We start from the raw sequence: 72,089 nt of genomic DNA on the forward strand, positions 1-72,089 counted from the left end.
CAATGTCTCAACAGTTATGGTAGTCTGCAGTGTTATTGTCTGTGACGTATTGACATGATGACGTATTGACATGATGACGTATTGACATGATGACGTATTGACATGATGACGTATTGACATGATGGAATACCTGTTTGGGATGTAAAGGAAACAAAAGAAACGCGACTCATCATCAACACGAGGAGATTGTTTAATATAGGGCATTAGTAAACAGGACATAGGGAGCTCTCCTACTGTGGCGTGTGGTTGCTGTGTTAGTCTACTGTGTTAGTCTCTCAATATATCAGAGTACAGTCCTTATATCTGAGGGTTGGCGACCACAGTCCTCCATTCTAAACGCTGTCGGGCTGTTTTGACGCGCCATAGCCCGATTTAAGTTACCTAACCTAATTTAATATAATCTAACCTAACCTAACCAAACCTAATCTAACCTAACCCAACCTAACCACAATATGAAGAATCCTTAGTTGATTATCCTTATTCAAATTGCTTTACTGGGGTAGGGTGAGGGGGGTGTGTGAGTGGGAGGGGGGTGTGGGTGAGGAGGGTGTGGGGGTGTGTAGGGTGTGGGAGTGAAGGGTGAGGGTGTAGCACATATACTTCAAGTGTGAGTGCGTGTGGTCTTTGTACATGTAATTAAAACTACAGTACGTCACGGGGGAGCAGGAGGAGGAGGAGGAGGAGGAGAGGGCAGGAAGTCTGGCTGCCTCTACTATTTTTTTTTTTTATATCACTGAGAGTCTGGCTCAGCTGTACTCCTTGATGCTGCCCCCCTCTAGCCCCCTCCCAATCTCCTCAGCCTCTCCCAGCCCTCTCCCCAGCCCCTCCATACTTCCTACCACCCCCACCCTGTCACACACACACACACACACACACACCAGTGCCCCCCAAACGACCCACACACACACATATCTGTACACCAGACTGCCATAAGCACCTCAAACTTCATCACCCCGCGAGTTAATAGCTGGGTGGGTGAGAAACATGTTTAATACAAGTCACTCGTTCGTTTATCACGCTATCTAGTATCATTCGCCAGATCTACAACACCTCGCTGAGCCAACCATCGTGCACCACATCCCCCAGCCATAACTCTATCTCTATCTGTCTGTGTTTATCTGGTTATTATTTCTCCTCTGATCACGACTGTACTCAGGGGTTTTAGCTTCATCGTAAATATTCAGTTAACATTCTGCTGTGAGCCGCGTGCTTTGTCCAGGATAGGCTTTGGCGTCACACAACAAGGGATACAGTTTCCTCACGATTAACTAACTAAAATAACTAACTTGACCTAACCTAACCTAACCTAACTCAATTAACCAAATCGTCTCTCCAGCCAACAGTTCTGTAATATTTGAGGAATGATAATGTGTGTGTGTGTGTGTGTGTGTGTGTGTGTGTGTGTTGCTTCAGGGATGCGTCTTCCATGCGTAGCTAGCTAGACTTGATGGGCGGGACCACAGAGAATTAGGAGTGGCACTAGTGGGGTGCCTCCTTACTGTGGCACTTCCTGTCCTGTGTGGCATCTGTCTTAACATTCATAGGAGTTTCAGCGTTAAGAAATGTCAGTTTGTCGTAGAAAATTGCTCATTAATGCTTTATAAAGTGTGTGTAATAATAATAATAATAATAATAATAATAATTAATTAACGGTTTAGTGAAAGAACATGGCAGCCAAAAGGCTGAAAATATACAGTTGCATAAGTGGGGAATGGGTCACTAGATTGACAAATAATATACAATTAACATAAGTGATTCAAATATGATATATGATAACTAGGTGGGCAGAAGATCATACTACAAGGCATTTCAACATAGTGACAGTGCAGAAAGGTAAGATTGACTGGGAGTGAACACACTGGTTGATTACGAGTTTTTGATGATTTTTACAATGGTTGGGGCTGGGCTGTTCTTATAGCGATCAGTTCGTGCTCGTATGGGCTGGATGCGGTTGTGGTGTCGAACAGCAATTCTCCGACGAGGAATCTCGGGTGGTAATAGGAGCCGGTGTCGAGGATGGTGCAGAAGTTTCTCACCAAATTTGCAGACGAAGTCGTGGTGATGATCAGTGAGAGCCGAGAGGGTCAGTGTGTTGAGAGCTTCTTGATATGTGGAGTAGGACGGGGAGAGAATAATCTTGCATGCCCTCTTTTACACTTTTTCTAGGTGTTTACGTTGTGTGGCATTTAGGGAGGAAGACCAGGTAGGGGAGGCATAGGTGAGCTTAGGAAGTATGAATGTAGAGTAAACACTGAGGAGCCCGGGCTTAGAAACTCCGAGGGACTTGAGTCGGCGGAGGAGGTGGAGACGGAAACTGGAGGATTTGACAACTTCACTGACGTGTGGTTTTCAATTTAGTTTGTTGTCTATGGTGACGCCGAGGAGCTTAGTGGAGTCTACAACCTGGAGTGTGTTGGGGCCTAAAGTAATAGAAGGAGGTGGGACAACGTCGGGGAAGAGGTTGATGTACATAACCATGGTCTTGGTATGGTTGATGGTGGTGTGGTTGTTGGTGGTCCAAATTTGGAGATTGTTTAATAATTCTTGGAGGGCGGTGTAATCGGTAGACGAGTTGTTGACACTGATCCCAGTGGTGGAGTCGTCGACATATTTCCAGCGAGCAGAGGTTTCTCTTGGGGCATCATTGATAAGCATGAGGAAGCAGAGCGGTCCCATCTTGGTGCCTTGGGGGACGCCACAGGTGAGTGACTGAAAAGTGGAGACAGCCCCTCGGAAGCGTACGGCTTGGCGTCGGTCACTAAAGAAGTCTGTAAGCCATGGTATAAGACTTCTTCGAAACCCGAGGTCGATGATTAAATTGTGGTCGACTAGGTCAAATGCTTTGGTGAAGTCAATGAAGGCGACAGCCACAGACGTTTTTCGTTTTTCCAGATGGCGGTATATGTAGTCGAGAAAGCTGACAAGACAGTGAGTGGTGGAGAAAGTTTTCATGTTGCCAAACTGCTGAGGATCTATGGCGCCTGCAATATCAGCATAAGCCCAGTCAAACACGAAACTTTCACAGATTAAGCTGTGTATTGGGGTGATTGCAATGGGTCGAAGCTCATTTAAGGATTATGGGCTGGTTGACTTGGGCACTGGTGACACATATGAGGTCTTCCAGTCAGCTGAGCATCTTGCTTGGCTGAGGGAAGCATTGTTGATGGAGCAGAGGGGTTCAGCTAGTTCCTGGGAGAACTCCTTGTAAAGTTTCATTGGTAAGTCAATGGGGGTGGTGGAGCGCTGAACTTCAGTTTGTCCAGACGTTTTGCTACTTCAAATTCTTCTACTAAGTCAGTGGGAAAGGGAGCTGGTATGTAAGCAAGGAGACTGGTTGTGTCAAGCCGGGGGAGCGTCTGGCATAGAGTTGCGAAATGGTTGTTTGATTACTCAGCTGCGTCACCATTAATGAAATGGCTAAGGAAGGGGAGGGGGGTGTATCTTATTGTTTAGTCCACAGAGTTCTTTAAGCTTACCATACTACTGACTGATGTTGGTCTGCTTCAAGTGTTGCAACTTGGTTGGGTAGTGGGACTTCTTTGCAGTGCAAATTTCACGGATGACTTGGTGGTACCTAACTCTGAGGTGGTCTGAGGTGGTAATGAGATGATTGATAAGAGAGTGTGTGTGTGTGTGTGTGTGTGTGTGTGTGTGTGTGTGTGTAATAATAATAATAATAATAATTAACGGTTTATTGAAAGAGCTTGGCAGCCAGAAGGCTGAAAATATACAGTTACATATTTGGGGAATGGGTTACGAATTACAAATAATATACAGGTAACATAAGTGACACAAATAAGACATATAATAACTAGATGGGGAAAAGCTCAAACTACAGTTCATTTCAACATAGTGACAGTGTAAGGAGCAGTGTTTACCGGGAGTGAATACACTGATTTATTACAAGTTATTGATAATTTTTACAATGGTTGGGACTGGGCTGTTCTTATAGCGATCAGTTCGTGCACGTATGGGCTGGATGCGGTTGTGGTGTCGAACAGCAATTCTCGGACAAGGGATCTCAGGTGGTAGTAGGAGCCGGTGTCGGGGATGGTGTAGAAGCTTCTTACCAAATTTGCAAATGAGGTCGTGGTGATGGTCAGTGTGTGTGTGTGTGTGTGTGTGTGTGTGTGTGTGTGTGTGTGTGTGTGTGTGTGTGTGTGTGTGTGTGTGTGTGTGTGTGTGTGACAACCTGTCTAAATATATCGACCCTGGAATTCCTAAAAGAGGTGTGAATGGCAGACGTAATTGAGACACTTTGGCGGATACGACTCAAGGGGCAGGTGAGGCAGGGTGAGGTAAGACTGACTCACTTTGTGTTTGTTTAGGATAAAGAGAGCTGAAGTGACCTTACCGATCCATCACGTGTTCAGCCCGCGGCCCTTTCTTCACCACTGAGAACAGCAGCTTCATGGCGCCTCTGTCTCCCTAATAACTGCACTAAACTGTTCCTGTTGCTGTTTGTCTGTAGTTGGGATCTACCGTCGGTTGTTATTTGTCCCTGTTCCTAATAGCTGTTAATGAGGACGATTAACGGTAACTTAATTATCAGAACGAAGGATTTTCACCTCTTGTGTACTGGGTGTCTGGGGCGAATAAAATCATCTGTCATTAGCCAAACAAAATAATAAAAGTGGCGTCCTCATAGTGAAGGAGTTAATGACAGGAAGTAAATACAAGTGCAAAACAAATATCATAAACAAATGAACAGACAATAAAACAAATGACGTTATGATTTTGTTTATTGCACCTTTGACACACTCATTAGATAAATTATAAATCTGTGATAAAATATTAAACATCCATTATTATTTCACTAAGATGTTTATAATAAAATCAATAATAATAAACCGTGGATAGAAAACAATAGTTAAAAATGATATGGAAATACCGAGATCACTATATAACACGTCACGACAAGACAAACAGAGAGGGAAGCAGGAGGTGACCTTGGGAAACCCGCGTGTCGAGGAGGTTTTTTGGGGGAGTAAGTTGATCCACCTGGTCTGCTTATGGCCCAATCTTGATGGCCACACACACACACACACACACACACACACACACACACACACACACACACACACACACACACACACACACACACACACACACCCCCTCTTCTTTCCTCTCTCCTCTACATCCTGTTCATTCTGGAGTTCCACACTCCTCTCACCTTCCTCTTATGGGCACAGGGAAACACACACCGCACTCGTGGCTCCTGAGAGAGAGAGAGAGAGAGTTCAGAGAACTAGGTCTAATTTTAATCAAACTTGTAAAAATAAATAGTGGGAGTACTGAAAGTGAGAGGTCAGTGGAGGTAGATGAGAGGTCAGTGGAGGTAGATGAGAGGTCAGTGGAGGTAGATGAGAGGTCAGTGGGTAGATGAGAGGTCAGTGAGAGGTTAGATGAGAGGTTAGTGGAGGTTAGATGAGAGGTCAGTGGAATGAGAGGTCATGGAGGTTAGATGAGAGGTCAGTGGAGGTAGATGAGAGGTGTGGAGGTTAGATGAGAGGTCAGTGGAGGTAGATGAGAGGTCAGATGAGAGGTGGAGGAGATGAGAGGTCAGTGGAGGTAGATGAGAGGTCAGATGGAGGTAGATGAGAGGTCAGTGGAGATAGATGAGAGGTCAGTGGAGGTAGATGAGAGGTCAGTGGAGGTAGATGAGAGGTCAGTGGAGGTAGATGAGAGGTCAGTGGAGGTTAGATGAGAGGTTAGTGGAGGTAGATGAGAGGTCAGTGGAGGTTAGATGAGAGGTCAGTGGAGATAGATGAGAGGTCAGTGGAGATAGATGAGAGGTCAGTGGAGGTAGATGAGAGGTCAGTGGAGGTAGATGAGAGGTCAGTGGAGGTAGATGAGAGGTCAGTGGAGGTAAATGAGAGGTCAGTGGAGATAGATGAGAGGTCAGTGGAGGTAGATGAGAGGTCAGTGGAGATAGATGAGAGGTCAGTGGAGGTAGATGAGAGGTCAGTGGAGATAGATGAGAGGTCAGTGGAGGTAAATGAGAGGTCAGTGGAGGTAAATGGAGTTAGACGTGTTGAACTAGCAGGTAGATTTTCGATTCAAAATAATATAAGAAATATAATTAATTATTTTAAATTAAATATCACCAACTAATTACTTAAAACCAATATACCGCTTAATTATATTTTTCTCTCGTACTTACAATACACTTACAAATTCGTAGTAGATAAAGTGTCACTGAGGTCGTTTGCACACCGTTAATAATCTCATAAGTATAAGTAGATCCGGTATAATCTCTCTCTTGTGACTTGAGTACCTACTTATGAATGGCTGAGTCAAGCTAACCCAGACACACAAAAATGTCTGATAATATTGGTTTTACATTGATATTTACACTCAAGTTTAACCTCATACGTTCACTTAGTTTCAGTTAAGTGGTAAAGTTAATATGTAAAAATTTATCTCGATACGTTCACTTAGTTTCAGTTAAGTGGTGAAGTTAATGTGTAGAAACTGAACTAGAGACGTCTTTCGGTTGTAAGTCTCGCGTTAATACGGGATCACGGAAGCCGATGTTAATAATTTACCACGATATGGTTTGTTTACATCATGCTGGACAAACTCATCATGTCGATCTCTCTCTCTCACATAGACAACACGACTTTCTTGTCTCTTGTCATAAATAAAACCTAGTCGACCTCTCAAGGCTGTGTGTGTGTGTGACTAGACCATTGCTTCACACTCAGTAATACAGTGAACAAGTGACCACAAATACTACGTCATTCCCCGAACCTAAAAAAAAAAAAAAAAATCAAAAGCAAAACAAAAACAAACAGAATAAACAAATGACAGTCAACCCGAATAATAATAAGAAGAAGACGAAGAAAAAAGAAACAAGAAGAAGAAGAAAGACTGTAGTAAGGATCTTTTAGCTGGAACGCTCTTGTTGTAGTTTATGGGCACCGGTCTCTAGTGTCGGTGGTGATGCTTTTTTGTTTTTTGTCAGCGGCCGAGCGGGAGTTTATGTTGTTGATTGTGTATAGACGTGAGGTAGCCGCTGGGTGATGATGTTAATGATGTTAATGATGATGATGATGATGATGTGTGATTGTTTATACTGTATGTGTGAAGGATACTGGTACTTTATTATTATTATTATTATTATTATTATTATTATTATTAAGGTGTTTATCTTCTCATTAAGTATCTAGGTACTATATAAGATGTGTGTGTGTGTGTGTGTGTGTGTGTGTGTGTGTGTGTAAATGCTCCTAACCTAAACTCATCAGACTTGGGTTAATTGGTGATGCGCTTACACACACACACACACACACACACACTACCTTTATAAACTATTTCAATGGAGGGGACAAGTGCGTTTACCACACTGGACATCCCTGCCTTGGAATTCCCTCCTTTCCCGACTTTCCCTCCTTTCCCGACTTTCAACATCGGAGACGTACCCTGTATTTAATATAGATCTCTACAATATAACACGGAAAATAATTATAAAGCCAATAAGACTATACCAGATATATTAAATAGGACATGCCGTATAATAGCTTTCATTACAACACTTACGAGAATCATTAGCTAGCATGGACACTAGGAACTGCTGCTGCTAGGAACTGGGTCATTGATATGTAAGAGTTTGTACTGGAGAAATGGAGATGATATTTCCTGTTTCTCAGCCTAAACATTAGCTAACACCATCAGGCTTTAATACCAGGCTTCAATACCAGGCTTCAATACTAGGGTTCAATACTGTACTTCAATACTAGGGTTTCAATACCAGGCTTCAATACTAGGGTTCAATACTAGGCTTCAATACCAGTCTTCAATGTTAGACTTTAATACCAGGCTTCAAATTCAGGCTTCAATACCAGGCTCCAACAACACCACCACCACCACCTCCTCCCTCAAACACCTGTGTTTATGCTCCATGACACAAGAATGGGCAGGATTGTATTTCTCTAAGTATATTTAAGTAGTTATAAGTAAACACATTAAATATGATGAATGGAAGGTTTTGTCCGGGTGGTGAGGTGTGGGTGGTGAGGTGTGATATGTTAAGGTAGATTAGATTATGTAGTGTGTGTGTGTGTGTGTGTGTGTGTGTGTGTGTGTGTGTGTGTGTGTGTGTGTGTGAATATGAATTTGGATTTGGATTAGGTACTAGATGCCAAGTGTGGATACAGCCTTAGTATATCAGCTATCTTGCCATCAGAGATAAAGTGCTGTGCCATTGCTTACACAGTGTGCTTGGATCTATCCCTATAAGGTTTTATTATATTTACAGTCCAAGAGGTATGTAGTGTTGGAGTGTGTGTGGCCATATGTCTGGCCACACACTTTAATCTGGTTCACACAGGATAGAGCTCTTCGTGATACAGTTGAGAAAGTATGGGTTTGAATCTAAGGAACATTTTTTTTTTTTGGTATTTAGAAATATAATATGTTGTGTGTTTTGCATTTGTGGTGGATGTACTGTGTGTGATGGCTTTTGTTTTTACATTAATTGACGTCACAACCCGTTCTTACATAACACTGGTGAATTAATATCAATCCGTTCGTATATAACAATGACGTCACAATCCGTGTTTACATGTGTCAGATAGCTCGCCCAACCAACAGCTTTTATTCCTGGCTTAAATCCACTTGTACGTCACCTCTTCCTGTAAACACATCATGACGTCATCCATTCCTGTAAACATACTATGACGCCACCCCTCCTGTAAACATACTGTGACGTCACCTCCTCCTGTAAACATACTGTGACGTCACCAAGATGGCCACCATAGAACACTATCCAAACACAAAGAAAATATCTCAATTATTTTATTTTTTTTATATATGTTATCCAGTTGTTTAATAGACCGTAGTTATTAAAGCCAAGAAATACTAATAAATAAACAAGAAGAACGAAGCGGTAGAAGAGAAGAACAAGAACGAAGCGGGAGAAGAAGAAGAAGAGCTTAAGTAAAATATCTGAGTGGAAGACAAGGCGGCCATTAATGTTCCTGTAATGTATATCTTTATCTTATATATTTTTCATTAGTGTTAGTTCTCTTAAAAGACAAAAAACAAGAGAGGAAGAAGTGTTTTAGTGGCCCTTTCATGCTCCATCGTCCGGGGTCACACCTTGTAAATGTTTTATGTAACCTTGGGAATGAGTGCTGATCAGTGCTTATTGTTGCTGTTGTTGTTATTATTATTATTATCATTATTATCAATCTTATCTCGGTCTTAATACAGGACGACAGTTTGGTATCGTGATCAGTCAGTCGTTCCTTCTTATCCTACAGGTGATCAGTGGTGGCGGGCGTATGACTAATATCCTTTACCTCACCTAATGTAGTTCCTCTTATTGTTTATCGCTCTATCCCCCGGAAATATCTCCCAGGTGTGACGATTGTAGGGCCAAAGGTGTGTAATGAGGTGTAAGTTGTGGAGGCTGACAGGAGAGTGTGACGTCATAGTATTTTTACAGGAGTGTGACGTCATAGTATTTTTACAGGAGAGTGTGACGTCATAGTATGTTTACAGGAAGGGGTAACGTATAACTGGATTTAAGTTATCAAAAAATATAATCTAATAAATAAACTTAAACCAGCGTGGGATTTTAATTGATATACATTAATAAATTATAAAGTGAAGTAAACGATTCTTAATATTGATAAACCACGAGACTGATGGAACACCTGTGGTACTGTTGTTATTATTTCTGATTACTTGTAAAATAATCCTTTAAATCAGTGGAACATCTGTGTGTGTGTGTGTGGGGGGGGCACTTGTGGGAGTTGATACAATGTGGAGGTCAAGGCGAAGTGGTGTGGGTGGGAAGGAGGGAGGGAGGGAGGTCACACACAGACGATGATTGACGTGGTACAAGGGAGACGGATAATTACACGTCTCAGTACACACACACACACACATACACACGTGCATTAAAACAAGGACATGCGGAAGAATGTAAATATATGCATACATACCCGGTACATATATATATAAACATACACATATACAGACAGACAGACACACACACACACACACACACACACACACACACACACACACACATGAACACCTATATACAAACATCACCTGTCTTTTTTGTTAATTAGTCAAGGTCCCCGGTGGTAGTGGAGTCATCACCTGGTTGCTTTACTGTCTCCTTACCTGTCCTCTTTACCTGTCCTCATCACCTGTGTCCTCATCACCTGTACCTGTGGCTGTCACCTGTCACCTGTCCTCATCACCTGTCCTGTCCTCCTTACCTGTGTCACCTGTCCACCTTACCTGTCCTCACCTGTCACCTGTCACCTGTCCTCACCTGTCCTCCTCCTGTCTCATCACCTGTCCTCCTCACCTGTCCTCACCTGTCCTCCTCACCTGTCCTCATCACCTGTACGTCTTCCTTCCTATGAGTCAAATCCAATATTGTTGTCCATGTTCTTCATAAAATGGACATAAACTCAATTCTTTTTTTAATTGTATACCTTCAGCGTCACATCCATCCACTATTGGTAAACACACGTGGGAAAAGTAAAAGAAAAAGTTGTTCTAATTGGATCTCAGGGGCTTGGGTTTTAAGGGTGATGTCACATGTAGTATTACCATAACTGTAGACCCATCAAGCATGACAAACAGTGACGTCGGATGTAACTTATAAAGGGTGGGGGGGGGGGGCAATTGACTAAACAAACCAACAAACTGACTATCAAAATTAACACTCAAAATAATTACTCTTATGTTATTCCACTTAATACAATAACATTAAGAATGATTTATTAATTATTAGTCACTTTAAAGATATATTCCTATTTACTCAAGTTAACTATCGATAATACACAATGTAGGATAATTAAGTTTGTTATATATTCAGTTGTAAAGTCATCCCCTAAAAACTATCTCAACTTGGGGTGATCGATAAATCCCATAATGAACACTGTGACTCCTGTTGTCTCGGTCGGGTTGTCAAAATCCTTCGTCCTTTGTGTCATATTGTTTCAACCCAATTTGGTATAGATATTTTTTTTGAGTTGCTGTACATATGGAGATTATAATACTTTGTTTATATAATACTTACAGAGTATTATAATGAAGCAGATAAGGATTATTTTATAACACTATACTGTTTTAATGGTAAGATTCCTCACAATATATTAGCAAGGTGATAATTTATGTTATGACCAGGTATAGTAAGTTCAGGTGTTATGTAGTTGTAGTGAGGTGAAACAAACCTCCATATAACGGACATCTCTCTATATGTAATAAGTTAGATGGTTTTTTTCATATCTAACAGTCTTGATATAGTGGACTTTTATCTCTATATAGTTTCGTTAAATTTATGTTTCGTGGTTAATCTGAAGGTGTGTGTGTGTGTGTGTGTGTGTGTGTGTGTGCGTGTGTGTGTGTGTGGAGTGAGTCATACATTAAGCTCGTGTGTTACCCTTCTTCTGTCGTAAAACCAAGTCTTTTATTTACAATTACTTCCCGGTGAGTTAGTGACGTGTGCTGACCTGTAATTAAAAACCCAAGACCAGTGACGTCAACACACTGCCAAGAAATCACGGAGAGAGAGAGAGAGAGAGAGAGAGAGAGAGAGAGAGAGAGAGAGAGAGAGACCCATTAACACCCGATATGACCCACAAACTAAATAAGAGGAAGGATGAATGACGTCTGATGTAAAGTTGATAATGTTAACAGTCAAGGTAAACAAGTTAGCCGAAATTATGATAATGTTGTTTAATGAGCCACGAACCGTGTTATCCTACAGCCGCCAGGAGGGTGGAGGCGAGGCGGCAGTATATAGAGGAGAGGCCAGCGGGTCACCCCACCACAAGCAGTGTATCTTCCCTCACACGCACCGCCGCCTCCCCTTCTACGTGTCTCGCCACACACTCCTCCTATACCAACCTCTAAAGGAGAGTCACTCTGTCCTGCTCCACTGTACAGGCCACAACCTTTAATCAGCCTGTAATTAAAAAAAAAGACTGATCATTTTGTTCAAGGGATCTTAACTATAATTACCTAAAACGTCATTTGTTATCGGTTTAACGTCTTGGTTTACTGAGTATAACAAAGTATACATTGGTATATTATTAACTATAAAACACTCCAGTATATACGTTGGAGGGACCCTTGTGGAGTGAGTGGCTGAGACCCGGTAGAAGTAGTAGTGAGTGACCAGTGCTTGACGCCTTCACCACCACCACCACCATGAGGACCTCCCTCGCCCTCCTCCTCCTCAGCCTCGTCCCCTGCCTCGCCACCTCCAGGAAGGAGTAAGTACACACACTTTTAAAAAATTAAGACTATTAAATTTATCACAGACACAACCAAAACTTTATATCTCTTGTTACAATGTCTGTCTGTGTGTAGAGACTCATACTAGGTTTTGAGTTGGGAATTTTACAGCTGAGCGTAAGAGAGGGTATAGATACACTTAGCCTTCAGGACACCTCACACTTTCTCTTAAAAAAAAAAATAATATTCTTGCCAACAACAGAACTTGAGTCAATGTGTTATATGAGACCAGAAGCCAGAGGTTAGAGGAATGTGATTAGGTGTTTGTTTTATTAGTGTGAGTTCTGTGGTTATAACGAAAAAATAAATTAACAATACCGTATGAAATTTATCTGTAGAAAGTTAGTCAAGTTTTGTTATAATGATTCTATTTAGAGTTACGCTTATAAAGAAGTGATTACATTATATATTAAAACCATTAATAAATAAACTCATAAGAGAAGATAACATTGCGATATCAGATCATAAATATTATGGAGGATAACAAGCCTAACTTAACTCCGATGATCCACTTGAATGATAACCACTTCTTAAGCTGTTATCTCGTTATCTCACTACACGAGTATAATTACAACTTTATATACCAGTACAGAGTTCCACGCAGGGAATATTTCTTAGGTCTCGTGTTGATATATTAATGGGAGTAACATAAGCGAGGGGGAGGTAGTGAGGTTACTGTAAGATGTCTGTTCTCGGCCGGCCGCCACACAACTTGATACTGACTGAAACATATGAGAGTAGTGCTGCGTGTTTGTTTACGTTTAGAGAGTGTCTGAAGTTTTTTCTGCATTAAATCTTTAAGTGGATAATTTTTTCCTATTGTGCGTATAGTGTCTGAATGAAAACTAATTTTATGTGGGTGATTTTTGTCGATATATGTCAGGCGTTTTAGACAATCATAATATTTAACCTTAAAGCACAACATATATTCTCACGTGTTTCTGGGAAGTAGGACTCGAACCCTTGACATATTCGTGAGAGATACGCGCGACAACGTGTTATAATTACATGTTGCAATTATCCCTGAACGCAAGTGTGTGTGTGTGTGTGTGTGTGTGTGTGTGTGTTTTCAGGTGAATATTTTAAGGGTTGTTACTATGGAATTTGACAACTATTCAGATATCGGTACATCTATAGGTACTTGTGGTGATGGGAATAAATTAAGCTTCCAAACCTTGTACTGATCTGAGAGAGAGAGAGAGAGAGAGAGAGAGAGAGAGAGAGATTGCAAACACTGAGGAGGAGGGGGGGGGTAGGTGGGAGAGGTAGGCTTTGCTGTACCTTTGGTGAGATAAACGAATGAGTTGTGTTTCACGTGGATACAACACCTGTTTAGTACCTCCAACTGGTGGTGTTACGGTGGAGACAGGCATCTGGTGGTTAAAACTCGTAAACTGCAGCTAATTTGGAGTAATATTTAGGGAATAATTATGGTATTTGAGGAAAATATGACGATAATATTCACTATACCATATAAAAAGGTCACAGAAGGATAACAATTATTAACTTTACGAAAGGGATATTCTTCAAGATTCCCTCAGTTGCTAATACAGTACTGAGTCATCACGTTAAGTTACTATGGTGGGGCAGAGGGCACAAAAAAGCGCGCGGGTTTGTTTGTTTACATCCACGGAACGACACGCGCGTCAGTCACAAATTATGATCAACAAACCGACTATATAAGTATACTGAACTATTACACTGATAAAACAATCGTTACACATTAATAAAAAGTCTATTTAAATATATAGCTCCCTGTACGATAGAGAAGCCATTATTTAGTGTTAATAGTATTTATATGTGGACTGGAGCATCTACAGTACTTGACACTAAAGGGGTTGGAATGTTTATTTTCTGACTGGATGTGTGAATGTTATCTTGATCCTCCTCTCAGCCAGTAATCGGTACCATGACACACAGGACACCCAACAGCTAGGATTAGGGCTTGGCGAGGCTTGTATTCACGGTTTCTTGCATCTTTACATAATGCCAGTTGAAGATTTGACACATAATTGTAAAGTGTTATATATTTTTTTTAAGATTGGTTGTTTATGTAGGTCCTGTCATGATTATTTTACTGATGTTAATGAGTTATTTGTGTTTAATAATTGTTTATATATGTATATATGCTAGGTTTCATTAAGTTTAAATTAGATCGGGTTAGATTAGGTTAAGTTAGACCAGGTCAGATTAGATTAAAATAGGTTAAATTGGGTTAAATTAGGTTAGGCTGGGTTATGGCCAGTTATTTTGGGTTTGGTTAAATCATATTAGGTTAAATCTGGTTAGGACTGGTTAGAGTAGGGTAGCTCGGGTTAGGCAAAGTTAGGTTAAATTAGTTTTTGTTAGGCTAAGTTAAATTTGGTTAGTTTAGGTTAGGTTGTACAATAGATTAGGTTTGATTAGGTCGAGTTGGGTTAGGTTAAGCTAGGTTAGGTTGGTGTTGGGTTGGTTTGAGCTAGGTTGGGTATGGTTGAACAAATTTAGGTTAGTTTCGGTTAGACTGGGTTAGTTTAAGCTAGGATAGGTTAGATTAAATTTGGTTAGTTTAGGTTGAACTAGGTTAGGTTAAGTTAGATTAGGTTGAACTTGCTTAGGTTAGATTAGGCTGAATTGGGTTAGGTTAAGTTAGATTAGGTTGAACTAGCTTAGCTTAGATTAGACTGAACTAGAATAGGTTAGGTTAGGTCAGGTTGAACTAGCTTAGGTTAGATTAGGCTGAACTAGGTTGGATTAGGTTATGTTGAACTCGCTTAGGTTAGTTTAGACTGAACTAGATTAGGTTAGGTTGAACTTGCTTAGGTTAGATTAGACTGAACTAGGTTAGATTAAATTAGTCTAGAATACGTCCCACTTACGTCAGGACAGTCATACATACATCATTCGTAACACTAACTTAATTATTTATATGCTTCATTAAATATGTAAATAAGTCTTAGTGGCTACATCTTCTTTACAATGTTTACCTACCGATTAGACATGAACGAACGGCGTGTACGTTACTTAACACACTAGGCTATTTTTATTCCTCCCCTCAGCGTTTATTCTCATGTTAATCTGTTATCTATCATGTCTGTTGGTCTGAACTTGTAGGAAAAATGAACTTGTAGCATTTGTAGTTTTTTAAATTTAGTGAAATATCTGTTTAACGGACTACATGGAGAGGAAAATCCGTTATATCAAGTGTCCGTTATATATGAAACCCCTATCTAACGGATTACACGGAGAGAGAAGTATAAATCCGTTATAGGAAGGCAAACTACTCACGTGATTTGTGACGTTATGAGGAATCACATTATGGCTCGTGATTGGGTGATTATTGACTCTCTAATTAACCTAATCTAATTTAACCTATATCTAACCTAACCTAACTACCCAAATAACTTATATAATAATAAAGATGGTTTATAATAGCTCTTAATCACTCATCATCATTATCATCACTTAACTATCTTCCTATGTGGTTCCTGTTAATGTACACCCCAGAACGTGATTCCCATATACTCAACAAAACAACAACAAGTCACTAATTTTCACCCGGTACAGGGATCGAACGCGGGTCCTCTAGTTTATAAAGTATAGAACGTGATCCCTGCAACCACCACCACCCAAAGTGACTTCCATTAATCATATGTACAAGAGTTTATCATTACTAGATACAAGAAAGGGGAGGAGTAGGAGGCGTTCATCGTGGTGTTGGGTGTGTGTTGTGTTGTGTTGTGTTGGGTGTGTGTTGTGTTGTGTTGGGTGTGTGTTGTGTTGTGTTGGGTGTGTGTTGTGTTGTGTTGTGTTGGGTGTGTGTTGTGTTGTGTTGGGTGTGTGAAGGGAGAATGAAGTCGACCATCCATTGCTGACTCTTGTTTTTATTTCCTTAATGACAGAGAGAGAGAGAGAGAGAGAGGTGGAGGAATGTAATGTATGTATGTAAGAGAGAGAGAGAGAGAGAGAGAGAGAGAGAGAGAGATGCTAGCTAGTGGTGGGTTATTCTTGTTATCAGTCGTCAGGATCACGGTCGTTAAGGAGGACTGAGTAAGGGCCCATGTCGTGCTCTTGTTAACTTGACGAAGGGAAAGAGGAAGAGGAGTAGGAAGGGGTCCCGTATATCTTGGGGAAAAGGGAGAGTCAAAGAAGTAGAGGAGGAGGGATAAGAGAAGAGGAGGAGGGGTAAGAGAAGAGGAGGAGGGGTAAGAGGACAAAGATGGAATGAAGAAGAACAAAGAGGTAAGAGGAGTTTTGGATAGGTGATAGGGCGGGTGGTAGGGTATAAGGAGGGTGGTAGGGGATAAGGAGGGTGGCAGGGGATAAGGAGGGTGGTAGGGGATAAGGATAAGGAAGGGGATGGTAGGGGGATAAGGCGGATGGTAGGATAAGGCGGGATGGTAGGGGATAAGGAGGTGGTAGGGGATAAGGAGGGTGGTAGGGATGAGGAGGGTGGCAGGGATAAGGAGGGCGGCAGGGTAAGGGGTGGCAGGGGAGGGTAGGGCGGTGCTCCTCAAGGACTCACTCACCTCCATTGTTCAGATCGTTGATGACCGACCATAATAGTGCCGGGGGGGGTGGGGCGCGTCTGTATGTGGGTAAATATTACTACGTTAATGACTAATAATTTGTGTAAGGCGAAACACTCTCATGGTCACACACACACACACACGCACACACACAAACAAATATTTTCATGTGTATTCAAGCAAAAAACACACATACATACATACGCTCGCATATATGTGTCTTAAGTATCTTGGTAGACGCCATGGTTGAGGTCTGAGATAAATGGTGTTAGCTTTCATAGTTATGTAACGGGTGACGACACCACTAGACCCTCCCTCTGCTGTTACTCGGTGTTAAGTAGGACGATCATTTAAGGGGTGACACAGATGGTAGGATTGTTTCTTAGAGGCGCGTCACCTTGGTTGCTGAGCTCAAGAGGCCAATACGGTATCGGCAGAGTGGTCTGCAAAGGTTGTCCGTGTGGCGAACTACGTCTAGTGCGGGAGGGGCGGCGACAACGTCTTTCCTACCTTAGCCTTTGCCGTAATGTCGTTCAGCCTTACAGGTATTTTGCTCTGTCTTGTGTAGTACTCTTCCAAACGTTATGGTGTGGAGTGATCGCCTCCCAGGTGCTGAAGTCGACACGACACTTATCCAGGTGTCTTAAAGACTACAGTATCCTTTTGCATCTTCCGTTGTCCGCCGGCATTACCTTTATCATTCTTTAAATGACTGTAGAGTATATCTGCCTTGGCAGTCTACTGTCGTGCGTGTGGGTAACATGGCCAGTCCAACGTAGTAGTTCATGGACGATGTCAGCTTCGAGGCTCCTACAGTTGGTGTCAGCGAGAGTATTGGCATTTGTTCTCTTGTCTTCCCAGCGAGCTCGAAGTTCAAGTGCCTTGAGGTGCCTCCTGTATGTGACCCATGTCTCACTGCCCTACAGCAGGGTGGGAAGGATCACAGCTCGATATACGTGCAGCTTCACTGATAGTTTCTGCAGTCTGTCAAAGGCTTGAGACGCACTTCTGATCCCTAGTTGGCTCTCTTCATAGATGGCCGCGGTGGTCAGGTGGGAACCAAGGTACTGTGCTGGTTAACAGTGAAGAGGATGAAATAGGTCGAAACTCGAAGATAGTTCAGTTATTTTACAACACAAACTAATTCAACAAAAGGGACAACAGTACCATAAGCAAAAGTAACATGTAAATAAAATACATAAACTCCAGGTCCGGCTTTCAACAGGTTTTTGTTACGAGGGCCGTGTATGTGTTATATGCATACAGTATAATAAATAGCCTCAGCACGCACGAAGCCTATTTGGTGTTACTGTGGGCAAGGACCCCCAGGGAGCAACATCATTCACACCAAACCTCACCGAAGATCATTGGGTTGACCAAGTTAAAAAGTCCGGCTGGCTTGTGTTTATTGTCCTAAATAACTATTTTGAACAGAAGCTATATTTACCCGGCCCTTGCAAATAAATTGAAAGTCTGACCCGGCGTCTTGAGCAACATACAGTATACCATTAAAATTTAAATCTCGTTCATGTCGTCACCGGCTAGGGGGTGGAGGGAGGGGGGGAGACGTACGCGATCTTGGCAACAATTTAGTGATTTTTTTTTTTCATCGTCCAAAACATGATGGAGTTTTAAAAGATTACTAGACTCACCGCAACTTTAGATGAACTTTACGATCTTTTAAATACTTGATGTCCTTTTAACATGTTTGTAACTGCGCCTGAACTATTTTTTTTTTTTTTTTGGTGAGAGGATGTAACAGTGGAGACATCGGTTCTTGTGGTGTGCTGGTGGTGTAGTTGGCGCCATAACCAGTAGCTATCACACGAAGCTCTATATCATTGTCATATGTAAACAACTTTCATTTGTTTAAGTTCACTTGTCAAAATGAGTCGAAGAGTTTATACTACATTATTCATATTTTATTTCTTATATTCATTCTTATCATTTGTTAAGGATGAGTATATGTAGAATAAATATTTTCTTGTGTATACCACCACCATCAGTTTTAGCTATTATTTAACATAACAATACGCGTATGTAAACATTTATCGCGTTGTGGTGCATTATTTTCCCTATGTCATTCTCTTCCATAACTATATCGTCACAAACCTCGTCAATATATTATGCTACATTTATCTTAAAGTCTAGTGTAAAGGAAACAGTCTGTTGTGCGTTTAATTCAGCGGCGGGATTGATGCTGTAACATGTCTGCCTTCATCAGTCAGTTCCTCCCTGACGCCACGGGGCACTAGGAGAATCTATCATCACTGCTTGCTTGTTGTTACGTCTTGATTTCCTTACGATGTACACGACAGACATATTAACGATTTATTTCGGTTGCTTAAAAAACTAATACCTTCCCCTATAACGACATACAAAACAATATTTTTCCTATAACTTAATATACTAGGTAACGTTATTCACCAATATTTTAACTGAACTCTTTTTGTAACGCTATACAGAAAAGCTTCACTTGCCTAAAGTACGACTAAGCTTTCGTTAAATTAGCAGTACTGTAGCGGAAGTGGTGGTGGTGGTGGTGGTGGTGGTGCTGAGGGTAGTGGTGATGGTGACAGTGATGGTGATCATGGTAGTGATGGTAAGTACTGTACTATACACTTCATGCGGACAGAAATGGTCGACAAAGCAATTAATTCACCCGTTTTTATAACCCAGACTAAATCCGGGTTGTGGGGGGGCGGGGGAGTTGGCGTCAACCTTACGACCCCCACCCACGACCTAGTGACGGCAAGTGTACTGGTGACTGTGTGGTGTGAGCCTGGTGACACACACACACACACACATACAGATGGAAGGAGGGAGAGGGAGGGAAAGGAAGGAGGAAGAGGAGATACTGAAAAGAGTAACAACTCAAATCTAATTAACCAAGCGACGCGTCCACCAATTACAGCGTTTTTTTAACTGGTCTACTTCATTATACAAGAAGATAATGTAAACAACTAGCCCAGACGGTGCCTCCTCATTCAGACAAAATAGACACGGTAGAAGTCATCACCGCCTGCACCCTCCCAGCCCCTTCTGCTACTTCTCATCGTGTATGCATTATGCTCTTCATATATGCAAATGTACTTCTTAGAGAAAATTAACCCCGGGAGGCATGAGGGCGACACAGGCTTCAGGATCTGCATGATTATCGACTCAAGATGCCGCCGACAAGGAGGGGGCACGGGGGTGGGGTGGGGTGGGGGTGGGTGTTGTTAGCGAGGCGGCTGCTGTTGCTCACCCATGGCTGTATTACCTCTCCTCTGATTCTGTTAGTTCTTCTCTCGTCTCTCCTACATAACTTTCTCTTATTTTCTCCTTTAGACATCAGTTTTACTCAGTTTTACGAGCGCCGAACTGACTGAAGGACTGAGAGTGCATGTTTCCTGCCCAGCGCTGCCTCTCCGACATTCTTACGATCCATCCCGTGATTAATGTTTAGTAACCAGTGATTATTATCCATCTGTATCTGTGTATTATATTCGTTACGAGCGTTTATTCATTATTCGTGTTACGATAGCGATGTTTTTTTTTTATTGGGCACGCCCCTACATCCTTGTGTAAGGTGAAGCGTTTACAGCGCCCAACAGGGAAGCATGCTAAGTTCATGCTTGCCTTTATGTCTCATGAGTTAAGGGCGTAGAAACCTGAAGAGTCAAGGGCGTAGAAGCCTGAAGAGTCAATGGTTTATGTCAAGTTATTGGAACCTCCAACAACTCCCTGAATACGAATTCGCAACTTACAACAGGTACCTACTTTACTGCTAGGTGAACAGGGACTAATGGGGGCTAGGAAGTATGTCCAAACAACTTCCACCGGCCCGGGAATCGAACCCGTGACATCTTGCTTGCGAGGCAAGAGTGATACAGCTTCTACCTCACTGGAACAAAACACGTTATGCGTCTCAGGGCAAAAAATAATAATAACCACATCTTAGATAGACAACCTAAAACGTATTCTCATTGACGATTTCTCTTCTCCCAAAACCAGACTCGTCCGAATGTGGAAATAAAATAACCAGTTTAAACTATACCAAAAATTCTTCAGCATAAGTAACAAGAATAAGTTTGTATTTTTTTTATTATTTCATCAGTTATCAGTTTACTAGCCATTCAGGAGGTTGGTCTGTGATTTGTTACTTTATTATGATATTTATTGTTCAGTGTTCATACAGGAGGAAACTGCAGTACCCGGAGAAAACCTGTCATGTTTGGTAAGGTTTCATACTGGATAACAAAACCCATCTCACATCTGTCCCGGCCTGGGGATTGAACCTAGGACGGTAATAAGAGATACGTTCGTTACTGCTGCTTGTGCACCATTAATTTAAAGTCACTAACTCCTCAAATTCGTCTCTTCTTCCACAGCCATTATAGATTCCGGGACGACATGCCAGCGGACGAGGATGACGACCATAACAACGGCTACAGCAACAGTATTCTGTCTCTGTCACGCTGCCGCCACAACTACCACGAGAGGACGGAGGCTGGCATGAACCGTCAGATCAACTTCTTCATGCATGCTGGATACGTCTACAACAGCATGGTGAGTGGTGAGGGTGTCTGCTCTTTTGTGTGTGTTAAGGGATCATTCCAACAACAGGCCGATGAAGCAAGAGTTAGAGGAGGAGGAGCCTGTATGTTATGGCCTCCTCATAAACCAGGCGCCTTTATTTGCCCAACACTTACGTACACTTCTACGCCGCAGCACAACACACGCATTAAACTGGTTCTGAAACGCTGAGGCCCTAAATACCTATATGGTCGTCATCACACTCAGGCGAGGCAGGTTTGAGGCGTCCGTCAGGGTATATATTTATGCAGTTTTACCTCCTGAAGGACACTGAAATTTGGCCTCTGACGAAATCGAGAAGAACTTGTTGTGGTGTTGATGTTTTACGAGGAAGGATTTATAAATAACATCGGTTTGTTTTGTTATGGTCGATTTTCATTTGTTTTATAAGAGACGAATGATTCCCCTATTGATAGTGTTTATTGTTTTATCGTTCAGTAAACGTGATTGATATTAAACTAGGATGATTAAACAAATAGTTGTGTCTAGTTTATACGGTCTTATCATTTTTATCATTAACAAAGACTATATACGCGAAGAAGTCGTTCAAATCCCGGCATAAAATATTTCCACTCGTCTTCCTCCTCCTCACCCTCTCACCCTCCTCCTTCCTCCTCTTATTCACCTCACTCCCCCACCTTTTCCTCCTCTCCCTACTCTTCACCCTCACACCCTGCTCTCCCTCCTATCTCACATCCTCCTCACTCCACACCCCTGTCCTCCTAACCTGACACCCCTCTCCTCCTCCTCCTCCTCGCCCTCACACGTTCCGCCACCCATCAATTTTGTCTTAATGTCCAGTTGGCCTTGAGGTAAACAAACTAGAGGAGAGGAGCAAGGGAATACCTCCTCCTACTTCTCTCTCTCCTCCCACGGCGTGTTGCCTCACCGACCTTGGTAATATGATAATTGAAGAGTCCGGAAGATAGATAGATAGATAGAATGAGAGTTAATCATAAGTTCACAGTGCTAACAAGGGAGAAATAGAGATTGAGACAGAGAGAAAGAGCCACAACACTCCTATAGGACATGACATAATCCAAGGACGACTCCTACAAGTGAACCTTACGTCAAATTCTTCCAATTAATATGTGAGGTTTGATTGTCTGAAAGAAACACGAGACTTGCCTGCTTGACGCGCTAGGTAGACGATCCAACCACTGTCTGGCTGTGACCTGATTGAGGGAAGGACAGTTTTAAGGCGATTCTGTCATCACTAGTTGTCGCCAGGGGAGGGATGATGATGGCACTGATGGAACTTTTTTAGGGGTAATTAGTGGCACCCGACGCTCATTACCAATTAGAGTATACAAGAGTTGAATCTTCTCCCGAGTACGACAGACGATAATGCTGCCTGCTATCATCACCCAGTCTCGTCGCCACCTTAGGTTAATTAGCATTCAACATTATTATGAAATTCTCTCTCTACTCTAAAGATCTTAAGAGGTATAGGAGGAGTAAGTATTTTTCCTGAGATAAAGACAAAGTTAAATGAGGAATATAAATAAACTTAACTAAATGTTTTCTTTATGTTGTGAATTAAAGTGGGAAGAGTTTGTGATAATGACTCACTGGCGTGTGTGTGTGTGTGTGTGTGCGTGCGTGTGTGTGTGTGTGTGCGTGCGTGTGTGTGCGTGTGTGTGTGTGTGTGTGTGCATCAGGTGGCCATTATAGCATTATACACTGGCCGCACTAACCAATGAATCACCATTAAAAGGAAAGAAAATGACGAGAAATATTATCTACCTTAAAGAGAATATATTAAGGAAATGATAGACCAGCGTTAATAAGGTGTTGGTAGAGAGAATATAGTCTTTAGTAATGATGATTAACACACCTGAACGCTCTCCCCACACCTGAGAGTCATATCCCAGGTGAGGGGGGGCTGTCAAGGGTGTTGTGTTGGTAAGATGCTAAGTGGAGGTACTACAGTTTAGACCAACCTGAAAGTGAAGAACCTTATTGTTTTGGATATATTTTCTGTAATTCTAGGCTGTCGTGGCTCCTGGGGAAGTGGTTAGGTGAGACTTACTTAGGATATTGGTGTTGGAAGCTGGTGTAGTTGGGTGAAGAAAAATGAAGACTGGATTGTGATTTTATCTTCTGAGAGACTGTAAGAGTGTAAAAGTTTGTGTATCTATTGATGGACTCAAGATCCGTGTTTCAGGTGTTGGTGGTAGTGTTGATTCTGTTTACTGGGAGACTAGGATGAGTATAGGGCATTAGACTAATACGAGGAAGTGTTTCATGACGAGGGTTGGTGAGTATAGTTCTGGAGGTGAGTGCAAGAAAGAGTATAAGCAACACACACATCACAACATGGGATCTCAGTCTCCCTCGTGCAGTGAGTCAGGGCGGTGTGAGAGAAATTAATTATCATAGATTTTGTGATATTAATCTAGATAATCTGTTGAGATTAGAAGTGTTAACGTTTGTTGAGAGAGCACCACGGGGCAGCCTGGTGTAGGGGGGTGAGGGGAGGGGGTACGTGCCAGCCTGTAGGAAATTAATGTAGGCGGCTCCTTGTGTTGGTCGGGCGTGATTACCACGAAGCAGCGCCTGGTGGTTTTCGTCAGCCAAGGGGGCGTAACATCTCGTGACTCAGGCGCTGCTAAATGCGGTCAGTGGCATGAAGGACGCCGCTCACCCTGTACTGGTCATCGGTCAATGGTCCTCCCCCCCACTACCCTGTCTTCACGTGGGTCCTGCTGCCTCTACGTCGGTTTTGTTTTACTGATGCGACGCGATGCTCTACCCTGTCGCGTCGTGTAGCCAGAATATGCTCGGGGTCCTCAAATTCCTTCTTCCATTCAGTAACTCCTCAATGGAACTCACTTTTAGATAACTCACTCATGACCACAAGGTGTAGCCTCGTGTGTCACTCTGTCACCGAGACACATTTTTCCCCCTGACGAAGGCCTGATGGTGGTGTTGACGGTCTCTAGAGATGAACAGGGTCCTCGTTGAGCCCGTCTGTCTGTCACTGTCCATACGTTACCCATGTGGTCAGCATTCTAATATAGCTTTAAAAGAAAATAAGAGATAGAAGGAAACATGAGAATAAAAGAAACTGAAAAAAAGAGATTATATGAATACGAAGGAGGAGAAGGAGTAGATAATGAAGAACAAAAAAAAACACTTCCTTTTTCTCAGTCACTCACCATAACCCCCACCCCTTCACCTCTCTCCCTCCGACAGGCACACTACTTCGGCAGGTGTGACGTTGCGCTGCCAGGGTTCCAGAAGTTCTTCCAGCAGTTGACCCAGGAGCAGCGGGAACGATCTGAGACCCTGATGAATTACCAGAACCTGAGGGGCGGCTTCATCACCCTCCAGCCCGTGACTGCACCCAGCAACTCCGAGTGGGGCAGCGGGAGAGACGCCATGATTCAAGCCTTAGACCTGGAGAAGAGTGTCAACCAGGTGAGAGAGAGAGAGAGAGAGAGAGAGAGAGAGAGAGAGAGAGAGAGACCATGAGCCTTAGATCTGGAGAAGAGTGTCAACCAGGTGAGAGAGAGAGAGAGAGAGAGAGAGAGATAGATTCAAGCCTCTGGAGAAGAGTGTCAACCAGGTGAGAGAGAGAGAGAGAGAGAGACCATGATTCAAGCCTTAGACCTGGAGAAGAGTGTCAACCAGGTGAGAGAGAGAGAGAGAGAGAGAGAGGCCATAAACTGCATCAACTAAGTGAAAGAGAGGTAACACAAACCTGGGTATATCTCATCCACTAACACTATTTTATCTTATTATCGTCTGATGGACTAAGATCACCCTCACGTGTTATCTGATAATAATAACATAAATAACACTTATATTTGTTTACCATAAAAAGAACAATAACTTTGACCCAGAACAAAATAAAATGGATCCTAAGTACATAAAAGTTAACCTGGACTTTATACAACAGTAGAATTATCGTAGTAATACAGTAGTTGTAGTGAAGTTTGTTGAATACAATTATACTGTATATGTTTTATGTAGGAGTGAATACAATATCTTTTCTCATGTGTTTTTTTTTTCTTATTATTGCCATGAAGGAACATATCTTTACATACATACATACATACGTACATACATACATACATACATACATACATACATACATACATACATACATACATACATACATACATAATACATACATGCATGTTCCCCACACTCACTCACTGATTCACTCACACACACCTACCTGTTGTTCACCTGGTACTGTTCTCCCTCACTGAGTCACAGGTGGTCTGCAGGTGTTGACCCGGGATCAGTCTTACCCTCAGCCACGTCCCTTGATCACTGTGTGTGTGTGTGTGTGTGTGTGTGATGGAGGCCTGTGTACTGTAGCAGTGTAGGGGAGGAGTGTGTAGTGTAGGGGGTGTGTAGGTGTTATGGTGGATCAGTACATCAAGAGGGTTGGTGTGGTAGAGTACAGTTAGTGGGGGCGACACTAACGCAGGACCCTCCCCCAGGCGCTGCTGGAGCTACACATGGTGGCGCTACAACACGAGGATGTCCACGCCGCTACCTACATCCAGACCGCCTTCCTCAACCCCCAGGTAACACGCCCACGCCCACTTACAACCTCCCATACTGACTTTAACGCCCTCGCCTGCTTCCCTCCTTCCCTACGCTTACTGACACGCCCTTCACCCAAACTAACTTTCATCCTTTTCAAATTACACTCCCATCACCACGCTTGCCTGCACCATCGCCCCAAAGTCACACTCAAGACACCAGCTAGTCGACCCTCTACTGTCAGGAGATTTTGGTACTAACTCCGGGTTCCATAATCACAAAGATTCACACGATCGACATCCCTCGTATAACACACACACACACACACACACACACACACAAACTCTCTCTCTCTCTCTCTCTCTTAATTAGACCAACAAACTAACAAGATAATTAAAATAGTGATAATTCACACTAACATTTTGAACATTTAAACTCTTCACAACATAATGGTGATATTATCACCATTAACATATTCTTGATCAACTTGTTGTGTTATTCTCACTGTTTTATTGTGTGTGCACATATGTGTGGTGTAGTGGTAAGCATGCTCGCCTCGCAAGCGAAGGTTCGATCCCCGGGCAGGATGAAGCTATGGACAAGTTTCTTTACGCCATTTGCCTCTGTCTACCCAGCAGTAATTGGGGACCTGGATGTTAATCGATTTGCGGATCGTGTTCCGGGGTAATGGTTAGCCAGTGCAGTTGGCGAGTTGTCCGGTCTTCTCGGACTACTCCTTGACACTGGGTCATACAACTCGGTAACTCAGGGTGTGGTTGTTGTGTTGGCGACAGCTTCTACACCTTAAACAAATTCACGCCTAGGTGGCCCTAGGGCCGGCCATCCTCGTTACACGAGGGGCAACCATTATTGTGTGTGTGTACTTCACTATAAATACACCAAGAGTATTCCAGTTTAATTAATAGAAGAAAACAATTACAAGATTTTCACTTTCACTTATTTTTACGACGATAAGAGAATACTAGGACATATTATAATCTTAGAGCAGAGAACACGTAGCTCAGTGTTTGTCGCGACCCCTGGCGGTGAGATCCTTCCTTATCTCTGCCTTCCTCACGCTAGCATTTGTTTTTATGTCTATAATTCTCGGGTCATCAGTACTGTTTGATCCTAACTTGCCAGCCTCACTTGAACACTAGAGTGAGTGAGTAAATGAATGAGTCACTGAGTGAATAAGTGAGTGAAGGAGCGAATCAGTGAGTGAGTGAAGTTCTCCTTGGGACTCACAATGTTGATAGTCTCCTCCTATAAGTTAGTTTGAGATCAGAACAAGAACTCCCAAGTGACTCATCATCGGTATCTGAACGTCGACCTCATTATGATAAGCTACTCAGTGACGGGCGCCGAGAAAACATGTAACGATTGATGAAGAGAAATTAAAAAAAAAAACATATCCACAGTTGACTCGTTGCTCTCAGTGGTCATAAATGTCAATGTTATTATTATTTAACCGACCCCTTAAGGTAATCAGTCACGTTTGGTTTTATATCAGCTACAGTATGAAAGGAGGAATATATATTACAAACAACAAATAGTTTATTTTATAGAGTATTACTAAATTTGTTCTTTACCGAAGCTCTAGAGAATCTATCCTAGTCACCCAGGAGGATTTGGCGGGTATAGCTGGGAGACGCACACAATGCATTAGTGATGATACAACGGCCGATAGGTTCTTGATGCCCGCTCTCCACTCTCTCTCAGGCTTTGAAATTAATGTTTATTCTATTTAATTTAGTTCATACTGTATTCTGTAATGCCTAAAACCATATCAAATACATACGATTTGATAAAGGAAAAACAAAAATTCAATCTTATCCACCAAAGACACACACACACACACACACGTACTCTTGACTGGTGGGTGCTGTTGGTAGTCCAGTGTGATTGGTGATCTCTGCTTCCACTGTTTCAGACCCGATGGAACCTTATACTGCAGTGTGTGTATAAATAGCCTCTTGCTCCGTGGCGCCTGGCAGTGTGTTGTAGAGCTTCGGACGGCGAGTTACTGTACAGTCCGGGAGGAGCTTAGGGTAGGGTAGAAGTGTAGTGTGTTAGTTCAGGTTTACATCTAGGTGGTTAGGCTCGGTTTACAGGATGGCTGAGTTAACTTAGGTCAGGTTAAGTTAGTTTAGATTCAATTAAGTTAGATTAGTTTTAACTAGGTTAGATTAAGTTAGGTTCGACTAGATTCGCGTTAAGATAGTTAATCAGCAGGTGAAATACACAAGGGGAGCGGGGTGAATCTTCAGGTGATCCATGAGAAGAATAATAACACTAATATAACACAAATCAAAACTATTATACCACTATGTTAAGAAAATAGCCTCATCCATTATAACTTTTCACTAATAACCATAACCTAACCTAATCTAACCTAACCTAACCATAATCTCGCCTCAAAACACTATCAATTATAATCACTATCATTATTCAGCTTCACATTGGATCTCACCTGTACAAAGGCGACCTCATTAACACGTTGGCAGGTAACTAAGAGCACTGATTATCACTTACGATAAGACGTGGCTCAGGTAGATTTTGTAAACACCTGAAGTAATTAGTTTTTTGTTGAAGGCAATTTTCTCTATAATATTCGAAGCCAAGTAAGTGAGAAGTGTGTGTGTGTGTGTGTGTGTGTGTGTGTGTGTGTGTGTGTGTGTGTGAGTGTGCGTGCTGCCTTGACATTCACCAGGTGTACGTGTGTTTGTCTTCGGTGATTGGACACGAGGGGTCACTACATTCTTGTTCTGGTCATCCTGGAGGCATCTGGTGACGTCAATGTGTGTGTGTGTGTGTGTGTGTGTGTGTTCTATTAACTGGCCATTGAACTCTACTTACACATATAGATATACATTATTCAGTATCTAGTCAATAAACTCTAAACTAACCTAACCTAAAGATACTAAGTGTTGTCAACGTCGTGTTTAAGTGTATTGACCTGTAGGTGTAGTTATTGTAGTTGTTGTTGTTGTTGTTGTTGTTGTTGTTGTTGTAGTTGTTGTTGTTGTTGTTGTTGTTGTTGTTGTTGTTGTTGTTGTTGTTGGCGCCAAGGGGGAGTCATACTTCGGTTACTTGTCATACTAAACATGTCACTCCGTCTAAATAATGAGTCTGTTTATTTTGATTCATTATAATTTAGTTTTGAATTTTTTTTTTTGTATTCCCTTTATGTAACTTTTATATTAGAGTTATTTATATATTTGGTAATCTAGATACAACAACATTTGGTACTTGTTAATATAAATACAACAACATTAGGTACTTGTTAATATAAATACAACAACATTAGGTACTTGTTAATATAAATACAACAACATTAGGTACTTGTTAATATAGATACAACAACATTAGGTAGAGTCTATTGCCCCCCCCCCCCGTGAGTCATTTCCGATCAGCCACTGTTGTTAGGCCGGGTCACTGAACTCTCACGCTGGTGGTCTATACGGAGACAACTTGCACCTTACCAGCAGCATTGAGCCGGGGTTGTGGTTATCAATAAACATGGTCTGAGTTCTCCCTCCTACCTCCTACTTCTTCTCCTCCTCTACCTCCTTCTCCCCCTCTTCTCCCTCCTCCTACCTCCTAATTTTCCTACTCTACCTCCTTCTCCCCCTCTTCTCCCTCCTCCTCCTCCTGTTACTTTTCCCACTGTTTGTGGTAATTAAACCTTAATAATTCCAACGATTAAAAGGATTACCCACACTTAAAAGGATTACCCACACTTTTTTTTTTTTTTACGGGTATTAGCCCACCCGGACACAGGTCACTGACCCACATCGGGGCCTGGGGGCCGAAAATGTAATAATAATAATAATAATAATAATAATAATAATAATAATATGGAACCATAAAGAAATTAAAAAAAAAAGATCATAAGTGAGAAACAATATATGTATGTTGTGTTGTCAAAGTAAGAGAAGCAATTGAGACCCTGCAATTGTGTGTAAATGAGGCAGAAAGTCAGATCAGTAACCTGGGACTTGGCCACAATTTTCGTGATGCCATATGGCAGCAGGGTCTACCATTAGACAACACATTATGCTTCCAATATCTTCCCAGGCAGAAGTACCTCCCTGTTTGGTAGCTGCCTTTCTACCTACTACCTGAAAAACATTCGCCCCCGGGTGGGCTCGAACCACCAACCTTTCGGTTAACAGCCGAACGCGCTAACCAATTGTGCCACGGAGGCTTAAGGATTACCCACACTTAAAAGGATTACCCACACCCGGGTGGGCTCGAACCACCAACCTTTCGGTTAACAGCCGAACGCGCTAACCAATTGTGCCACGGAGGCTTAAGGATTACCCGCACTTAAAAGGATTAACCACACTTAAAAGGATTACCCACACTTAAAAGTTATAAGAACATATTTTGAATTCTCCACTTAACTTCCTCATCTTCATTAACCTACATTATACTATTTTATGATACCGTAGACAATATAATCCTAGTATGAATGATTAATAAATTATGTAGCGTATGAGTTTTATTCCTGGGAGGGAAGGTGTGTGTGTTGTGTAGAGTCCTGTAGTGATGACTCCTGATTGGTGTGTGTTGTGTAGAGTCCTGTAGTGATGACTCCTGATTGGTGTGTGTTGTGTAGTGTCCTGTAGTGGTGACTCCTGATTGGTGTGTGTTGTGTAGAGTCCTGTAGTGATGACTTCTGATTGGTGTGTGTTGTGTAGAGTCCTGTAGTGATGACTCCTGATTGGTGTGTGTTATGTAGAGTCCTGTAGTGATGACTCCTGATTGGTGTGTGTTGTGTAGAGTCCTGTAGTGATGACTCCTGATTGGTGTGTGTTATGTAGAGTCCTGTAGTGATGACTCCTGATTGGTGTGGGTTGTGTAGAGTCCTGTAGTGATGACTCCTGATTGGTGTGTGTTGTGTAGAAGTCCTGTAGTGATGACTCCTGATTGGTGTGTGTTGTGTAGAGTCCAGTGACGACTCCCTGATTGGTGTGTGTTGTGTAGAGTCCTGTAGTGATGACTCCTGATTGGTGTGTGTGTTGTGTAGAGTCCTGTAGTGATGACTCCCCTGATTGGTGTGTGTTATGTAGGAGTCCTGTAGTGATGACTCCTGATTGGTGTAAAAGGTGTAGAGTCCTGTAGTGATGACTCCTGGATTGGTGTGTGTGTTATGTAGAGTCCCATGTAGTGATGACTCCTTGGATTGGTGTGTGTTGTGTAGAGTCCTGTAGTGATGACTCCTGGATTGGTGTAAAGCAGGTAGAGTCCTGTAGTGATGACTCCTGATTGGTGTGTGTTGTGCAGGAGTCCTGTAGTGATGACCCTGATTGGTGTGCTAGTAGAGTCCTGTAGTGATGACTCTATCGGTGTTGTGTAGAGTCCCAGTGATGACTCCCCATTGGTGTGTGTTGTGAGTCCTGTAGTGATGACCTTGTTACGTTATATTTATTATTTTTTATCATTTATTGTGCTTATAACTCCTATTCTTCTTATTATTCCATTAAAGTATATATTATTTTAGTAGTATGTGTGTGTTGAGCTGAGGACTGGTGATATATAGCCTTCTTAAACCTCACCCATGTCTCTTTTTCTCTTCCAGGTGGAGAAGATCTTCACTATTAGTCAATACATCACCAACCTTGAGCGTGTAGGGTCAGGCCTAGGCGAGTACATGTTCGATAAACTTCCCCAGAACTAGATCTTAGTACCAATAGAGCCAGGCACCATTTTCACCGGGACCAGGCTCCACTCTAAAGGACTAGGCATAATTCACCAGGACCAGACACCCTTCAAAAGTACCACGCTCCACTCTAAAGTACCAGGCATCATTCACCAGGACCAGACACCCTTCAAAAGTACCAGGTTCCACTCTAAAGGACTAGGCATAATTCACCAGGACCAGACACCCTTCAAAAGTACCAGGTTCCACTCTAAAGGACTAGGCATCATTCACCAGGACCAGACACCCTTCAAAAGTACCAGGCTCCACTCTAAAGTACCAGGCATCATTCACCAGGACCAGGCACCCTTCAAAAGTACCAGGTTCCACTCTAAAGTACTAGGCATAATTCACCAGGACCAGACACCCTTCAAAAGTACCAGGTTCCACTCTAAAGTACCAGGCATCATTCACCAGGACCAGACTACCATCACAACAGCCAACAGATCCGGTGCCCATACACCTGCTTGAAACAACACACTCATTTACACTCAACACAACAAGTTCTAGTGGAGGCGACAATAGACACAGGTATCAGAGAATCTTGTGAGGTTAAAGTTTATCTCTGTAAAACAAAAAATTAAATGAAACGAAAGTAATTACTAAGGAACCATTAATCAAATTGCCATTTTCATGTCTGAGGGCTGGCAACCGTGGTCCACATTTAGAGACAAAAATCACATATCAAGAAGCAGGTCCGTCTATGATTATATAAAAAATCATATAACTTAAATTTTTTTTACAAGTTATTTATAAACACTGAAAAAAGTAGATCTTTTGTTTTTTGAAGAAATTTTCTGAGTTTAAAAGCAACAAAAAATAATAAGAAAATACAAAAACACCATTTAGGAAAACTAAGCAAAAAAATATGAATGGTTGTTAATTTAAGACTGATTAAAAACACTTAAATATATATATTAGAAACAAATCTCTATTTTTTATGTCAAGCTTAAATACAGTACATATCTGTTGAGTTAATGTATATATTACGTCAGCAAGTTCCGCCGTCATGCTTGAGGCTGTTGCAAAAAAAAAATAAAAGAAATCCCTGCAACGTGCAACATAATCCAATACCTTATACATAAATTATCTTTATATCATTAGTGCCTTATATTATCTTATACTTTTGTACTTTCCTTATAAATATTACCTATTATACTGTTGGTGCCTTATACTCTCACTTATACTGTATTACTTTATCTCATCTCTTTATAATTACTATCCTAACTTATACTTACAACCCCTTATCCCTACCCTACCTTATACTCTCAACCTTTTATACTTACACTGCCTTATACATGAATTCCCTTATACCTTTCATCTTGAGCAAATTTATCTGAATTAGAAAAAAAAATGTATTCTCATAATTGTACTAGTGTAGTCATGTAGCCTCTTATAATTACACCTAGCATCTTTTGTTTAGTTAAGTTTATCCCCTTTCTTTCCATTTATATCCTACAAAAATACTTAAGATATATTTAAGTCTGTCTATCTGTCTATCTTTCTTTTACTGTCTGCTCTTTGGCACTTATGAGACATTGTAATATAGAGGAATTCGAATCTAACAAGAGTGAATTCTGGCGGGAGTTTAATCTTATCATTATGTAAACTATTCTGCGTCATATATTGCTGGGACAACATATAGCTTCATTTGCCTCTATCTAGGTATAATATTGCTTGTGTTTGGATTTAGATAGTATATATACACATTTATATATATATTTTTATGTATATTAGTGAATATTGACGTCTCCATGACAGTTATCAGAAACTCTTCTTACAGTAATCTATCAGGATAAGCAAATACTTTAAAAGCTGAATGCAGTGAGATGAAGAGTGAATTATTTCCTTAATATATGCTACAAATTATTAGTACACTATTATTAGTCTATTAAATATTAGTTTATGTGCAATATCTTGAAAAAATCACCGATACAAGATATTAAAGGCAGCTCTCATATTTTCAAAAAATATTTCACGTCTTGATATTATTGATTTATTTCCATTTCGTTTTGTTTTTATACATTTTAAGAATAATTTGAGTCTTTTTGTTGATATATTAAAGTCAAAACTGTATGTTGCTTTGTTGCTTTGATCTTATTATTTAGTTGTTGCAGTTACAGTAAATAAGTGTTGGAACTCCGCTTATTATATTACTAAATTCCTCCTGGAGAGATAAATTCGTAATTGGATGATATTTATATATATACAAAGATTTTAGTTGTGTTTTATTTATATTACATGACAGCATAGGTATAGCTGCTATATTAAAAACTTGCCTGATAATTGAGTAAAATTTTAGGCGCTTGATGTTTGAGCGGAGATTCAATGCCTTATCTTGTCTTGTCTGGAGGTGACTGTAGTAAAAATCTGGCTCATGTTATAGGTGAAGGAATATATTTTAGTATATATTTATCGTATGATGCTTTGCTATTTTTGTACGGTAGGCGGGAGGAAGGAACTATAACTTTAGAAAAATAATATTTTTCTCGAGGGGGGAGCGATTTGTTTTGTACAAATTAAACTAAGAGAAGATAATTACAATTATATCTAAATAAACCACAGCTTCAGCATTTATAAATGTTAGAACAATTATCTGTTAATACCTACATTTGCAAGTTCTATTGGTTGATTGAATTATATGAAGTGTGATAATTGATCTCTGAAGCATATGTTGTTATTAGGAATTTAATATAGCTTTCCCTCTGAATGTGTTCAAGTGTTTTATTATATCGATATATATTGTTCAATAAGATAAATTAAAACTGTGTGTGTTATTGTTCCTCTTGTAACCAGGATATGATAAGTAAAACTGTAAGTCTTTGGTGAAAAGGTGAACTGTACTTAACATATCTGCCAATTTTCAAGACATTTACTAATCATAATTTTGAATCCCGTTATACACTTTGGTATTGCTTTAGTCAATTACTAATCCACCTATAGTCGTTTGAGTATTTCCTGCGCTCGTTGGGGGGGTTGAGGTAGACTCTCGGCCGGGTATTGGAAGCGACGCCTAGTGTACGTTAACAGTGACGCTGGTGCACAAATACTCCGGTTTAAAGCAGTGAAAAACAGTGTATTTGGGTGCAAATCTAGATTTTCGTATACTCAGGTAACTTATAAGTGTTAATAGAACTTGGAATTGCACTAAGAAAACAACAAAAATAATTGTTAATTAGTTATAACTATGTTAGTGATGGGGCGAACAAGTGTTTGGGTGTACTCGAGGGAGAGACGCTATTCAAAAATATCACTCATTTCCAAAACAGAAAATATAAAATGATTTATGCATGCAATGTTGCCGTAGAGTTGACCCAATTAATATGAAGAATGCAGTGTTATGTGAGCAATATTTTAGAAGTGAACAGGAAGTTGGATATATAAAATAATTATGAATTATTGGGTTGTTATCTGGCCAAGAATGATCGGGATCTGAAACTAGATGCCATACCTGATATAAATCTACCAGTTACCAGCGGCTCAAGGATTTATGTTGCTGAAACACACACACACACTGCTGAAAGGAGTCTTCTCGGCAATAAAGGTTGGTATGATTTAATACTATATTAGATAACTTATGTTTCGAAAAGTTCAAGTTTTGGCCGCAACCTTGAGTAAGTGTTTACAAGTTCGTCTGTACGTGTTTTTTTTATTAAACGGTAAATATTTGGATCAAGTCAACCACGGAACTTTATATTGATTTGTGTATAGAGATAGAGCCAAAAATATTACTCCAGTGTTTTCGTCGGAAATTTATATTTTTCCATTTCGCTTAAAAATGCAATTTTGATCAGGCAAAGTGGCAGGGCTTTGAGGTAGAGTGATATTGTGGGGTAAAAAAGTGCAAAAAACTGACGAAACGAAACCTAACCTAACTATTACCAAAAAACTTTAAAGAGTGTAAGTCTTAAGATTAGGTGTCCGGGTTAACAAGCCGAGCTAAGAAACTTTTCAATAGTAGAAAAGTTCTTCAGTTTGTCAATAATATCCAATAAATGGTGGAGGAAATAAATTTTTGCCAAACATAAAGATCATCAAGAATCTAATCTAATGACTTTCAAATATCAGCATGGATGTCTAACCCAACCTAACATAACCAGAGAAACCAGTAGGAATTGACCTAATCTCCTATCCAGGGGGCTCTTCCACCTAACCTAACCCAGCAAGACAAAAGGCATATTTACTTTATGGCTTGCCTCCCTCGTGGCTGGATTGCTTCTGCCCATATAACGCCTTGACGATTGTAGTTCTCTTTACTTCATGCAGAATTTTTTTATTTGTATAATTCAAGCAGTATTATTATTTCTAGACGTTTTCAGGTGCTGTATGAGGGCTTAATTTGGTGTACTGTATTTCTTTACAGTTTGTGCTAGATTTTGCTGTCCAATGAGTTCAGGATAATCTGGTTCGTCTTCGTATACTGTATTACTTCTTAGGCTAGGCTGTTGTGTTTTTGGTTAGGAGTCATTATTTCCTTGTTTCGCTCCTGTTCATAGGTTTTGTATATTTTATTTACTTAAGGTTTAATGTTTTATATACGTATTTTCTTTCCCCATATCATGACTTATCCCCACTTTGATTTGTTTTTCAAATGACCAATATAGAGTTCCACTAATAATGTAATAGTTTTCTTGTGGTTAAGTTTAGGGTTAATTGTTTGTGGAAGAACCTAAAGTCCTTACTTTAGAAACAATGCTAAACGTTTTCTTACATCAACTTACAAACTATAATATTTTTGAAGCCGTAAATTTATTCCTGAGCAATTTTAGCAGTTTCTAAGTTGGTATAACACTAATAATTACGGCCTGACACCCACACACGTTCCAAGGACTGTGTCGTGTCAAACCTTTGTACCTTATAAATGTCACGAAACGAAGGCAAAATAACAATAGCCGACGTAGGATTATTGAAGGGAGATTAAATCAAATTCACCGCTTTCAATACAACTTCATTTAATAACACAAAAACAGTACATGAAAAAAAAAATAACTAAAACACAACTCTGACAATGATAATATTTCTCTTGAAAACAGTAATAATAACACGATAATACTGTATATACTTGACAACGAACACATTTTCATTTAGATGAGACTAGCTGTGGGGGATGACGCTTCACATTTAGAGGGACAACACACCTAAACGAACAACATCAACTTATAAGGCACTCAAAATAAAATAAAAATATCTATATGTGGTCCATGATATTCAGCTGCATGATCTAGCGGTTGAAACTGTCACCAGGGAATGCTATTGCGGGTCACGGATAGTTTAACTTACCTTGTACTCGATTAACCACCAGTACAAGTTAACAGCACGATACTCAGTACTTGGTAGCATGAACTTAATAGCTACTGTACGTGTTTAAACGGTATACTTGGTATTGTCTCCCCGCTAAATGGGACGTAATAATGACCAGTCTGGATAATTGGGACATTACTACCTGGATAAGTTCCATCCATGTTAGCAGTAGGGCATAGATGTTACATGTTAATACCAGGAGAAGAATATTAACCATTGATTTCAACATTAACACCTGTATAGTACGGAACCTGAATGATCTCCAAACATGTTGACGTTACATGTTAAAATCAGGACCTGGATAATGCTAATTTAATTTAACATAAGGACGTGTTAATAGAACTATAGCACATGTTAACATTAAGACCTAAATTACAGTACATGTGGACACTAGCCTCAGTACAGTACATATTGACACTAGCCTCTGTACCGTATAGGGCATGTTAAAACTATACCTGTACAAAATATGCAAGGTAAATCACGAACACGCGCTGGGTTAATAATTTTGTGTATGGGAAATAACAATGATAATATGTTAATTATAAATGGGTTAAAATATTCAGTTAATTGTGCCTGGGTGACATAACTTCCGCTAGGTTAAATTATTTAGTTAATGTAAATCTTGTTAGGTTAGTTTTTTATTAAGTTTGGTTAGGTTAAATTAGGTAAAATTATATTAGTTTAGTTAATTTAGCTTCAGTTAAATTATATCATGTTAGGTTAAATTAGCTTGTTAGTTTAGGTCAGGTGAGGTCAAGTTAGGTTAAATATGGTTTCTGATGTCACGCTAAGATTATTTTGCTATGTTAAAGGAAGAAAATAACCGAGATATATAGAGAAATTATCGTCACAATTTTCGTTTCCTGTATGTATGTAGGTATGTATGTATGCATGTATGTATGTATGTATGCATGCATGTATGTATGCATGTATGTATGTATGTATGTATGTATGTATGCATGCATGCATGTGCAACTCTCAGCTTAAATTTCCGGCCATTACCTTGAAAATTATATGAGCCAGAGTAGAGCCTCATTTATAAACTGCTCGTAACTCCTCTCATTAGATCCATCATTGTTAAGTGAAGCGGACCTTGACAATGATTATTATCTGTTGGTATGATGCCGCCCAGCACACACTTTGGTGATGATTTATTGGTGTTGTTGAGCAAGTGACAGCCTCGAGTGGTGTGAGTCAGGAGAATGTGTAGCTTGTAAGGTGATCCTCTTGTTAACGCCATCCGCTGGACTCATGGGTTGGCGCGTGGGTGTGTGTGTGTGTGTGTCTGTGTGTGTATGTGTGTGTGTCTATTTTCCATACCATCTACTTTAGCCCTTTTTTTTAATTATTGATTTTTATTTTTTTTACAATATTAGTTTTTTTTTCATCTATATTTATCATAATGTTCAATATCTTGGGCAGCTACGGTACCCTGTTAGTCTTGCTTCAGTCCGACATACGCTTGTGAAACTTGGCAGGTAGTCCAGACGATTACCGAGAACGAGATGAAACGGTTTAGGAGAAATAAAATATCAGAGGCCAACACCACGGACACTAGAATGAGTGCACTAATTTAGACAAAATTTTATTTGTAGAGAAAACAAATAAAGTTAATCAAGTTTCAATGTCAAGGAATTTGAAACTTGGACGAAATATAACATAACACGAATTAGTTTAAGTGAGAGCTGACAGGTAGAGTGGTAGTGAATGTTGATTTGATATCATTTTAGCGATAACAGGTCAAGAGGTGATGGTCAAGGTCAATAGTTCAACGAGGCGTTATGTTGTGATGATCATCTTTCTGACCGTGAATGTAGGAGGTGCCAATATAACGGGGTCAATCTGTGGATGTTTTGTAAACACTAGATCACGTGATCGTCGACCACCTGTGTTGTCAGCAGCTAAAGTGTTATTGTGTGATACTGTAGTTTTTCCTCTGTATTTTAAACTAAGAGTCAAGCTGCACAATATCTCCCTAATAACAATTAAAATTCCTAAATTTCTTGACACATAAATAATTACAAATCGGATTTCTTTATAAAAATTCCTGCGTATTATTTTGGAAGAGTAATTGTAATAAATACGAAAAAAGTATAAATTGTTGAAGATCCTAAAAAAGTGTGGAACTTCTTAAACATCTCTGAAAATGTAGAAATGGAGTTTACTTTATATACTGAGGGTGTAAACTTCCGAGAATATGTTGTAATACTCGTGTGGTGTGACCTGACAACAACATATCCCAGACGTACAGTAAACCTCAGTCAAACAGTTCTAAAATTATCAAACAATTTTAAAATTATCAGACAGCTTTAAAAACTAACTTCACTCACATACAGTAAAAATAAACAGAGGGATTATCCCATTTAGTTTACAATAATGTTTTTTGGTGTTTCATTTGAAAACTGTAAATACTGAAATAGTACAACAAAACAAAAACAAGCAACAACAATATTAAGATTACAAAGACAATATTTTTATGGTATTAACTATAATGTTTTGACTAGAAATTAAACACTTGGTGAATGATACAAGAAATTCCTGTCAGTTAATTTATCTGAATATATTATAAAACACGTTAAAACATTATTCATATCAATAGTTCATATAATATCTGGCAACTCACCGTGTAGTAAAGATGCCTGCTGACGCCTTTATGATTGTCCTAATTATTATATATCTTACAGTTCCATCACACTCGAACGCGACTATATGGGTCCAGTAAATGATTTTTTTCTTTTCAATTGTTTATCACTTAAAATAGATGCCAGTTAAAGTATTGTCTTAGTTTTTTTTTTTTTTTTATCTTTTGAGTCTCCAACTACACACAAAAAAAATATTGCACTATGATTGTAGAAGTTCCTTTGGGTTTGTAGCTCTCGACCACACGATGGGCGACAGGCGTAAGTAAATATGTAGTTTCATTATCTACGTCATCACAAGTCGGTGTTTCAGTCGTTTTTACACTCTTTTACATGTAATATTTTCTCACTGAATAGAATATGGGCATTAAGCCATTTTATACAGGAAATTGCGTGTTTTTTACCAGAATTCCTACATTATTTGTGCGTGGTGCTTGGTGGAGTGTATATAAATAACCAATGTTGACAGACACACGAGAGTAGACAACGCATTAATTTATCCAAAGTGTGTGTGTATAAAGTATTAAACAAAGTATAAAAACTGTGAGTATATTCTCTACATGTAAACACAAGGAAAATATCACACGTTTAAACAAATCTGGAGGTATAACATCACATCAGGATACCACCAGTAGGTACTGAACACTTCACAGAGTCATCATGTACCAACAACATAACTCTGTAGATGGAGGATATCACCAGTGAAGTGTTCAGACGGGAGGTGGAGCCAGCGAGCTGTTGACTGTGGCTGAGGGTGGAAACTGACCTGAAGAGTTGTAGAGACGCTCCGTGAGGTTAAGTGATCCTTTGGCAGCGGCATAAGAGCAGCGGACGTGAGTTAAGACACAGTATAAAGTTTAGATGTAGTTTACAGTAGTCCCATGAAGCTGTTGGTAGCGTCGATCATTTCGTTCACATGACAAAGATAATTAATAATGATATGTAATGAATCTAGCTGGAGTTTACAGTCACACTTGAACGCTTGGGGCAATTTGAAGTAGCTGGAGCTTACAGACATCCTGAAGCTGTCATGTTTCGGTAGAACTCCTTTAGAATTGGTTTAGAGAACTCGTGATGCGGTGTGGACCATCTCGTGGTGGATGTGGTTGAGGGAGCCGGCAGGGAGGAGACTCACGGGAGCCTACGGTAGATGGTGTTGTAGCCTGACCAACGCTCGACTCGGAACTTCTGCATGATGTCTCTGATCATGGACTCGTTTCTGGGGTGGTGCATGGGTATCTGCAGGAGACACAGAATTAATATTCACTTCAGTTACTCAAGGTCGCTTACTGACAATAACGTTATCTACGCTTGTGTTAGTTACTGTGTATATTCTCGTGTTCTGTGTTGCTATATGTAATGAATGAATGCTACTGGCTGTGCCTCGTGCATTACCTTTTACCAATGTTGTCAGAATCAACTTTTCATAACACTACCAACAACGTCAAGAGACTGGCTTTTAACTGATTGAAACTGTTTATTTAGCCAACAAAACACATATTACAATTCACCAACAACAATATTAACATGGCTTAGGCTAGTGAGCGCCCCGAAGTCTTGGATAAGTTCCCCTAACTAATTCATTCATGAGTCTTTATCCCGTTGCTAGTTTACCTGGATTAATAAGGAATAACACTGGATGAAATTATATACTTGTGACGTACTGAACACAACACGGAGTTAGTGAAGGAGTGTCCGTGAACGTAAACATGACCCAAAAGTTTCAAACAGTTCCCGTGGATGTCAAGAGTTAGCAGCCACACGATATTTTGTCCATCACAGTTAGTTACACTCATGGATCACCTGAAGATTAAACACCCTAACCTAACCTAACCTAACCTACCTATGGGTGATTGATTGTTGATGTAAAAAGGAGAGCTTGTGACATTTATACCCCCCAACACACCTACACCACCCCAGCACCTCCCCAACACACCTACACCACCCCAGCACCTCCCCAACACACCTACACCACCCCAGCACCTCCCCAACACACCTACCCCAGCACCCCCCAACACACCTACACACCCGACTACCTCCCACCCACCCAGCACCTCCCCAACACACCACCCACCCCAGCACCCCCCAACACACCTACACCCCCCAGCACCTCCCCAAACACACCTACACCACCCCAGCACCTCCCGACACACCTACACCCCAACACCCCCCAACACACCTACACCACCCACACCTCCCCAACACACCTACCCACCCCAACCTCCCAACACACCTACACCACCCCAGCACCTCCCCAACACAACTACACCACCCCAGCACCTCCCCAACACAACTACACCACCCCAGCACCTCCCCACTACACCACTTGCACTCCCTATCAGCCAACTGTTCCCCAACACAACTACTGCCCTCCATCAGAAGGATGTAGTAAAAGCCTTCAGGTTCCTCGAAAGGCGCCACCTTCACCAGGAACCGGATTTGATGACATTGGAGTCCAGCCATTGCAGTCTGCAGGAAAGCACGCGCTCCCGTCCACTGCTGCTGGGAGGGTGGCTGTTAGTATGGCGAACAGGTGTGTGTGTGGGGGGTGCATGTGAGTGTGGGGGAGGGAGAGATCGGGCCTATGGGAAAGATATATATTTCTAAACAGACTATAAACCTCTCGTTAGGTTTTTACACACACTGAGATATTTCATTGGAAATTAAACCAGAGAGAATATATCTCTCAAACGTGTGAGTGAAAAGAGTGAAAGTATATACTGTAGTCACTTTAACTCTCTACAAAATAGTCCGTTAATTAATTATATATATGAGGTATTAAGTGAAAAAAAGTATCATTGAATCTAATTAATTCAGTAATGGGGGAAAAAAGTGAAGAAATGTATAAAATAAATACTAACAAAAGATATAAATGACAGAAGATCATAAGTAATATTAACCTTCCATTCCTTTATAAGCTTGGCGTTAGGGGTTGACTCGATGCTCTTGAAAGCAGAAGCGACCACTATGGAATCAGTGGTGGCAGCGCCTTGTACTGGAGGCCTTATACACGCCACCTCCTCGAACATACCTGAGAACGTGACCCATACAGTTAACACGAAGGAATTAATACGAATACGTTGATAGGTGTTTGACAAGGAATTAATACGCATACGTTGATAGGTGTTTGAAGAATTAATACGAATACGTTGATAGGTGTTTGAGAAGAATAGAATACGTTGATAGGTATTTGAGAAGGAATTAATACGAATACGTTGATAGGTGTTTGAGAAGGAATTAATACGAATACGTTGATAGGTGTTTGAGAAGGAATTAATACGAATATGAACACAATCTTACACATCGGCCAAGCATATCAAGATAGATCACTCATTCCATCTTCTTTGAGTACTGTTTTACTATGTCCATCCAGCCCTCCAGTACTCGAGGTCCAATAAGGGTCTCTGTACTACCTCCAGATTTATCCCTTCCATGGAATCTATATCCTTCCATTTGACTATCTACGGTAATCAGTAATATTAATAATAATAATAATCTTCCCTTTCCACTTTATTTTACTTAAGCTGGCAAGAGACACATTCAACACTAACAATAAGATACATTTAACCTTACGTCTTTCTTACACCAATGCAAAAAAAAATAAATAAATAAAAAAAAATAAAAAATCTCGTTTATTTCTCCAAGCAAGATCCTCGTGACCTATTTTTAAGAGGTAAATGCCCCATCAGAGTCCCAGGTCGTCAGGTGGTGAGATCCTCGTGACCTATTTTTAAGAGGTAAATGCCCCATCAGAGTCCCAGGTCGTCAGGTGGTGACATCCTCGTGACCTATTTTAAGATAAATGCCCATCAGAGTCCCAGGTCGTCAGGTGGTGAGATCCTCGTGACCTATTTTTGAGGTAAATGCCCCATCAGAGTCCCAGGTCGTCAGGTGGTGAGATCCTCGTGACCTATTTTAAAAGGTAAATGCCCCATCAGAGTCCCAGGTCATCAGGGGTGAGATAAATGTATGTGCCCACCTCCCCGGACCACTGACCTCATCTGCCCTCCTTTACCGTCTACATAGGCCAGCGTGATGAAGTGGTGAGGAGGAGGAGGAGGTGAGGGAAGGAGGAGGAGGAGAGGAGGAGGAGGAGGATGTATGTAGTTTCTGGGAAAGGAATCACTGATCGACCCTATTTACTCCTGATCGACCCTATTACTCACCCTAATCGACCCTATTTACTCACCAATCGACCCTATTTACTCACTGATCGACCCTATTTACCTTAATCCCCTATTACTCACCCTGATCGACCCTATTTACTCACCTAATCGACCATGTTTTCAGGGCCGAGGGCGTCTGGCTCGAGGTAGGAATGGTTGTTGAGGAACTTGTTGATGGTACCGCTGTCTTCACTCATATGTAACACCGGGTACAGTCCTGCGGGAGGTCAAGGTGTTAGGTGGGTGTTAGAAGGTGTTAGGTGTTAAAGGAATTGGGTGTTAGAGGAAGGTGTTAGGTGTTAGAGGAAGGTGTTAGGTGTTAGAGGAAGGTGTTAGGTGTTAGAGGAAGGTGTTAGGTGTGGCTATGGGGGGAGGATGGAGGCCACGTAGTAGTAGTAGTAGTGGTAATACTAAACCAAACATACTTACCTTCCTTCTGGTAGGTTTGGTAAGTGAGGTAGTAGTAGTAATAGTAGTAGTAACAGTAATAATAGTAATAGTAGTGGTCTTAGTCGTCTTAGTAGGATAAGTTAATTTTAAGGTAATAAAATGGCGGCGAAGTTGTGGCTATTGGGGGAGGCTTGAGGCCATTAAAAAACAAGAAAAAAATAGTCTTATTAGTAGTAGTAACCAAACACACATACCTCCTTTCTGGTAGGTGTCGTAGTTCTCACAGATGGAGTGGAGGACGCCACCTGAAGGTAATATGGCCCGGCTGGCCTTGAGTAAGTCCTTCAAGGCCTTCTTCACGTGTTTCACCCCCATGGTCCTCCCCACCCACGTTACCAACACCTTCTGGCGGTCCTCATCCATCCTGCCCCTGCCGAGAGGTAAACAACATGAACACCTGGGTCATCTTAAGGGCAGTCATTAAGGTGTGAGTGAGTGAGGGGTGGGTGGGTGAGTGGTGAACGGGTAAGTGAGTGAGCGTACACTACAGATACACAACAACGGATCTCACAAAACAATATAAGAGGTTCCAATAATTTGTTTTTTTTAAGAGACTGTAGATGTTATGATATATTTTTAAGAATTAAATAAAAAAATTGTGAGGATTGTTTCAGAATATTTTGAATTATTCCTCTTTGGTGTAAAAATGTAAATTAAGTAGATGTGAGATTTTAATATATTCATAAGAGGAGATAGGAAGAATTTATTGTGTATATATTTTCTCTATGTTATACCAGACTTAGGGAGCCAATATGTAAATAATAATAATAATAATAATAATATAATAATAATAAGGATGATAATAATAATACAGTAATAATAATCTTAATATAATAAAATAAATTAGGCATGTAGTCATTTAGTTTCCGAGTCAAAAAGTTTAGAAATTGAATGAATTATAGAGGTTTTGTTGATCAAGGATTATAAACTTTTACTTTTTAATAACTTTACGAGATAAATGCAAATAATTCAATGACAGGCGAATAGAAGTTGATTTCTATACTGTTATAGTTGATGTGTGTCTGTTGTTAGTAGTATACAATGTTAATAAATAAATGAATAAACACACACACACACACACACATGTATATTATCGACAACAAATACTATAGATGATTACAATAATATTAAATTCCATAGTAGATGTTGAGACAGTTGATTATTCTTCCCTCCTCCACCACCTCCTTCTTTACTCTCTTGTCTTCTGTCTATCCTTCTTTAGGGTGTCAGGGTGTCAGGTTCTCAAGGTGTCAGATTTTCATGGTGTCAGGTTCTCAGGGTGTTCAGGGGGGTCAAAATGTCAAGTTGTCAAAGGTGTCAAGGTGTCAGGGCGTTACATCACCAGAAGGAACTTTGTTTACGATTATCGACCTCCTGAATTGAGCCATCTGTTGAGGTCAAAACCAGGTGTTGACGCTTGCCTCATTCATCACCCAGGGTCTTTCTCTCACAAGTCCCACAATGCTGGTCGTCTGTCTCATGGATTTACTGTCAGCTTGGCGTATACCCGGAGTAGTAGGAGGAGGAGGAGGAGAGAGATGGTGGGTCGAGAAGGTACTCCACTCTGGTATGTTTTTAATGATAGCTGGCAGGAAGGAGGGAGGCAGTTGGAGGGAAATTGTTATCACTTAATAGCCATGTTACGTATAGAGCTGTTGACGCAAATAAACACCGGTAAATAGGTAGGTAAGTGAATAAAGTGTAGAAGAATCAGATGGAAAGAATAGTCGCTGGTATGTGTTGTGCTGTTGGTGGGGGTGGCCGTAGCGTTTGTGTGTGTGTACCATGACAGTGTAGAGGTAGAGGTAGCGTGTGTCGAGGGGTAGGACCTTTATGCTAGTTTATACACGCAAAACATACGGTCCAGTTTTTTTTTTCTTATGAACCAGGGTAGTACATGAGGTAGTACATTTGCTGTGCTGTAGTGGTATTCAGTAACTAAGGTCTTTAACCGCGTATTCTAGGTTAATAAATACGATAGTCATCTACAATTAACTAAGAGATATATTATTGTAGTGTTATGTTACAGAAGATACCGGGAACACTCTAGTAGGGTGTGTGAAAATTTTTATACGCGCTGCCTTATGGATTGTTTATATTCCAGCAGCAACATTGTCCTGCCTCATTTGCGACAGACCGCGCATCAACAAGTGGGACGATGTTGTTATAATTCAGGCATCCGCGTGGAGAGAATTTGTGAAATATTTTGGCATATAAACACTTTAGTCACCGTTGTGGGACCATAATATTTATTTCATATTTTTACTTTTTCTAGATCTTTATTCAGTATGCTTTTTTGTACTTTTTTCTTAAATGATCAGGTACTTTTCATCATTGCGTATACTTGTTAATTAAAAAGCTTTATCGGGTTAAAAATACAAAACTGTTTGGAAAATAAGAAGTTTTTATTGCTGAAATAGTACAGTGTAGTGAATGGTGATTATTAATTCACTTTTTCGTTTATACTTTATTCAACATATTTTATTATTACAAACATTCAATATACTAATTATACCTTTATGTGGAGGTTATACAGGTAAAACTAGTTACGTGTTGTCAAATATATAAACTAACAGGTATGCACTGATGAAAAAACGGCGTCTGATTGGTTGATTCATTAACCATTCAAGAGGTGAGTTGTAGTCGGCTTGGCGAGTTACGGTATAATTTGAGTTGGAAATAAAATCGTCGTACTTGCTATGATAACTTTTAACTGTTCGCCGATTTCAATATCCTGTGTTTATGTATCTTAGCCAATTGACACCTGTTGATATTTTTATACACACGTGGCAACAGGGAACCAGTTTAGTGTGTTTATTGCAAGTTTAAAGTTGAATCAAGTGTTGTTTTTTTAGGGTATTTGAGTTTTGACACACACACACACAAACACACACACACACACACACACACACACACACACACACACACATTTTTTTCATTAATTGTATTTTCGTGACTCGTATTCTTTATTACAATCTCGAGTTACATTTTAAAAGCAAATATTAAACTGCATTTACATTTATCATGCCTCGTGTCCCTCATTAAATATAAATAACCTCAATTAGGATAGTTATTATTATTATTTTTTAAGTGCAATTCAGAACGTCACGCCATATTTACTTCTTGACAAAATATTGATACAGGGATAAAGGATTGAAATAACCAGTAAAACAAATGAGCAGAGGAACGAAGTAACAATGAACATACTCAAGTCTTCCCGCTCAGTGCTCGTGACTACCTGGCTGTACTGTTTGTGTTGTTATGGTAACACTGGTTGGCTGGCTGACTGGCTCTACTGTATTTGCACCATCCATCTATCATCTTGCATCATCACGTAGCAAGAATCGTCATAAATTCCTACGATTAACTTCCACCTAAAGGTCAATTGCAAGAACCTTCGTTGTTACACCATGCTGTCGTGTTTTACCTACAGCTGTCATGGTTATGGGAATCAAACTCAATAATAGTGTAAAATTAATTAGACATTTATTATGTTTTGATTTAGTGACCCAGACGAAATATATCAGAATATTATTACAACAATAACCGTACGTCTGGTAGCAACTCGCCTCTACCCACCTCGCCTTTTTTGTAAAAAATTTCCTGCTTGTGGGTCAATGAGGCTGGAGGGGCATTAATGAAACTGTTGATGCTACTAAATATGATATATTTTTATCATGAAAATTTGGATCTATTGTTTGTCGTCAATTTTCAACAGTTGTTTACCACTTATTCAAGTTTTCTTTAATTTCGAATGTCAAAGTTTACAAGACGCCTCCAGACGAAACGTATACGGTCAGCCACACAAGTCCTGATGTACCGTGTGTTGGTGACCATTGTTAGGTCTGTCTATTACTGACGCTATGCTGCTGAGTCTAATCTGAAATGGTGAGTAAAGACACCTCCGTTTTTTATTGCTACAGGGTGTCCATAAATGATTACCTTGATTATAAAGCATGAGGGCATACTGTTTTTAGGGTAATCATTTATGGACACCCTGTATTATAATATGCCGGAAATAAATGGCTTGGAAAGTTTGTAAGATGGAGGAAATGGTAAAGTAAGAGGAGGGAGGAGGTAAAGGGGTGGGGTGGGTAGACAGTAAAGGGAGGTAGGGAGCAGGAGGAATTCGAGTCATCATTTTGTCAGACTGTTATGGTTAGGTTAAGTTAGGTCAGGTTAGGTTAGGTTACGTCAGGTCGGTTAGGTTAGGTCAGGTTAGGTTAAGTTACGTCAGGTTAGGTTAGGTTAAGTTAGGTCAGGATAGGTTAAGTTAGGTCAGGTTAGGTTAAGTTAGGTCAGGTTAGGTTAAGTTAGGTCAGGATAGGTTAAGTTAGGTCAGGTTGGGTTAAGTTAGGTCAGGTTAGGTTAAGTTAGGTCAGGTTAGGTTAGGTTAGGTCAGGTTAGGTTAAGTTAGGTCAGGATGGGTTAAGTTAGGTCAGGATAGGTTAGTTAGGTCAGGTTAGGTTAAGTTAGGTCAGGTTGTTAGTTAGGTCGGTTAGGTTAAGTTAGGTCAGGTTAGGTTAAGTTAGGTCAGGTTGGTTAAGTTACGTCAGGTTAGGTTAGGTTAAGTTAGGTCAGGATAGGTTAAGTTAGGTCAGGTTAGGTTAAGTTAGGTCAGGATAGGTTGAGTTAGGTCAGGTTAGGTTAAGTTAGGTCAGGTTAGGTTGGTTAGGTCAGGATGTTAAGTTAGGTCAGGTTAGGTTAAGTTACGTCAGGTTGGTTAGTTAGGTCAGGATAGGTTAAGTTATCAGGTTAGGTTAAGTTAGGTCAGGATTGGTTAAGTTAGGTCAGGTTAGGTTAAGTTAGGTCAGGTTAGGTTAAGTTACGTCAGGTCAGGTTAATTTACGTCAGGTTAAGTTATAATAGTGTGGCCAACAAAAGGTATAAGGTAAATGAGGGTAATTGTTAAGAAGACGGACATCACCTTCTGTCTTTGTTGCTTTCTTAGGTTAGAATACAGTACCGTCCTGCATGTTATTATTAAACCTATATAAAAGCGATGTTTACCTCACCACCACCTCCACCATATTCACAACCACAACTACCACCATCACCACTACTACCACAACCACCACAACTACCACCATCACCACTACTACCATCACCACTACCACCATCACCACTACTACCATCACCACTACTACCACCACACCACTACCACCACCATCACCACTACTACCACCATCACCACTACTACCACCATCACCACTACTACCACCATCACCACTACTACCACCATCACCTACTACCACCATCACCACTACTACCACCACACCACTACTACCATCACCATACTACCATCACCACTACCACCACACCACTACTACCACCATCACCAACTTCACCACCATCACCACTACTACCACCATCACCACTACTACACACTACTACCACCACACCACAACTACCACCATCACCACTACTACCACAACCACCACAACTAATAATGATTAAAACAAGTCCGAGTATAGTTAGTAGAATAGAAGAATGCTCTACATTATAAAAACCGGTCACTTGAATCAATTATTATGCGCATTGCGTCTGGCGTACACTCACACACACACACACACACACACACACACACACACACACACACACACACACTCCACTCACTCACTCACCACTCACACACACACACACACACACACACACACACACACACACACACACTCACTCATTCCTCACACACACACACACACACACACACACACACACACACACACACACACACACACACACTCACTCACTCACTCCCTCACTCACTCCTCCTCACACACACACACACACACACACACACACACACACACTCACTCACACACACACACACACACACACACACACACACACACACACACACACACCTCACACACACACACGCACACACACACACACACACACACACACACACACACACTCACTCACTCACTCACACACACAGTTGGTGCACCAATAAGTCTCCACTGTGGAACATTGTGGTGCAAGAGACGCCACAAAGTTTATTAAGGTTCAATGTACTTTTTCCCTTTGTAATTATTTAGTGGTTATGGTTGATGGCGATTGTTGTAGCGATGGTGGTGGTAGTTGTGGCAGCAGAAAATGTTGCATCGGTGGTGGTTGTGGTAGTTAAGATAGTGGTTGGTTTGATGGTGGTGGTCAATATAATTTAGAATTTTGCCCAGCTAGTTTATTGTGCATCCCATACTTATCCTGTGAGCGGTAGTACAAAAAGGATTACAGAATAGAGGTCACAAAGGGTGTGTACATACCGGTTGACTTATTCACATCTGCGTGAGAGGTATTTCAGTACATTGTGTGTTTTAGTTCTGTACAACTTTAGTATGTCAGCTACCTTGTCATTAGAGATAAACTGTTATGTCATTTCACATACACTGTGGTTGAACGTGTCCCTAAAAGGTGGTGGTTGTAGTGATGATGGTGGTGGTAGGAGGGGGTGGTGATCGTGTTGTGATGGTGGTGGTGTTAGGAGGGGGTGGTGATCTTGTTGTGATGGTGGTGGTGGTAGGAGGGGGTGGTGATCTTGTTGTGGTGGTGGTGAATTTGGTAGGGAGGGGGGTAGTGATGATGGTGGTGGTGGGAGGGTGGTGATCTTGTTGTAGTGGTGGTGGTGGTAGGAGGGGGTGGTGATCTTGTTGTGATGGTGGTGGTGGTAGGAGGGGGTGGTGATCTTGTTGTGGTGGTGGTGGGGTGATAGTAGATCTTGTGTTGGTGGTGGTAGGGGTGGTTGTTGTGGTGGTAGGGTGGTTGCTGTGTTGGTGGTGGTAGGGTGGTTGTTCTTGTAACGGCGGTGTCTGATGTGTGTGAGAGAGAGACTCGCATATATTATTCTGTCTTGTGAGAGTTGCCAGCGTTGACATGATTATCAGTAACACTTGTTTATCCAACACACATGCCGGGGTAAACTATGTCGAGCTCACTGTGTTACTCTCTCTCTCTCTCTCTCTCTCTCTCTCTCTCACACGCACACGTCCTCAAAACCAGACACCTTTCACACAGTAGTGGACAGGCACGAAACAGTAAATATCTAATTAATATTTACATCTGACAAGAACGAGGAGCACCGAGGCGTGTCTGAGCTATATATATTAAAGTCAAAATAGACCCTTTAATAATCAATAGCCCGCTTAATAGTAAATAGCCCCCTAATAGTAAATAGACACTTTAATAGTAAGTAAATCACCTCTGTGGCCGCCTTCAGTACTTCCGTGTGAGTACAATACAGTTTTCATTACAGCTAAAAACTTTGCCAATTCGCTCTATCGTTGGACGCGTGTGTTGGTGACGGTAGAGGTGAGTTGTGGGTACGAGGAAGGGAAGTTATTGTTAAGAGCATTAGTAATATTTGTCGCGAGGTGTACAGTAGTGGGAGTGTTTTTGTGTTGTCGGGCTTGAAGATTAGGTACACCAGCTTGTTTTACCTTAACACTAACCTAACCTACCCTGTAGCCTGCCTAACTAACTGCCTAGCCTAGCCCTGCACAACACCACCTACAACCTAACCTACTACCTAACTGCCCTAACCTACCCTAACCTCCCCTACCCTAACCTAACCTAACCTACCTTACCCTAACCTACCCTACCCAAACCTAACCTAACCTAACCTAACCTACCCTACCCTAACCTAACCTAACCTAACCTACCCTAACCTAACCTATCCTAACCTAACCTATCCTAACCTAACACCCACAGGTAGCATTAGGGTAAGATAACCTTGATGGGGCTAATGTACAGGTGATTGGTGAGGCTTAGATTGTAACACGGGACTAAACTGGACCCCAATGCTTGTACAGTACTCGGAAAATATCTCTTTATGTTTACCGTAGAGAGATATGCTGGTTTTATTTCGTCACTTACTGTAGCAGGCGGTGTAGGAGGGCTTAGAGGAGACCTTTTGGTATTTGTCTATACTTTTGGGTGACTGTAGTAATGGCTGTCCGCACCCCGTCTGATAAGGCCTTTACCAACCCCCGAGAACTAAGTTTGAACAAATTTATCTCGTGCTTTGGAGAATCGTTTTGAACTTTCTACAGTTTAAACTGACACTTGGCCAGAGACAGAGGTAGATTATACACGCAGTTGAGAATTATATTGAAAAAGTTCATGAACGGGTGGGCAGAACAGCTGTAAAAATGCTGAATTCATTGGTATTTCAGTGGGAGTCTTTTGGTAGTTTTTAAACGTTAACTCTCAGTAGGTTGGTGTGTCACGCGGTGTTAAGGGCTTAGCAGTTATGACATGTTTTCTTTACTTATCGTGAGGATTTTGAATGAATTAAGGCAATGTTTTATGCTCCCGAGAATTGAGCATTTGTGATGGAATTATGTCTTACTAAAAAGTGACCGTAGACCACGACTCGCTGAAAACCTAACCTACTACTGGTACACAAGAAGGCAGTCTGGTGGACCCTGGGCTCAACTGCCTTTATTTTCCTCGGATTTAAAGTAAATTACACCATTTAACAGCTGGGTGAACTGTGGGTACCTTGGCTGGGTGTGAACCAACGACGCTGAGAACAGGAGACGAGCGTTGAATCCACCGTCACTAATATTTAATAAGGAGCAATGCCTGGCTGAATGTGTGTGTGTGTGTGTGTTACTCGGAATATCCTGAGGTACGATAAATATATTTGGACTCATTATGCTATACTTTATGAGGGCAAATAATTCACAAAAACGATGACTGTGCGTCGATCTCGTGTTGTAAAGACATATCGAGGTCCCCCCACACACAGTATATATAGCCCAGCAGTGGTACAGAAAACAACAAGGATTTATGGTTGAATTTCGAAACAAAATTCTGTCTGATCGATAATAATTTACTGCAGCGGCGACAGACGTACAAGCCCACCAGCCTAGTGACTCACGCGGCGGCTCCTAGCGGTTTCTCCCGGGGGCCGACACACACACGCGACACTCGCCAACAACTCTTTGTGCTACTTGTTACAGCTTCAGTATATAGTCGTTGAGGATATAAGGTAATTACTGAACGTTAATAACTCTGTTCTTTCACCTCGTAACATAAACTACACTAGTCCATTAACAATTCAGAATGATAACTACCATATCATAAATTACGTTGTTAGGTGATTACTATTGAGTGTCATTAATAACATACAGGTATAAGATACATATATTGCCTTGGTATTAAACACATTATTTTCTAGTTCCAAGAGTAATGGTATTTTGAACATAGAAAAAATTTACTGTTTTAGGGGGTAAATTTGAATATTGTTCAAAGTCTCGATATAGGAACTGAACAGGGTGATTAATGTTATGAGCCGCAACTTACGACACAACACTTCAATTAACTTTCAGAGGACGTGATTGGATATCCTAACAAGAGACTAAATTGTGGTCGGTGACTCATTAGTAGACACTGCAAGTCAATAAATATAAAAGGGTATTTGTACATTTTTAAACTCAATTTCATTCATGTAAGGAAAAAATGCAATACAATTTTCAGCCTTTAAAATTTATCATTACCAACATAACCAGTACATGATCTTATTCTTAATTTTTATTTTTATTTTTTGTGTATTTTTAATATTTTTTTGTACGTCTCTTATTTTTAAGATTTTTTTGTTCTTTAATTTTTATGCAATTTTTATTTTTATATATTTTTTCATCCCATTTTGATCGTTTTATTCCTCTTCCTTTCCGATTTAATTTTTGTAGTTTAAAAAGAGTGTATACGTTTTCCATTCCCCATTTATTTTCCACTTCCCATTTATTTCCCATTCCCATTTATTTCCCACTTCCCATTTATTTCCCACTTCCCATTTATTTCGCACTTCCCATTTATTTCCCACTTCCCATTTATTTTCCATTCCCCATTTATTTTCCACTTCCCATTTATTTCCCATTCCCATTTATTTCCCACTTCCCATTTATTTCCCACTTCCCATTTATTTCGCACTTCCCATTTATTTCCCATTCTTATTCCCCATTTATTTCCACTTCATTTTATTTCCCTATTAAAACCATGACACTACAGGTCGTTTCTCTCTCTCTCTCTCTTACCCATGATTGTTGTTTTTGTTGTTGTTGATATTTGCCTCCCTCTTCAGCCTCTCTATCTCGGCTCGTAACCTCTCCTTCTCCTCGTCTTCCTTAGCGAAGTCGTAGGAGCGCTAAGTCGCTGACAGAATTAGTAGAGGCCGTCTTGGTCTTGGAGGTACTAGGAGATTCACTTTTACTGGGGCTGGGAGGTGCGCCCGACAGTCCCGCACCATCCGATAGGTCTCCGTAATCTGACAGTTCACCAATTCCCGACAGCTCTCCGGTATCCAATAGCCCTCCGGTACCAGTAAGCCCTCCGGTATCCGACAGGTCTCCGTTACCAGCACTCCGCTATCCGACAGTCCTCCGGTATCAGAGAGCCCTGCGTCAGCGACTCCTTCACTGTTATGGGAAGAGGGCCCACTGTTTCTCTCTGGTGAAGTGTTCCTCTTCACCCTCTTCCTCGACCCGGCCTCGCCCTCTGGCGCGGGGTTTACCTGGCAGCGGCGGAGGCGAGCTAAGTGGTGGGGTGCCCGGGTGAAGGGACATCTGTGAGTGCTCTTCCGCATTGTGTCACGGCATCAAGAGGGAAGGAAAGGAAAGGGAAGAAGGGAGGGAAGGAGGGAAGGAAGGAAGGAGAGAGATAACACACGAGTCACGAGAACACCAGGTGATATACAGACATGATGATTAAGGTAAACGTGTGGGTAATAAGTCTGGTGCCTCTCTTATCTCGGGATGGTCTTCTTCAACACCTTTCACCACCTTGATATCACCTTCTCAAAAACACTCACTATCTTTCCAACATTTTTTCTTTCAATTGTAATGAACGTTATTCAAAGGTAAAAAACTTCTGTCCACGTATTAGTCCATTCTACAGGTGGGGATTCAGGTATACGTGAGCGAGCGTGACAAGGCTGGTAAAGAATGTGTGTGTGTGTTCCGTCGACGACCCTCACCCACTAACTGCTCTGCTACCTCCCTCCCCTGGTGGTGGTGATCGCAACTACTGCTACTCGACTGCCTACACCTGCCTGCCTGCCTGCCACCACACTCACTCACCTGCCAATTACTCACACCGCTGCCACTAATCTTTCTTCCTCGTAGTTTTAGTTTTCTTCTGTCACGTGAATCTTTATCTTATTTACGTTTTTTTTATAGAATTGACAAATAATTTTCTGTCAATTTTTTTTCCCAGCAAAAAACTTAATCGCTGTTATTTATGATGATAATTTTTAGTATATATATATATATATATATATATATATATATATATATATATATATATATATATATATATATATATATATATATATATTTATTTATTTATTTATTAGCGTGAAAACGAACGTAAGGAAATGAAGAAATGTTTGGAAATATCAGATAAAGTTCTACAATTTATCTAGAGCAGTTTACAGGGTCAGCAGAAGGGGCGTTCCTCTCTACTGAAGAATTTACAATGTTGGTCCGTCGTCAGGGTAGCCGGCAGGGTCAATATCGGACAAGACTGTATGTAGCGTATGAAAGCATTAACCAGGATCTTTATTGTACGATGGCGTCACTGGAGTGTTGTGGGTAATGGCGTCACTGGGGTGTTGTGGGTAATGACATCACTGGGGTGTTGTGGGTAATGACATCACTGGGGTGTTGTGGGTAATGACATCACTGGGGTGTTGTGGGTAATGACATCACTGGGGTGTTATGGGTAATGAAAGATTTTTTTTTTTACGTCACGGGGCTTTTTGTGTGTAATAACGTCACTATGGTGTGGGTAATGAAGGAGACGATAAGTGCAATAAAGTAGAAATAGTGGATAAAGATAATAAAGACAATGGATAATAATAATAATAATACAAATACTAAATCATAATTACCATAACAAAAAAAAATCACGCCAATTTTGAACGTATAATCCTCCCTGAAAACAAATTATTTCCTTCTCCTCTGTCCGTCTTAATTATCATTTCTCCTCTTTGTTCCCATGACTCTACTTGTGTTGACCTATTAGCGCCTCTCACCTGCCTCAACACCTTACACCAACATTTTAAATAATAACACCCATATGATCCCATCTAGTTGAACTCTTATCTAGGTTTATATGAAGTGCCAGTATTATATTCTTGTCATTTTATCTCTCTACTCTAGTGGGTTTAGGGGGTGTCTTTAGCCTCGTATTATGCTTCTCAGAAGTAGTCATCTTTTTTCCTCTGTTGGTGTTGTCTGTCGTGATGTAAATTATACCATGAAACGTCTGGTTTTATTATGTAATATGGTTAGGGTAGGATAGGGTAGGTTAGGGTAGCATAGGGTAAGTAAGGGTTAGGTTAGGTTAGGGTAGGTTAGGTTGGGGTGTTTAAGTTAGGGTAGCTTGGGTTAGGTTAGGGTAGGGATAGGGTAGGTGTAGGGTGGGTTAGGGTAGGGTTAGGGTAGGTTAGGTGGGGTAGGTTAGGTTAGGGTGGTGGGTATTTGTTAGTTAGGGTAGCTTGGGTTAGGTTGGGTTAGATTAAGTTAGGTTAGGTTAACCACTGTCTGATCACCTCTCAAGACACTTTTACACGAATAACATCCAAAGTCTGTCTCTCATAAAAGGAACATAACTTGCGTAACACAAGATTGATGTAGTCGTTGTCCTGTGTATTGTAAACCTGTGGGGTAATATAAACTAAGTCAGTCAGTTACGTCAACAGTCAGGCTGCGTCCATAAGGCAGTTGTGAGAGAAGTTTGTGTCTTACTAGTGTGATGTTGCTCTTAGTTTTAATATGTAGTGTAATTATATAACCTACCCTACCCTACCGTACCCTACCCTACTGCACCCCTACCCAACCTAACCCCACTCCTACTACCCCACCCTACCCCACCCTACCCTATCCTAATACCTACTCCCATCTACCCAACCCAACCCAACCCAACCCAACCCAACCCAACCCAACCCAACCCAACCCAACCCTATCTACCCTACCCTACCCAACCCAACCCAACCCAACCCAACCCAACCCAACCTAACCCAACCTAACCCAACCCTACCCTACTCCTACCCTACCCAACCCAACTACCCTACTTACCCTACCCAACCCAACCCAACCCAACCCAACCCAACCCAACCTAACCCTACCCAACCCAACCCAACCTAACCCAACCCAACCCAACCTAACCCTACTCCTACCCTACCCAACCCTACCCTACCCTACCCCAACTTAATTCTACCCAACCACCCAACCCAACCCAACCCAACCCTACCCAACCCAACCCAACCCAACCCAACCCTACCCTACCCTACCCAACCCTACTCCTACTGTACCCCAACACCCAACCCAACCCAACCCAACCCAACCCAACCCAACCCAACCCAATAACCTAACTCCAACCTAACCCTACCTAACCCTACCCTACCCTACTCCCACTACCCTACCCTACCCAACCCAACCCAACCCAACCCTACCCTACCCTACCCAACCCAACCCTACCCTACCCAACCCTACCCTACCCTACCCTACTCCTACTCCTACCCAACCCAACCCAACCCAACCCAACCCAACCCAACCCAACCCAACCTTACCTAACCCAACCCTACTCCTACCCTACCCTACCCTACCCAACCCTACCCAACCCTACCGTACCCTACCCTACCCAACCCAACCCAACCCAACTCCAACCCAACCCAACCCAACCCTACCCTACCCTACCCTACCCTCCCCACCCAACCCAACCCAACCCAACCCAACCCAACCCAACCCAACCCAACCCTACCTGAACTCCAACCCAACCCCTACCCAACCCAACCCAACCCAACCCTACCCAACCCAACCTGGGTCCTCCAACCCAACCCTACCCAACCTAACCCAACCCAACCTAAATCTACCCAACCCAACCAACCTAACCCAACCCATCCCAAATCCAACCTAACCCTACCCAACCTACCCAACCCAACCCTACCTAACCCTACCCAACCCAACCCAACCCAACTCACCCAACCTAACCCTACCCAACCCAACCCTACACAACCCTACCCTACCCAGCCCTACCCTACCCTACCCTACTCTACCCTACCCTAGCCTGAGCACCACACACCACAGTGCCCAGGAGTGATCATAAGTCCAGCTGTTATTGAGCGTTCGTCGTTTACTGTTGCATAATTTAGCTAAACTATTACACGTTCAGGCTTGATATTCTGGCACCTATTATGTCTCCCTTTGAAGAGAAAAAATGATTGAATGGCATTACCTTTTATAATTCGGGTTTGTTTTCTTCGGTTCAACCACTAACATCACTTTATACAATGATGTCATTTAGTCAACCAATGATAGAGGTGGTCGGCGGTGACTTTACTGTGACGTCATTTAGTCAACCAATGATAGAGGTGGTCGGCGGTGATTTTACTGTGACGTCATTTAGTCAACCAATGATAGAGGTGGTCGGCGGTGACTTTACTGTGACGTTATTATTCGTATGAAGCATTTCCCGCCACACACACACACGATAACTTTTACAGAAGCAATGACAGAGTTCCCCAAAATGTAAATAAAAATAAAATAATAATAATAAAATAAAGTTAGGAAGAGGAAGAGGAATGAGAATCAGATTAATTAGGTTATAAAGTATGTTTGATCAGCGGGGCGGGCGGGGGTGTGTGCGACAGTTGCCAGGCAGTGAATATAACTCACCAATGGCTGGCCACACGACGCCGCTTACCTCACTACATACTTCCCTAACCCTCACCACATACTTCCCTAGCCCTCACCACATACTTCCCTCACCCTCACCACATAATCTCCCTCACCCTCACCACATAACCTCCCTCAAACACCTGTGACCTCTGTCTTCTTGGTACATAAATCTTTTTCCGTACATTTAACAATATTTTATAGGCCGTTTCGAAAATATAAATAAGTTTCATTCAAAATAAATTACATATTGTTATTTTATCTCAATTTTAAAGCTTGTATTTTAATCCCGGTTAAATTATTGTAGTATTAGCAATGGCATCGAATTCTTTATATTTAACTTCCCTCGTGTGACTCTCAGTATCAACACACGTCACTCTTTAACTACGTGGAAACTCATCATTGTCATTATCATCGTCATTATCATCATTATCACCATCATCATCATCATCATCATCCAATATGGTGTTCTCTAATCTCTAAACTCCATCACGTTTCTATATCCATCAGCAACGTGTCAATCTTTTAAATAATAATGTCAGTAATTCAGTCACTCCTCACAACACACACACACACACACACACACACACACACAAAAACTAGGTTACACAAGAGGTACCAAACATAACATATAACCTAGCGTGTGGGAGACATTACCTGGTACAGTAAGGAAACGTATGTATTCGTGTATTATAAGATCGAGTTCCCGTTACAGTATTACAGAAAGTTGGTTTTATATGTCTGTATCGTCAGGTTTATGTTACAGTGATGGTAGTTTAAGGGGTGGGTTGATGTGGATAGAGGGGTGGGTTGATGTGGATAGTAAGGTGGATTGATGTGGATATGAAGGCGGGTGAGTTTATGGCATATACCTGTAATACTTTCTTTAATACTTCACTGTCAGGTTTGTTGAGGGGGGGGGGGGCTTCCTGTGCCGTCCTGTGAGTGCTATGCGTGTGAGAAGCCTGATACACACACACACACACACACACGTCAGGTAGTGCGCACAAGAGGTTCCTCGAATTGTGATATAAACAAACTTGTGATAAATACCTCTGTCGTGGCTACAAGATAACTCATGTCGGTAGTCGTGTGTCTGTGTGTGTGTGTGTGTGTGTGTGTGTGTGTGTGTGTGTGTGTGAGAGAGATAGAGACGAATAAACAACAACAATTCTAATATACAAAACTAAACACACTTGAATGCCTCTCATGCAGATATAAGCAACACGAAATATACAATGTGTGGTTATATGCAGCAGGTGTGAACGGTACTAAATGTAAAGTGTGTGGCCAGATAATATGGTCACCTACTGTAGTAATATGCCCCTCATGCAGATGTGTATAAGTCAGGTCTTAAAATGTACAGGACTAAACAGATATTGTACTGGTAATACTCTGTAAAAATATTTATAACCTTAACGATCTCTATAAAAATATTCGTTCTACCGCTCACAGGATGAAAATGGAGTGCACAATAAAATAGCCGGTCTATCGAAAAATTTAAATTCAACATACTGTACATACACAATATACATACAGTTAGACACACACGTATATACATTCTTGATATATATATATACATAGATACACATTCAGAATATAAATCCATATATGTAGACAGTGCACCAGTCTCCGTCACGCGGTGTCTGGTGTGGGGCGACGCGTGGGAAAGTCTACGGTGATCACCCGCCAGATTTAACTTATTTTAGATTTTAAGTATTGTATTAATAATAATAATAATAATAATAATAATAATAATAATAATAGTAATAGTAATAATAATAGTAATAATAATAATAATAATAATAATAATAGTAATAATAATAATAATAATAATAATAATAGTAATAATAATAATAATAATAATAGTAATAATAGTAATAATAATAATAATAATAATAATAGTAATTAATGGTGATAGTAGTAATGTGTGTGTGGTGATGTGTGTGTGTGTGTGTGTGTGTGGTTATGAAACAATGACTAATGTGTGGTGTGTGTGAGTGTGTGTGTGTGTAGTGTGTGTGAAATAGTGTGAAATGACCAATGTGTGTGTGTGTGTGTGTAAGTAATGTGTGGTAATAATGTGTATGTAAATAATAATATGTGTGTGTATGTGAAATGTGTGTGTGTACTTACCAACAACATGGCACAAAATAACATAACAAAATGACATAACAAAATAATAACCCTGATATAACTACTACGCACAATGAAATATCTGCACAAAATACAATGTATTGAACACAACATATTTGAAATACCAAGCAAAAAACATTCATAGCAACCTTGCTGGGAACCCCAACAAACAAACAAACACACTGGGCAAGACAGAACCTTGCTAGGAACCCCAACAAACAAACAAACACACTGAGCGAACAGAACCTTGCTAGGAACCCCAACAAACAAACAAACACACTGAGCGAACCAGGAACACAAGACTAACAAACAAACACTTACCCCGAAGCGAACAGAACCCCTTACTAGGGAACTGACAAACAAACAAACACACTGAACCGAACAGAACCTTGCTAGGAACCTCAACAAACAAACAAACACACTGAGCAGACAGAACTATTTCCTAGGAACCCCAAAAACAAACAAACACACTGACCGAACAGAACCATACCTAGGAACTAACAAACAGAAACAAACACACACTGACCGAACAGAACCTTGCTAGGAACCCCAACAAACAAACAAACACACTGAGCGAACAGAACAGATATTCCTCTTATAAACAAACACACTTGACGATCAAAACAAATCGGACAGCAAACAAACAAACACAGACCAGACCCCAGACCAAGCCAGACCAGACCAGACCCCAGACCAGACCAGACCAGACCAGACCAGACCAGACCACCCCAGCTGTTTTAGTAGGAAAATTCAACTTAAGTTCTGTATTGTAAGTAATTATTCATCACTTGACTTAACATGTATCTATTCTAAGTTATTTATAAAAGTAACCTTAATGGAAGAGACGGGAGAGGAGGAAGAAAATGGATGGTAGGAGGAGGAGGAGGAGGAAGGGAGAGAGGTATAAGGAGATGTGGAAAAGTCGGAAGAGGATGGAAGGGGAGGAGGATGAGGAAGAGAGGGATAGAAGAAGGAGGAAGAAGGGATGGTGAGAGAAGTGGAAAAGTTGGAAGACGGGGAGAGGAGGGCCGAGGAGACATATATGTAACAGAAGAGAGGTAAGGGGTACGGTAGAGGGGAGGGGTGGAAGAGGGAGGGGAGAGGACGGAGAAAGCGGAAGTAAATATTATGTGGTTGCTGAGTAACACTTGATATTGATGTATACCTCCCTCCCTCCCTCCCTCCCTCCCTCCCTCCCTCTCTCCCTCATTACCTTTCCTTCCTTCTTTCTTCCCTCCCTCCTTTTCTTCCTGCCTTCCTTCCTTCCTTTCTTTCTTTCTTTCTTTCTTTCTTTCTTCCTACTTCCCTCACTCCCTCCCTCCTTTCTTATCTACTTCTTCCATACCTCTCTCTCTCTCTCTCTCTCAAGTCACCACAACACACACACACACACACGCACGCACACACACACACACACACACACACACACACACACACACACACACACACACACACACACACACACACACACACACACTAAATCCCCTCTACACCTCAACATATCTATCATATATTATACCAATCCTACAGCATTTAATCCTCCACCTTCCTCTACATACTTCTCCCTACCAAAACCAACTAAAACGCCTAAACACAGCAGAGCCTCCAACCCCACCCTCCCCCTCCTTCAGTTTCCACCCCGCCTCCTAAAACAGTACAAATGAGGCAGATCGATGCTGGGACCAACCTTGCCACCTTCCCCTCCTCTAACCCCCTTCCCCCTCCCCCCAATCCCTTACCCCCCACCCAATTCCATCCTACAAGCGGATATTACGCCCTTTAAATCCCAGCCTGTAATATCAGGATTTAAGTGTCAGGTGGACCAGGGTGTAATATCAGGCCCTAGATGACGTTTGTGTTCCTCCCGCGGGAAATAGTCATCTCTGAGCTCGTCTTTATCATCGTCATTATGTACTATAGTAACTCCTGTACGTGTCTGATGATTTGGGCTACACCAGAGGATGTCATTTCGGCTTTCGTCCGTCTGTTTGTTGAGGCGCTTTTGACTTTAGTGTTTGTCCTCTCTATTATTGAAAGCGTGAATTTGATTTTATTTATTTTATATATATTTTTTTTTTTTTTTTTTTTTTTTTATTTAATTATTATTTTTTTTTTTTGGGGGGGGGGATTTTTAGATCAATAGTAAGGTGATTTTTGCTTTGTCATTTATATTTTTTCTTCCTTTCTCGGCAGTTTTCAATTATTTTAACGTTTATATATTTATCTGGTAATACTGTATTATTATTTGTTTATGTACTCGATGCCATAGTTCAAGGGGTGAGTTTATATGTATAGTTATTGAGGTATTTATTTGACTTGATTTGTGTGTTGGAATATATGTGAGGTGTTGGGTGAGGATGGTTGTTGTCTTGGTTAGGTTAGGTTTGGTTTGGTTAGGTTTGGTTTGCTAGGCTTCCAACAGGTTCGTGCTTCGCTAGGTTCCATGGCATCCATCCCATCCCACAGGTCCCAGGCCCTGGTCCTGGTCCAACCCACTGGCCCATCCACCATCCTGGTCCAACATCCCATCCCAGCCAGTCCAACGGTCCCCATCCATCCATCCCATCCCATCCAACGTCCCATCTGCCGGTCCATCCTGGATCCATTCATCCCATCCTGTCTCATCCATCCATCCTATTCTCCAACAGGCCCATCCTCATCCATCCATCCATTCCACTGATCCATTCTGGTCAGGATCTGGCCAGTCCATTGCCCACACTCATCCATCTCATCTCGGGCCCATTGTACCAGGCCTCATCCCATCTGGCCATATTGCACCATCCGGTCTTGTTCTGGTCTGGCCAGGCCCACCTGGCCAGGCCCATCTGGCTGCTGGTTTTGTAGGTTTGGTTTGCTTGCTTGGTTAGGTTAGGTTTGGTTTGGTTTGGTTTGTTTGGTTTGTTAGTTTGGTTTGAGTTAGGGTTTGGTTTGGTTTGGTTTGGTTTGGTTTGGTTAGGTTAGGTTTGGTTTGGTTTTGGTTTGTTAGTTAGGTTAGGTTAGGTTAGGTTTGGTTAGGTCAGGTGACTATGAACACCGGGGTTAAGGGGATGTAGAGGCCATTGTTGACTAATGAAGACGTAGAGGTGTGTGTGTGTGTGTGTGTGTGTGTGTGTGTGTGTGTGTGTGTGTGTGTGTGTGTGTGTGTGTGTGTGTGTGTGTGTGTGTACAAAATTCATGATGCGTTCTGACCTGTCTTTCTGGGCTGAGTCACACCCTAGAAAAACATGACTAAAAATACGGTTATATTATACAGAAAATTATAAAACTTATGCCTGTATTTTGGATGTATATTTTCCTTAATGGCTTCTGTAAACACAAACAACAATAATACCCTTGTAAACATCCGGTAGCTCACTTCATCCTTGACCACCGAAGGTCAAGATAATTTTGGCGCCCTCTCGGAGCAGCCAGGTCAACTGTTGAGTTGGCCCATACCAACTCCCCTCCCTGAACCCTCCTCCCCACCGGAATATCAACAAGTTCACACCAGAAGTTTATTTCATTTAGGGAATGGAACCAGTGTTAAACAGAGGTGAACAGTGGTAACAGTGCTTAAGTCAGTGAGAACAACTAACAGTAACAGGGTACCTAAGTTGACCTTCACAGAGAGAGGTCCCAGGTACCCAGTGATAACGGCCTGACCCAACAACCAGCGATGTGTTAATCCGTCCACGATAGGAAGGCCTGGGACCACACCTCACTCATAGAACACCGTCTGTGAGGGAACTACACCACGTGAGGCCCCTATAACACCATCTGTGAGGGAATTACCACACCACGTGAGGCCCCTCATAACACCATCTGTGAGGGAATTACTACACCACGTGAGGCCCCTATAACACCATCTGTGAGGGAATTACACCACGAGGCCCCTCATAACACCATCTGTGAGGGAATTATACACCACGTGAGGCCCCTCATAACACCATCTGTGAGGGCTACACCACGTGAGGCCCTCATAACACCATCTGTGAGGAATCTACACCACGTGAGGCCCCTGCATAACACCATCTGTTGAGGGAATTACTACACCACGTGAGGCCCCTCATAACACCATCTGAGGGAATTACACCACGAGGCCCCCATAACACCATCTGTGAGGGAACCATTACACCACGTGAGGTCCCTCCTAACACCATCTGGGAGGGAGTTACTACACTACTGTTTTTGCTGTTCAACACCTACATTAATCTGTATGTTCACTGTATGTTCCTTCACCTTCTAATGAAGGCTTTTGTTAAACCACCAATGTATGTAATAAGTCATTTATGTCCAATGTATATTTTCAGCCTTCGCTGCAGAACTTTCCAATAAACCGTTAATTATTATTATTATTATTATTATTATTATTATTATTATTATTATTATTACAGTAAGGTATGGTAAGTTGCTGACTCACAACTTCACCAGCGAATCCCCGGGTCTTATTGTAAACACGAGTTATGAGAACGGTTGTCGCACAGTACCTAACGTAAATTATAATTATATCTTAATTCCCTCTAACTACCACCAGTAAACGTGAAAGAGTGCTGATGGCATAAAACGTAATTACACTGATGTTTATCTCTAAGTTAATAGCGACGGTACAGCACACTTGAGGTAATTAAAGTAATTAATTCTGAATTATTCTTGAATCACGATAGATGACGGATGAGATAAGTCGCTCGCAATTGTCGTAAAGTCTCTCGGGAAATGATGCGCTAGCTGGGGACGAGAGAGAGAGAGAGAGAGAGAGAGATAGTATCACATATCACTTCATGTCAACAGTACCTTCATCAACACACCGTCTCGTTGACATATACTCAGTCAGACAGCCTGGTACCGTCTACAACTGTCTGTCACGCAATTTTCTGTCAACATTTTACACAATCTCGTCCTCTTTCTTCATCTCTCCTCCTTCTTTATTTTACGTCTCTATTTCTCTCCCATTTTGTCTGTATTTCTCGTGTTCTCATTAGTTCATACCCCTGGTTCACCCCTGGGGCACCTCCTGTCCACCCAGCTGTGAATGGGTACCTAACTTTACAGCTTAGGAAGTGAAGGCGGTCAAGCGCAGTGTTCTAAGTACAATGGGACGTGAAGCCACTCCCACCCTCACCTTGACTACCCTGGTTCGATTCCCCCTCCAGTATCAGGTGCCTTAGTCATTATCATATTTGTGTTATTTATTTATTAATCCATTATGTATTTGCCTGTTTCTTTAATTGTGGTTATTAGTGTTTTTTTTACATTTATTATTTATTATCAAGATCTTCCACCCCATCCTCCTCCTCCTCTCCCCACCCCCTCCCCTTTCTCCCCCCTCCTCCTCCTTCCCACCTCCTCTCTCCCCACCACCTCTCCTCTCCCCACACCTCTCCCCACCTCCTCCCACCACCTCTCCCTCCCCACCACCTCTCCTCTCTCTCCCCCACCACCTCCCTCTCCCACCTCCTCCCACCACCTCCCTCTCTCCCCACCACCCTCCCTCTCCCCCACCACCTCCCCCTCTCTCTCACCACCTCCTCTCACCACCTCCCTCACCACCTCCCTCTCTCCCCACCACCTCCCCCTCTCTCCCCCACCTCCTCTCTCTCCCACCACCTCTCCCTCTCTCCCCACCACCTCCCTCTCACCACCTCCCTCTCCCCACCACCTCTCCCTCTCTCCCCACCACCTCCCCCTCTCTCCCCCACCCCACCTCTCCCTCTCCCCCACCACCTCCCTCTCTCTCCCCACCACCTCCCTCTCCCCACCACCTCCCTCCCCCACCACCTCCCCTCTCTCCCCACCACCCCCTCCCCACCACCTCTCCCTCTCCCCCACCACCTCCCCTCTCTCCCCACCACCTCTCCCCTCTCCCCCACCACCTCCCCCCTCTCCCCACCACACCTCCCTCTCCCCACCACCTCCCTCCCCACCACCTCCCTCCCACCACCTCCCTCTCCCCACCACCCTCCCTCTCTCCCACCACCTCTCCCTCCCCCACCTCCTCCCTCTCTCCCCCCCCACCTCCCCCTCTCCCCCCACCTCCTCCTAGCCAAGGTAAATACAGTTCATGGAAGCTTGAAATATTCAGTGGGGCGCCAGTTCTTCTTTTAATAGTGGCGTGTGAGGCACCGCTGCACCACACCACCACCACTACCATCACAAGTACCACCACCACCACTACCATCACAAGTACCACCACCACCATTACCATTACAAGTACCACCACCACCACCACTACCACCACTCACCACCACTACCACCACCACCACCACTACCATCACAAGTACCACCACCACCACTACCACCGTAAGCACCACCACTACCACAATCACCACATGTACCACAACTACTACCACAACCACTACTACCACTAACTAACCACAAACACTACCACCACGAGTACCACAACTACTACCACCACAAGTACCACAACTACTACCACCAATAACTACTACCACCACGAGTACCACAACTACTACCACCACAAGTACCACAACTACTACCACCACCTCCTAACATCAAGATGAATAATGTGACGTCATTAACCACATCTTATATAAACCATACGTCCATCTGTATAAAAAATAACACATTCATTACACTTATTTAGCCATTTTTTCTTATTCTAACGACGTAACTAAAAAGATAATCATATTCTTATCTTTATCTTGTTATTATCCTCCATTATCTCTTCCTTCATGCCCTCGTGAATGCTGGACTCTGATTGGTTGGACGGCTACCAATAATAAAAGCTCCCTCTAGTGTTTGTTTACATCGGCAGGGGACGACGTACGTTTTCTGTCATGCTTTTCTGATGAACGTTTTCTATGAGTTCTACGTCGTTCAGGAATTATGAATATTCAAGGTCAAACTCAACTAATACTATTTTCGTCTCATATATATATATAAGCAAGGGTGAATCCAGGGGGTCTTGGGTGGGTCCGGATTTTCATTAGAAAATTCCAATACCTTTTCTTTTATGCAGTATTGTACTCGGGAGTTTTTGTATAGTAAAAAGTAATTACTATTGACCTCAGATTAATCTAATATGAAGTGCACATGGCCTCAAAATGATCCCCCGCCCCCCAAAAAAACAGCTGGATGGGCTCGCTGTTCTGGCCATGTTCCACTCCAACAACTTCTTGACCCCGTTTTGATATTCCTAGATCTGCTCCCTGTTAAGAAATTTTTGAGTAAATATTTCAGCAAAGATAACGATAGCGTTAGTGAACAGACAGAAAGAAAACGATATCGGAGGTGGAGACAAAATTACACTGTTATTGGTACAGCATTTCAGTCTTGTCGTAATGCTTTGATGTCGTAAGGCTCTCTCTCTCTCTCTCTCTCTCTCTCTCTCTCTGACAACAGGCTCTTGAGACATTAATTAATAAATGACTCGTAGACATTAATACAACAACGTTAAATTATACATCTGTTTATATCTTAGGTAACAAGTTCATGAATGATAATATAGAAACGTCATTATTATAGTTCTCTAATTTATATCTCATTATTTTTGTTTTATACGACACGAGTTGCCGCAGAAAGATGACTGACTACACACACACACACACACACACACACACACCGACAGGAGAGACGTGTGTGACCTTCTGATGACCTTGAGTTCGGTGTTTAATGACCCTGGTAGTTGAAGCACCTGAAGGTTTACCAGACTGTGTGATAACTTTTATTTTTCATGGTTAGGAGATGACTGTGTGGAGGGTCAGTTAGAGGTCGTCCTTGAGGTTTGGCACTGGTGATGACTGTGTGGAGGGTCAGTTAGAGGTCGTCCTTGAGGTTTGGCACTGGTGATGACTGTGGAGGGTCAGTTAGAGGTCGTCCTTGAGGTTTGGCACTGGTGATAACTGTATGGAGGGTCAGTTAGGTACCGATGGAATCTTGGACCAGGTAGCTACTGTAACTTTTTTCTTTTATGTCGTCGTTGTGGTGACTGACAGTGACTGAATATCACTGAATGTTGCAACAGCGAGAGGTGCGTCACTATGTTCACTACAGCTGGATGGTGAGTCGGTGTGGTGCTGCTCTCTCTCTCTCTCTCTCTCCATGTATTCATCTTTATCTATTTTATGTCTTTAATTTTCTCTTTCTTTCCACCTCCCTTCATCATTATCTATCTCCCTTTCTCCCTCTAAAAAATAAAAAGCCAGAAATTAAAAACTAATTATTCTATACTTCATCTAACTTTTTATTCTTCTTTTTGTATCTAATATTCTTTCGCTAAAAGAAAAAAAATTAAAGATATTATTTACTCGACCACAGCCACAGCAGCAGGTAAATACGTTAGTGTGGTAAGCAACAGGTGTGGTGGTGGTGGTAGTGGAGAGGAGGAGTACAATGGCCAGGTATTGGGGGGGTGGGATTGGGTGGGTGAGGCGGGTTGGGTGGGGAGGTGGGGTGAGCTGGAGTGGCTGGGGGGGGGGAGGACAAAGGCAAGGTGGATTATCGAGCCTGTACACCACAACGACCTCCTCCAAAGGGACGTTAATAATACCTGACCTGAATCACTGAATCAATAAGCTGGGCTGTACAAGGAGTATCGGCAAGAATTAAAGTGCTTATCGTTGTTGTGGTCACCGATTGTAGTGGCCGCTCAAACCCCCATCACCCCTCTCCTGCCTCACATTGTCTATACGTCTATCCTCCGCTATGCCTGAAATAGCGTCGTGTTGAGGGTATATAAAAAAAATAGTTTGAATTAGGCTAAAACTATTTTGGATTACTGTTTTAAATGGTAGTTTATCTGTATTATTTTATCTTAAGTGCAGTGATGATAAAAAAAAGCTTTGTATAAGGAAGTTAGATATTTATTGTTTGGGTTAATACTATAGTGAAATCAATTATTCAAAACACAATATATTAGATGGAGCTCACCAAGAATGTTCCCACTCTCTTCGATTAAGGTTTGAGACGAGGCAGCAGCAGGAGGCATTGTTATATTTTAGGAAATTTAGAAGTTACTGGTGACGTCAAACAGACAACACGGACTGCAGCCTCACTCACGTTGATGGTAAACTCTGGGAAACGAGCCTAAAGTATATTTGTGAATGACTAAACTCAAATACGAATCAAAAACTTTCAACCACACGTAGATTACATAAAAACAAACGTAAAATACATAAAACTAACCGGAAAAAAACCCCTGAAACACCAAACTACAGACCCAAAGGGAGTGTAGCTGTGTGGCATAAACCGCTGGAGTGTAGGACGGAAGTGTTATGGTGTTTCAAAAAAATGTATACACACTGCCCCACAATTTTTAACACAGATCACGTGAATATTTACATTATAACAGCATCGTCCTCAGTTGTTGATATGTGAGGTATCTTAGATCGTTATGGGAGACACTCAACACATCAGCATATGGGAATAAAGATAATGGTGTGAATTATAATGCAAATTCCGCATCATCGCCATGAGAATATGTAAGGAAGTGTGTATAAAAAAAATTGAAACCTTATATATATCAAAGCACTTTACCACTACGTACTTGACTATTTGACTTTTAAATTGAGTGTGACTTTTGACTCACAGCGTAAAGAATGATGACGACACGTGCTAAAACTTGCGTAAAGTCGGATAATGGAAGCAAAACAGACTCACACACACACATTCAGGCAAAAACGTGAAACACACACACACACACACACAAGGAACAGTAAGAATAAGAATGAATGTAAAAAAATGATGATGAACACGAATAAGAATCTGAGGACAAAGAACGAAGAAAAAATATAGCGAGGGAGAGTGAGGGAGAGTGAGGGTGGTGAGGGAGAGTGACGAACGACCATGGCCACAAGGAGAATAACGACTCGTGGGCTACCAAGTCGTAAAGAGGGAGTGAAAGGGTTTTATGTGTCCCAGGAAAGAGGGAGAGAGAGAGAGAGAGAGAGAGAGAGAGAGAGAGAGAGAGAGAGAGAGAGAGAGAGAGAGAAACGTAATGCACACTTACTTACCTTAACACTAACGTTCAAATATTTTATCATCTACTAATATATTCATCCCGATAAAACTAGCAAACCGAACGTACCAGTACGTCATCAGGAGTGGGCGGAGTTAAGTCCCAGGACGACCATCAGCTGATTAAAATAGCAACATCAACACGACAATGGCGGGGTAAACGGGTCTGAATTAAGAAAACGTTTTGGATGGTCTTTTGTTGTTTTGTGTTTATATTGTATTAATGTTAAGTGATTGTACATTTAAAAATGAATGAATAATAAATATGACTATATAAAGTAACTGGTTCGTGAACTTAGGCGTTGAAAACATTGACTATAAAACTTGTTTATTTACGATGTACAGTACTGCAGGTTAATAATAACTTCGGAGGACTAGAAAATACGAACGAAATTCACACTTGAAGAATATTTTGCTCGAATAAATATGGATCACCTGAAGATTAGCCACCCCAGCTTATTTTACCAAATGATCAAACACTCTAATGCTAACTGGGAGGGGGTTTAGATTAGGTTAGGTTGGTTAATCTTCAGGTGGTTCGTAAATTAACATATTCTAAGACGAAACAACAGTAAGGAGGAAGCGAGCTGTAGAGACCAGTGTGCACGCCATCCTCGCCCAACTGAATTACGTTCTGTTTTTTGTTTTTTGCTTGCTGCGTTGGTCTACCCTGCCTTGACGTACTTACACGCTTTGTTCACTACTGAACTCCGTGTAGGTACTGAGGCATTAAACAACAACCATTTTAACAGCCCCCAGCACTACACCGCCCTCATGTAAACAAACAACACCTACAATTAACTGACATTAAGTAGTTCCATTTTCTTCCTTGAATAAAAAAAAATGTGCTGTGGCCAAGTGGATTTAGCGCTCGCCTGTTATTTAAGTAAGGGTCGAGTGTTATGCCGGCCAAACTGTAACCTTGTGTACCGAAGGCATAATAGTCAGTATGCTGTATTGCTGTATTCACACTAACCCTTCCTTAACAGTCTTGTGGGATACATTTTTCAGAAGTTATGTAATTTTTTTCAAGAGTCAGTTGCTCGCCGCGTCAGGAGTGTCTAGCCTCCTGTGAGTCCTCTACAACACTAACCATAAGGTGGAGTGAGTGAGTTGCTAGGGTCCAGACTCATGAAGATCCATTTGTTAATATTTCCCCAAGTGGAAGTTAATGTTACCCGCCATTTTTGTGACAACTT

General features: G+C 41.5%; 2 protein-coding genes and 2 non-coding genes across 6 annotated transcripts; 1 reads left to right on the forward strand and 3 right to left on the reverse strand.

The window, feature by feature from the left end:
• Window positions 1–11,781: 11,781 nt before the first annotated feature.
• LOC121859498 (soma ferritin-like) lies at window positions 11,782–34,331 on the forward strand. Of its 3 annotated transcripts, XM_042356341.1 has the most exons (6): window positions 11,782–12,248; window positions 21,152–21,329; window positions 24,555–24,779; window positions 25,814–25,900; window positions 31,447–31,589; window positions 31,630–34,331. In XM_042356341.1, the coding sequence occupies exons 1-5, from the start codon at window positions 12,184–12,186 to the stop codon at window positions 31,543–31,545; spliced, it is 654 nt and encodes a 217-aa protein (XP_042212275.1). In that variant the 5' UTR covers window positions 11,782–12,183; the 3' UTR covers window positions 31,546–31,589; window positions 31,630–34,331. The 3 variants fall into 3 exon arrangements, with proteins under 3 accessions (XP_042212275.1, XP_042212274.1, XP_042212276.1); XM_042356340.1 differs by having other exon boundaries at window positions 31,447–34,331; XM_042356342.1 differs by lacking the exon at window positions 25,814–25,900 and having other exon boundaries at window positions 31,447–34,331.
• Trnan-guu lies at window positions 29,996–30,069 on the reverse strand. Its single transcript has one exon. It is a non-coding gene; the product is annotated as a tRNA-Asn (tRNA).
• Trnan-guu lies at window positions 30,101–30,174 on the reverse strand. The gene has a single exon. It is a non-coding gene; the product is annotated as a tRNA-Asn (tRNA).
• Window positions 34,332–38,253: 3,922 nt separating the features above from the next.
• LOC121859599 lies at window positions 38,254–54,577 on the reverse strand. The gene is made up of 5 exons (XM_042356536.1): window positions 54,163–54,577; window positions 44,317–44,492; window positions 43,782–43,889; window positions 42,407–42,537; window positions 38,254–40,745 (listed from the first exon to the last, which is right to left on the reverse strand). The coding sequence occupies exons 2-5, from the start codon at window positions 44,483–44,485 to the stop codon at window positions 40,638–40,640; spliced, it is 516 nt and encodes a 171-aa protein (XP_042212470.1). The 5' UTR covers window positions 44,486–44,492; window positions 54,163–54,577; the 3' UTR covers window positions 38,254–40,637.
• Between the last annotated feature and the right edge of the window lie 17,512 nt (window positions 54,578–72,089).

Source organism: Homarus americanus, unplaced genomic scaffold (genome assembly GCF_018991925.1).
Source record: "Homarus americanus isolate GMGI-L3 unplaced genomic scaffold, GMGI_Hamer_2.0 scaffold7626, whole genome shotgun sequence".
Taxonomy (NCBI): domain Eukaryota; kingdom Metazoa; phylum Arthropoda; class Malacostraca; order Decapoda; family Nephropidae; genus Homarus; species Homarus americanus.

What these genes read in the sequence shown, in the direction of transcription:
- LOC121859599 (XM_042356536.1), bottom strand. Translation starts at nt 44,485, where the DNA reads ATGGATGAGGACCGCCAGAAGGTGTTGGTAACGTGGGTGGGGAGGACC. An exon ending in CGGCCCTGAAAACATGGTCG is followed by an intron (nt 42,538 to 43,781) that starts ATTAGGTGAGTA and finishes TCACGTTCTCAG; the next exon opens with GTATGTTCGAGGAGGTGGCG. An exon ending in AGCTTATAAAGGAATGGAAG is followed by an intron (nt 40,746 to 42,406) that starts GTTAATATTACT and finishes TGTCTCCTGCAG; the next exon opens with ATACCCATGCACCACCCCAG.
- LOC121859498 (XM_042356340.1), top strand. Translation starts at nt 12,184, where the DNA reads ATGAGGACCTCCCTCGCCCTCCTCCTCCTCAGCCTCGTCCCCTGCCTC. An exon ending in TGGAGAAGAGTGTCAACCAG is followed by an intron (nt 24,780 to 25,813) that starts GTGAGAGAGAGA and finishes ACCCTCCCCCAG; the next exon opens with GCGCTGCTGGAGCTACACAT. An exon ending in CCGCCTTCCTCAACCCCCAG is followed by an intron (nt 25,901 to 31,446) that starts GTAACACGCCCA and finishes TTTCTCTTCCAG; the next exon opens with GTGGAGAAGATCTTCACTAT.